A 71,889-nucleotide genomic window follows, 5' to 3' on the forward strand; every position below is an offset into this window, starting at 1 on the left:
CATCTGGTCCCTGGGCATCCTGCTGCACCAGATGGTCTGTGGGGAGCACCCTTTCAGGAGGTGCCAGAACATCAGCTGGGACCATCAGCTCTCGCTGCCAGAACGGCTCTCTCAAGGTGGATCCTCATCTCTGGGCACGGGGGGAATCCCAGTGCTGGGAGACAGCAGCAGGCTCGTGGGCATCCTGCACTGGCAGCTGCTGAGGAGGTGGCAAATGTCCTGCTCTCCTCCAAAACAGGGAATGGATGGGAAAGTTTAGGCCCAGCTTTGAGCACATCCAGCATGGCCTGTGCATGGGAATGGTGGGGCAAAGCCAATAGGAGCCTTCTCCAACTAAGTGGTGGTTTCTGGTTTCTCTGCCCAGAGTGCCAAGATCTGATCAGGCGGTGTTTATCCATGCTGGACTTGGAAAGGCCCTCATTAGAAGAGCTGTTCTGTCATCCTTGGATGCAGGATATTCATCTGCCCTAGAAGAAGGGAGAGAGCCACAGGCATACTTTGATCCAGGGCCCTGGTAAGTTCCAGCTCCACACATGCCTTGGCAATGAGAAGCAAAGGAACCCAGCCCTTTTTGTGCTGCCAGTGTCACTGCACCGGGGTCATGGGATGGGAACACGCAGCCCTTGGGCTGGAGCTGAGCTGCTCTGCCCAGCACTGGTGGCCGCCATCCAAGCTGGTTTTGCTTGTCCTGGTTCCCTGACAGCTGGGGCCCTGGGCAGAGCCCTGAGAGCCTGGTCTGCCCCCAGTGAAGGAGAAGGAGCCCCTGGAGAAGCTGTACCGGGTGGGGATGCTGCTGCTGGAGAGAGTGAGGAGGACACCAAGGATGACAAGCTCTTCCTCAGCCTGGCCAGCTGAAGATGATGGACTTTGATTCTGGCACCTTCTTCAAAGCCAGGCTCCACAGTGAATTTGCAGATGAGTCCACATGCAGGGGGATGCTCTCAGATTTGGGCATTGCCCAGCCTGGCTGGGAACCAAAGGTTCCCCCTTTGCTGGGGCAGATGCAACTCATTCTTCAGTGGCTGCCCAGCTGCTTTTGGCAGGGCTGGGGCATCGGCTGGGGTGGGTATGAAATGGGAGTGGGCTCCTGGCCCTCCCAAAAGCCCCCAGCACCCACCGTGCCCCGGGCTGGGGCTGGGGCTGGGGCTGGGGCAGCCAGGCCAACACAAACAAACCCCTATGGTGGGAGCAGAGGTGGGACTCCAGAACCTGAGCACAGCTGCTTTGCTGTGCAGGCAAGGAAGGGCTTGGGCTGCTTCACTGCCCTTGTTTGCTTTGGGGTCACTGTGATTTTTGGCGGCAGTGCAGAGGGGAAGAGAGAAAGTGTGGGCTTCCCTCACCCATGGCTGGGTTTTTCCCTGGCATGTGGGGGTTGGGTCTTCCTCAAGGCCCTGACACAGATAAGAGTTTTTACCGTTTTTCTTGTTTTCCCTTTTTGCATCTAATCTCTTTTCAATAATGTGTTGTTTATTTTTCCAGAGGAAGCATTCAAGGTGGTCCAGTGTGGATGGGGAAGTGCTTGGGAGCACCTGTGGTGTGGATGGGCCATGCCCTTGGAGAAGGCTGAGGCCGTGGTTTGGGAGCAGCTTTTCTTGCAGCCGTGGCTGGTGTGAGGTGGGTCCCTGTGTGCTTGGCAGGGTGGGATCAGAGCTTTTGGGAGCTGGCAGCGAGCACAGGAGCATCCTGCTCCGGGCAGCTGCTGAGAGCTGGATGTGCCGTGGCTGGCTGCAGGCTGGGCACATGTGCTGCCCTCCTGCTCTGCTGCCAAAGGCAGCAGGGATGGGCAGCTCTGGGCACAGCTCTGGGCACAGCCAGCATGGCCTGGGCACCGCAGGCCTTGGCACAAGGGCACAGGAGCCCTCAGCTGACGGGCACTTTCTGCTTTCTCTCCTTGCAGCCGGGCTCTGCGGGTGCTGAGGCTGCTCTGGGCTCTGCCAGGGCTCTGCTGGGCTCAGCCCTGGGCCCAGCTGGGCTGGCTCTGCCCTCACATTGCTCTGACAGCTCTGCATCAGACGAGCCCGTTGCGAGCACAGTGCCTGAGCTTTCTGCTTTGGCGGGTGAGTGAGACTCTGCTGCAGGCCCAGAGATTGCAGCTGGGGACACACATCCAACTGGCAAGGACCCAAACTCTCCACAGTCCCAGCTGAACGCCTGGATCTGCACAGGGTGTTTTGTCTGTCCCATTCTTCCTTCTTGATTGGCTGGAATTGTGCAATTGCACTTTCTTCCTCCTCTAGAAGTGCCACAAGTGGGCCAAAGCTGGCGAGTGGGCCGTGCTCCTGAGGCAGTGCAGTCTGGAGCTGGTGGATGGAGAATTGCCCTTCTGCACTGCCAAACCAGAGCAAAAAGCCATAAGTGGGACTTTGTGTCTCTAAGAAATCCCTGACAGTTTCAAAGGGAATGTGCAGCTCATTCCCAGGCTGAGAAGGAAGGTGATCTTCTGAAGGATTTGGGGTTTGACAGAGTTTCCATTCCCAGTCCTGCTTGGAGCTGGAAGGGCACAAAGCAATTTCTTCTTGCTTCGAGCACAATTTAAAATACAAATTTCAAATGTTTGGAAACAAAGCCCAAAATCTTTTAAAACGCTGCTGAGGTCAGTAAAATGGATGCATGCCATCAGCACATTTACAATGTAAATACCTGAGTTCTCTTTTTAAAAAGATCATTTACCTCTTAATGCAAAGAATTTAACTTTGCCTTTATGTTTGTTTTTTCACTAACACCTGGATTTTATTCCTATCTTTTACAATTTACCTATTTTTTTTCCTTTTTCCTTTTTTTTCCTTTAAATAGAAAAAATGTCCTATCAAAGGAATGTCCTTTGCTCCTGATTCCCGTGTGGAGCAGCTCCCTTCCTGCTGGCTGAGCTGCTCAGGCAGAGCCCGGCTTTTCCCCGTTGCTGGGCACAGACTGATGGAGCAGCACTTCTGAACACGGGCACACAGAGGGATCAGCAGCAGCTGCCTTTGGCCACCTGAGGCTCCAAGGCCCAAACTCTGAGCAGCCAGGGCTGGAAGAGACTGGCAGGATCTGATCCCTGACTCTGGGCCAGGGCTGCACAAATGACCCCACAGCAGCAGCAGCAGCAGCAGCAGCAGCCGCAGCAGCACATGGAGCTGACTTTGAGCACAGCCCCTGCCCCTCTTCCCTCCCATGTGCAGCAGTGTCACAGCAGCCTGAGGCACCTGGGAGCCCCCAGTGCCAGCAGGGACTGGAGATGGCAGCCCTGGGCTCCTGGAGGCTGTGCAGGGAACAGAGCTGGGCACTCCCTGTCCATGGGGAGCTTCCAGATGGAAAAGGCTGCTGTGCCCAGGCAGCTGCAAGGGCACAGAAAGGAGGCTCTGGAGCACTGGATCTGTGCCAGTGCCACAGTCCTGGGCAGCAGCCAGCGAGTCCTGGGGAAACAGAGGGAACAGCAAGAGGGACAGAACCAGGCAAGGGCAGAGACTGGAGAAAGCCAGGCCTGGGAGCAGGAAGAGCTGCTCCATTGCACTCTTGGAGAAAGCTCTTGGCTGGTTCAAAGCGCTGAAAGGCGTGAAGGGCAGAGAGGAGGCCACACCAAACAATGCTCCTGTTTGCACAGCCTCCCCTCTCCATGTCCCAGAAGGAATTGCATGGACTGTGTTCTTCTCTCTGATTTGTCTTGTTCAGCATGAGCAGCTCAGCACCAGGAGCTGAAGGAGCTGAAGCCTTAGGCCACAGATGCTGGGCAAGAGGGAACTTTTGGAGCCAAGTAATGCTGCTAAAATAGCCCCAGCTCAATGCAATGGATAGAATCATGGAATCACAGAATCCTTTTTGTTGGAAAAGCCCTCTGAGCTCACCCAGTGCAGCCGCTCACCCAGCAGTGCCAAGCCCAGCACTAAAACACGTCCCTGTAGTGCCAAGGCCTGGACACCAGCCCTGAGTGAGGCCTGGACAGCAGGCCCTGAGCCAGAGGTGGCCTCTGGATGAACCTTCCAACCAAACGTTATCTTTGTATCTGCTCCCTAATGAAATGTGCATGATCATTAGCACTGAGATAGATGTAGCCACTCATTAGTGAAACATGTATTGACCTTTGTGTATTTAGAAGCCAGACAAGGTCATGAAATCTGACATCTGGCCTTGTTTGGGGCTGAAGGATCAATGTCACCTCCCTTGGTTCCTCCTCGAGCTCTGGCCAGGCTTTGGGAGGGACCCAAGAGGAGGATGAAAGCAGATGTTGCCACACTAGCAGTGCTGTCAGTTTGTTCATTCAGCACTGTCAGAGCTGGGCCCTCTCCCAGTGGGGTTGGAGCCTCACCTGGGGCTGGAGACACCTGCAGGAATTCCCAGTGCCCCGGAGTGGCTCTGCAGCCCTTGGCTGTGACAGCTTGCCCAGCTGCTGTGTGGGTCTGGGGGATGGTAAAGGCTGAGGGTAAATGCTGCTGGATCTTTCTTAATCACTGCAGGTAATCTTTGGTGAGGATGGTTGGGTGCATTGCTGAGCTGCTCCTTTTGTGATTATTTGCTGCTCTGAACTGCAGGGAATGACACTGATTCCTTCAATTAGAGTCTGTGTCTTTGGTGCTGACCCTGCCCACTGGTAAAACAAAACTGGCACAGTCTGGCCAGATGAAAACAAAATGTTACTTGCTCAATATTAATGTGAGGAATCAGTCCCATCAGAAATTCCCAGCTGGGAAGCCCTTCCCTGGAGTTCTCTGGCTCTGGAGTGGGCTGAGGTCAGAGCCCTGTGGGAGCAGTGGGGCAGTCGGGTAAAAGAGGTTGAACCCCTGGATGTCTTCAAATGCATCCAAAAATTGCACATGAAAAAGGAAAAGACCATGTGGATTTGGGCAGACGAGGGTGAATTTGTTGAGAGTACATAGGAAACAGCACCTTCAGAAGGAACAATGATTGTTGGAATGCTCCCACATGGAGCAACAGAAGAAGGTTTTAATCTTATGCTCAGATGGACTTGAGCAAGTGAAATATCAATATAATAAATAACTATATACAGATTTATAGTATGATAAGACCTTAATATATGTTTATATATTTATATATATGGCTATATCTACATATCTATATCTATATTTCTATATCAATATGTACATATAAAATAATAATAATGTGAAATAGTTCTGACAATGCTAATTTGGTAGCTTTGGCTGCTCAGGGATGTAACACTAAATACCCTACAGAAGAGGACTGGCCATGACCTTAAAGTCAGTGGTCAACTTTGTGAGATTGTATACAATGGAAAAAGGAGGAAGGGAGGAAATTGGTGATTTTTACAGGGTTTGCTGATACTGTGATGCAGAGTGCTTTGTCTGTTGCTGTGAAAAATACTGTGATTTTGCCTGCAGGGTTTTTCATGTACCAGACTATCCACAAGCTGCCGGATTGGTTTCATGGGTGAAGGGGTTGTTAAAAGAGCAGTTGAAAAAATGAGGAGATGGGAACCACGGAGAACCCATCTGCCAGATGTGCTCCATGCCCTTCACAATGGCCCACGGGGGAAATGGAAACCCCCTGGCTGTGCACGGCTGCCCCCAATTTGCAAATCCAACCATTGGCAGTGAGACTTGGGCTGCCTGGGAAATTGTTCTGGCTGTGATGGCCCCTGGCAGGGCCAGCCCAGAGGCTGCAGGGCTGGGCCTTCATGCATTGGAATTCATTAGGATAAATTCAAAGCAAATGAGAGCTATCAGTACTGAAACAGGAATTCAGATTCCTCCAGGACACTTTGCTTTGGTAACTGCTCCCTTGGAGCTTGGCCTTGCAAAGTGGTCCTGTCATGGCAGGAGGAATTGATGCAGAATATCAAGGAGAAATTACAGTAATTGTGTTAAACAATAGTGACCAGGATTGGATTATTCAACCCCATGACAGGGTAGCACGATTATCGATATTGCAGTTTTAAGAACAATTGTGAAAAAAGGAGATCCAGCTCCAGTCACCACCATTTGTGGAGATAAAGGGTTTGGATCCAGCAGCCCTAATAATGGAGCCAGAGTGTTGGTCCAGAGGCCAAATGGCCCTCCCGAGGCAGCTGAAGGAGCAGCTCCTAGGAAAGACAACTCTGAGTCCTGAACCCTGGGCAGGAACAATGGGAATGTGTCCCTGCAGCCAAGGATTCTGTGTGAGAACAAGGAGATCTGCCAGGATATTGTTTTACACATCCTGCCAAACCAGATCTCCCTGTTTGCCCCAAGGGACCCTTTGGGAAATGCTCTGATCCATGGGGCTCCCTGTGAAGGCTGCTGTGACACTGAGGGACTTGCACAGGAATTCCATCCAGGAGGCTGGATGCCCCTCAGGCACTGGGACCCAGCCCCTTCCAGCCAGAGGGGAAAGGGCCCCCCAAGCCTTGTTAGACACAGACAGCATGGTAAAGCTGAACAGCAAAGGGCCTGGGGGCATTATTCTGGAATTAAAAAGGTGCCAGCTCCATGGACAACAGAATTCTTGTTCCTAACTCGAATGAGATTGAGAAAAAAGAATGAAGAATGGTTTCACTGAAGTACTACTGAAGTCTGTAAGGTGTACCTTGATAGTCAGCCAGAATCTTTGTCTGCCACAAACACCTCTAGTGTTTCACCAAGAGGTCAGTCATCAAAATGTAATGATGGCTTATGATGGATTGCTGAGCTTCTTTTGTAATTCTTTGCTAATGATGATGTGCTTTGTTGAGCTTATCCTTTTGTAAATCTTTGCATCTGTGGATGATATAAATGACACAATTCCTTCAGTTGGTGTCTGTGTCTTTGGTCGTGACCCTGCCCACTGGTGAAACAGGGCTCCCTCTTGCCTGTGTTCCCTGGGAAGGCAAAAGCCCTCACTCCCAAATTCCCCCCTTCCTCCCTGTTCCCCCCTTCATACCCTGAGCATGATGTGCTCTGGTCTGGGTACCCCGGGGTCAGTTGGGCTCCCCTGTCCTGGCTGTGTCCCTGCCCAGCTCCCCCACAGCCCCAGCCCCTCCCCAGCGTGGCTGGACGAGGGGCAGGACAGGCCTTGGCTGTGCTGCAGCTCAGCAAGAACAAAACCATCTCTGCGTGCTCAGCGCTGTGCTCAGCACCCAGCCAAGCAGTGTCTCAGTGCCAGGGGCTGTGCCCTCAGTCCCTGCCAGGGCTTTCCATGGCAACTGCCAGGCCAGGTGACCCAGGTGTCCCCCCCAGTGCCAGTTGCCATGGCAACAGTGCCCAGCCCCGCCCCTTTCTGTCTGGCTGAGCTGGCCTTTGTCCCTGGCAGTGTGGTCGGCACAGGGCAGGTGGCCATGGCACAGCCCCCAGCAAGGGATCCCCTCTGGCTCTGGGCACTGACACCAGCCCTGAGCAAGGGGCCAGGGCAGCTTTCCATGGCCACCAACATCACAACGGCTCCAGGCATCGGCTGCTACGGCACCAAACCAAGGAACGGGTCCCCGTGGCCGTTGCCATGGCACCTGGTGGCACCAATGAGCGTCACTGCAATTGTACCTGGAACAGCCCTGGCACCGCTTTGTCCCAGGGTTGCCATGGCAGCCGAGGACAGCAACAGCTCTGCAGGCAAGTGGCCATGGAACCTGGCTTCAAAAATGGCTCCTTGGGCTGGTTTCCAAGGAAACCTGAACTGATGGGGGTTGCCATGGCACCCAAACCCAGCAGTGGGGGTCATTGCAGTGTCCATGGCAACAGTCCCTTGCAATGGCACCACTGCATGTTGGGATGATGATCCACCCTCATAGCTGGCCCAGGGCAGGTCTGGAGTCCTCCTGGTGGCAGCTTGGGCTTGGCACACACTTGAGGAGGATGTCTGTTTGCAATGGGGAAACTCAGGAGTTTTAGATTGCTTCAAAAATCAAAGAAGGAAAATCCCTCTTTGGCTGTGTGCAGCCACTTCTCCAAGCAAAGCAGGTTCCAGGTGAGTGAGGAGAGACACGATGGGCTTGGGGAATGTGGAGCAAGGTTGTCTACACTGGCTCAGAGCTCAAGGCACAGCTTCTCTGAGCAGGCCAGGGCTCCTTAGGAGAGTCCCTGGATCAATATCAGTCACTGAATGCTGCAATCATCTCTTGTGTAATAGGAACAGCAATAAAAGACACCCTTTAAAATAGGACTACATATTTCCTGGAAGGTCTTGGAACTATTTCTCCATAACTGTCAAAGGAAAACCTCCTAATGAACTACACTGGAGCAGAGGGAAATCAAGGCAGAGCCAGGGTTTGTCAGGACTTGCTTGATCCTCATGAGCCTCACTGTGCATTTGGAGCTGAGCCCTTGAACCTCAGGGCCTGGGAGGAGATTGCACAAACCTTGCCAGGAGTCAAAGGCAGAGAAAACACCCCAAGTGTCTCCAGGCATTCATGGCTCCCACTGAGGTCCCTCTCCAACACAGGCTCCTCGTGGACTCCTTGGAGGACAAAATTGGTGGCCAGGATGGCACAAAAACCTCTCAGACAGTGTGGAAAGGAAAATCCAAAGTACCTTCAACACCTTGAGTCTCAAAGCAATAATGAGCCCCATTTCGTGTCAGTACAAAGCTCTCCAGGGACTAATTAACACAGATAATTGGGGCCATGATTTCACAAACCTCTCCCAGAGTCTGTATCCAAAGGGAAACACCAAGTACCTTAAAAGAACTGAAGTACCTTGAAGCATTAATGTGCCCCACTGAGTGTTGTTACTGAGAAAGCCTCTGCAGAGACTAATTACAACACATAATTGGAGGCCATGACTGCACAAAGCTCTCAGAGACGCCAAGGCAAAAGCAAAACCCAAAGTCCTTTGAAACACCTGCAGTCCCTGCAGGGAGCATTCAGGAGCCCCCAGGGCCATTGCTGAGCAAGGCTCCCCAGGGACTCCTTCCAGCAGATCCTTGAGGCCACTGGGATGTGGGCTAGGGGGGGATGCTGAGGGCAGGACAAGGGGCTGACAGTGACCAGCCTGGCTGGGGCTGTGCCAGGAGGCCCCAAGGCCTCAGGACAAGGTGTCTCCTCACAGCCCTTGGTGGCACAGACCCTGCTGTGCTCCAGGGCACCAAGAACTGGCTTCTCATTGTCCGCAGCTGCCATCAGTGCCTGCAGTTCTCTGCTCTGCCTGGGGCCTGGGGACACTTTCTCAGTCATGTCCCTCAGTGGGATCTCTTCAAAGTACAAGAAACTTCAGTGTTTCAATAGAACTGAGTTCTTAAAGGTTCTGTGACATCACAGAGCTGGCCGTGACATCACAGAGCAGGGTGTGAGGCCATAGAGCAGTGTCTGCCATCATAGAGGTTGGCTCTGAGGCATCAGAGAGTGGGTTGTGACATCACCTGGTGGCTGTGTAACATCATAGAGGAGGCTGTGACATCACAGACCAGATTGTGACATCACAGGGTGACTTTGTGACATCAGTCTTCTGCGATGTCACAGCACTGCTCTATGAAATCACAGGGTGACATGGAGTTGGCTCTGTGACATCACAGGGTCAGTGTGATATCACAGGGTCAGTGTGACTTTAGAGGGGCTGAGTGACATCACAGGTGGCTGTGTGACATCACGGGGGCTGTGTGAGGTCACTGGGGAGGTCACTCTACCCCGGCCCCCCTCACAGCTCCCCCCAGAGCAGTTCAACCCTGCTCGTGCACAGCAGGGTCCCCTGTCCCCCCAGGTCCCCCCGCCCCTGGCCCCGCAGCCTCCCCCAGAGGATGTTCCACGAGATCGACCCCAGAGCTTGACATGGGGACGGGGGACTGGGCCCTGGGGGTGGCACAGGGGGACAGGGACCCCCTGGCAGCATCCCCGTGTCCCCTAGGGCCAGAGCCTGGGCCAGGGCTCCTTCACCCTGTTACGAACGAGGGCTTGAGAGCACTGAAAAGTGCTCTCCAGTAAGGGATCGGCAAAAACCAGATTGAATATTAAGGGACAGCAGCACAAAGTTCCTTGGCAAGAGTCACTTTGCTCTTGACTGGGCACTTCAGGCACACCAAGGAAACAAAGCAACAACAAAACCAAACAGAATCCAGGCAATCAAACCAGAAATGAACCTAGAACTGTCCCTCTGTGTGTGTGTGTGACACAAGGACAGCAAGGGCAAGGATAAAAGGAACATGGCCTGAAAGCTTAACAGAGCTCAAACTTAACAGGACTTTACTAATACATTAACCTTAACTGATACTTTCAACCTCACAGTTTAGCAAAAGAGCAGAGTATAACAGCATGTAACCTAACTTAAACCTATGACTACGCAATTTAACAGAGGAATAACACTTAACAATACTGAACTTAACATATAACTTATACTAAAGGTAACCGCTTAGCAAAAGAAAACCTCTCAGCAGCATTTAACTTCATTTAGGCCTTGTGATTTAACCTTCCCTACAGGCCTGACTGACTCAGCTATCCAAGGCACAACAACCCCTCAGACAGCAGCATTTCTGCCACATTTCCCCAGCACAGGCACTCGTGTGTGCACACAGACACCAGGAGTCAGTGCAAGGCACCTGTGAGAAATTCCCCTGAGGGCAGGAAATGCTCACTGTGGATCCTTTGGCACCTCCCCAGTGGGTGAAGGGTTGAGCCTGGAGGAGTGGGGGGATCGGCCCAGGCTCCATTATTGTTTGAGATCCCCGAGTGCAGCAAACGGGAGAGTTCCCGGCTGGGAGAGGCCCCACTCAGAGGGAGTCGCTGGCTCAGGAGAGCTCCAAGGGCTCCTTTTGTAGCACTGTTTGTAGGGCCCCAAGAGAGGGGCTTCAGTCCCAGCAATGGTTCATCCTGGCCACACTTGGCATCAACAGCTTTCTTTGGCAGTGTGAGAACAGGGATGTTGTGTCGCTGAGGGAACAAAAACAGCTCCCAGGGCTGCTCCTACAGGAACCAGGAGCTGGCTGGGCAGCAGCAGTGCCTGGAGCAGACAGTGTTTGTGATGAGCTGCAGAGGAGCTGAGCCCAGGGGCTGTTGGCCAAGGCCCAGGCCCAAGGAGCATTTCTCAGCTGGCAGGGCGGCCTGAGAAGGGGAGGGGGGAATGCAGCAGTACAGGGCCCATGGAACCAAGGGACAACTGTGACACTGTGGGGCCTTGTGAGACCAAGGGACCACTGTGACACTGTGGGACCTCATGCAATCATGGAGACCATTGCGACATTGCTGAGCCTCATGGAACCAAGGGGACTGTCCTGACACTGTGTGGCTCCATGAAATGTAGGGATCATTGTGACACTGAGAGGCGCCATCAAACCAAGGGTGCATTGTGACACTGCCAGGAGTCCTCAAACTGTGGAGACCATTATGACACTTTGGGGTATCATGGAACCAAGGGGCCATTGTGACACTGCAAGACTCCATGGAGCCAAGGGTCCAAACTGTGACATTGCAGGGCCTCATCGAACTGTGGAGAGACCATTAGGACACTTCACAGCCTCATGGAATGAAGGAGACCATTGTGACACTGAGGGGCACCATGGAATGAAGGAGACCATTGTGACATTACGAGGCCCCATGGAATAACCAAAGCATTATGTCACTGTGAGGCCTCATGGAACCAGTGAGACCACTGGGACCCTGGAGGTCCCCACAGAAACCAAGAGGACCATTGTGATACTGTAAGGCCTCGTGAAACCAAGAGGCCTTTGTGACATTGCAGGGCTGCCTGGAACCAAAGGTCCAGTGTGACATTGCAGGCCCTCATGTCATCAATGGTCCATTGTGACACTGTGGAGCCAAAGGAGACCATTGTGGCACGGCAAACCCTCAGGGTCCTAAGGTCCATTGTGACATTGCAGACCTCGTGGAACAGAGGAGTCACGTGACATTGTGGGGCCTGGGGAACCATGGAGACCACTGTGACACTGCAAGGCCTCATGGAATCAGTGGGACCATTGTGAGACTTCAGGGCCTTGTGGAGCCGAGGGGACATTGTGACACTGCTGGACCCCATGGAAACAAGACACCAATATGTCACTGATATTTTTTCATAAAAATCCTTTCTTTGGGATTTTTCCTCTTCTGGGAAGCTGAGGCCCCAGAAGAAGAATGTAAACAATTGTTATCTGCTGCTGTGGAATGTAGCAGGTGCACCTATGATTGGCCCATTATCCATGTTTACAATTAAGGGCCAATCAGGACCAAGCTCTCTGGGACAGGTTCACAGAGAGCTCTCTTGTTTATTGCTATTCCTATTCTTTTCTTAGCTTAGCAGCTTCTGAAGTTTTCTCTCTATTCCTTTTAGTATAGTCATAATGTATTATATATAATGAATTAATAAATCCAGCCTTCTGATCATGAAGCCAAGATTCTCATCTATCTCTTTACCCCTGAGGAACCCTTGCAAAGCCATGTAACACCATTATGGCACTGTGGGGCCTTATGGATCCAAGGCACCATTGTGACACTATGGGGCCCCACAAAACCAAGGGAAGATGGAACAGGTCTTGCTGGTTTGGCCTCCCAGGGGCCACCTGACTGGTCCAGCTGACCTTGGAACATTAAGACTCTCTTGTCATCTGCTTCTGAAACACTGGTCCTCTGTGCTTTCCTTCCCAATGGAAAAGAACTGTTCTTTTCCGCCAGGCACCCATGGCCAGAATTGGGATTTCACCTCCAAATTTCCCTATATCCAGAGATTGTTCCAGTAGGAATATTGCCAGGACAAGTCTAGTTGCCAGTGGTTTCATGAGGGTCACTTCCCATCTGTCCCCAAAATACTGGGGAAGGCTCCATGCTTTCCTTCCTGTGGAAAGAACTGTCCTGCTTTTCCAGGTGCCCATGGCCAAGACTGGCCTTCCACCTCCAAAATTCCTTCAGTTCAAAAATGCTCCCAGACAAAATCTGCCCTTATTGACAAGTCTGCCAGGCCTTGGCCTTGTGAGGCTCTCAGCTGCCTTCCAAACACTGGAGCCCTGTGTTTTCCTTCCTGTGGAATAGAACTGTCCTTCTCCTCCAGGCACCCATGGACAGAATTGGGATTTCACCTCCAACATTCCCTGTTGTGAGAGACTGGAGGAGATTGTTGGCTCAAAACATTTTTGCACAGGGGAGGAAGGGGCAGGTCCAGCCTTGCCCTGCCCTGGAACTCCAATGCTGCTGTGCCCTGGAACCCCAATCGCCCCAGAGCCTCTCTCCCAGCCCAGCAGTGTCTGCCAGTCCCTGGCACAGCACAGGCAATGCTCCACAGCCACCTCTGCAGCCCCCAACCCAGCTCCTGAGGGACCAAATGAGCCCAAGTCCCACCTGGGGGAAGGGCCCAGGGAAACCAAGCTGACCACAAGGCAAGCACACATCTTGACCCTACCTCCACTTGGAATTTCCATCTGAACACTCCTGGAATCCAGGACTTGGTAGCTGTGTGGGTGCTTCTGTACATGTTTTTTGTTTTTCTCTTTCTGTGTATATTTCTTCCATTTCTCTTCTCTTGCAAATCTTGAGTAACTTAAAACTGCACAGGCTTAGAGTTTGTGAAGGTGAGTGGTCCAATTTAAAGCTTTGATAAGTGGGGTTTTTTATTTCATTGAATGTCATATTAAACCATTTGCCAAGTTTCCATAATTTTCTAATATAACTAGTAAAAGCTGTCTTGTTCTTTCGAGCTCCTGATGATCTCTTGTCAGAATTTCTGCACTGCGTCCAACTCAGAGGAAACAAACAATTGTAATTTCTTTTAAATCTCTCATTGAGAAAGTTTTTTAGTGGATGGGAGTCAGGGCTTGTGTGTCCTGCTGGGCACAGCCCAGGCAGGGCTTTCCCAGCCACATTCCACACTCCATTTCCCAGCTGGAGCCCCTGGTGCCTCTGAGTTGTGCTGCCCCAGCCCCAGGGACGCTCTCCTTGTCTGCCCATTCCCCCACGGTCTCTGGGCAGGGATGGCCTCAGTGGGGGCTGCTGACATCCTCAGCAACTTGGAGGCTGCTGCTGAATTTTCCTGTTCCAGAGGCTTGTTCAGCCTTGAGCTCTTCAGTGCAGGAATTCAGTGTCCCAGGGCTCATTGACATTGAGAACACCTTAACAAGCCAAGCCTCAGGGAATAATTTGATTTCAGTTTTCAAATCATCTGTGGTTAACTTGACCGATTTCAGTAGTGTGTTCAAACGGAATATATTCTATTTACAAAGATAATGAGAAAACTTTTTTTAGGTCCTTCTTCAGTTTTTTCCTGTTCATAAATCAGTCTGTGCAGTCTCCAATTGACATTGAATCCAAGTACCTCCTCATGCAATTTGAATAAAGATGAAAATCAAGACCCTTCATGGCTGACAATCAATCAGACTCTGTCCCCACCCCCACCCCACCATTTCCCCCATCCAAGCCCTGGCACTCAGAGCAGCCTTGTGCAAATCTGAGCTCCCTCCAGCCCAGGCTGCACCTGCAGCTTTCAGCTCCTTGGCTCCAACTCCCACCTGCTTTTCTCGGAGAAGGAGCTGCCTGAGATACAGAGGGATGTTCATTTCTTGTCAGCCAACAAAGCCAAGGGAAGGCACAGCTCCATCAAATGCAAAAGTCATTCCTCTGCTGGATATTGAATCCACTTTCCACAGCAGACAGTCTCAGAGCAATGGAAAACACCTTCTGTGCACAGCACAGATCTCAACAGATCCTCCCGTGCAAACCCTCCATACTCTGATTCTGCCCAGATTTGCTCTTTGCACACAGCAGTCATACACTGAAGTCAGGAGCTCCCTCCATGACCAGAGGGAGGAACATAGGGAAAGGGGATGAAGAGCTCTCCTGTGCAGAGCCAAGGTCCAAGTGCAGCCCCTGCAGTGGGAACCACAACTCATCAGGTTTGTGTCCTTTGTGGTCAGGGACTGGTGGCATCCAGAGGAACAGAAAGGTTTCTTGCCAACAAACACAAGTTGAACATTTGAACAGTTTAAGAACCATCACAGCTCTTCCCTCAGCTCTCTGGGATGTCCCAGAAGCATCTGACATACCCCCAATCCCCAAGGGATTTCTGTACAGGAAGAATTCTAAAAAAAGGACATAAGAAAACACAATACTGTGATAAATATAAACAGAAATGAGATGATGTTTAATTATATATTTATTTGAACTTCAGAAATATTGGGCAAATTCTTGCAGATCAAAGTATGAAATCAGTCCTTTGAGAGGTACTTCAATGACCAGAGAGGACCTAGAGGAGTAAATCTGGGGGCAGCAGGAAGTACATAGATCCACCTGCTTTAAAAGAAGAGATGTCCTTAGACATGGCCATTTAACCAGGAGGGCTGGAAACACCTGATGGAAAAGAAAGATTAAATCATAGAATGAATATTGCGGACACAAGCAGAGGGGAAGATCAGTATTTTTTCTCCTTCTGCCATCAATATGCTTCCAGGAAATCCCTGTTTTTGATGGGAAAACTTTGCTATAACTTCAAAGTACTCAGATTACCCAGATAATAAAGATTTGTTTGTATATTAGAAACTAACAAGTATTTAAACCTGTGCCCCTATCCAGGCAGACATCAGTTGTGTGCCCATGAACAGGCAGTGCCACTTGTGCCCTGAGGTGCCCAGCTGGGATTGGATCTCTCTGAGAGCACCTGAGAGAGACTAGGGCACCTTGCAAGCTGCAGGTCCCTGACAGCCCCACAGGGCTCCTGGCCCATCAACATCTGCTCTGCTCCAGTCTGAAACAGGGCCCAGCATGGTGCCAGGATCATCAGAGAGCTGAGGTGTGTGCTGGAATTCAATGCCCTCCCCATCCCTCAGCAGCCCTGCATTTCCCTCCTGCAGCCTTGGCCTCCAGCACAGCCATGGAGGCTCTTTGGGCTCTGCACTGTTCCTGCAGCCCCAAGGGCAGCTGAGCTCTGCCTTTGGCACAGTCAGGCCTGGCCAGCGCAGGCCATGCTCAGCAATTGCTTGTGTGTGCCTGGCCTTGCTGTCAGCCCCGGCAGCGGCTGCGTGGCCCCTTTGTGGCCCTGTGCCGGCCCAGCCATGGTGGCCCAGCCCCTGTGCAGGCCCAGCCCAGGCCAGGAGCATTGCGACTGGGAACGGCCCCTGTGCCGTGGTGCCCACAGCAGCCTTGGGGCTCTGTGCCCCATGGCCTCCCTGCTGGGCAGCCTCTGCCAGCTCCTGCAGAGCCCCTGGCACCTGTGAGGCTGCACAGAGAGCCCTGCCCCGGGCTCTGCCGGCCTCTGGGCCAGCAGAGAGGCAGCCAGGGCTGGCCATGGCTGTGAATAGGCCCTGAGCCCCGCAGGAGGATGGAGCTGGGCCACAGCCAAACTCAGCCCAGGCCAAAGCTGGCCTCAGCAGCCAGGGCTGCCAACACACGGGCACAGAGGCTGGCACTGACAAATGTCCTGGGCCCCCTCCCTGCTCTGTCCATGCCACCAAGGGCACAGAGCAGCCTCCTCTCTGGGTCACTTGCCTGTTTGCAATGCCTTGCACAAGCGCTGGCCCTTCCCCACAAGGCCTGGCCGGAGTCCTGTCCCTGCATGCTCAGCCAGGCTGAGGTGGACACTGATGGTTTCTGGGCCAGGCTGTCTGAGCCCAGCCCAGCTCCCTGCAAGCTCTGCCAGCTGCCCTGAGCTCTGGGCAGCACCAAGGGCCTCTCCCCAGCCCAGCCCAGCCGGCTCTGGCCCCACAGCTCTGCTCAGGCCAGGCTGCTCTGGGCACTGCCCCACGGCCTCAGCCCCTGGCAAGGGCACAGCAGCAGCTGCAGCTGCCACAGGACTCAGCCCCAGCCATGGGGGGAAGGTGCTTGGCCAAGGCCAAAGGAGGCTCCCTGGCTTCCCTGCTCCCCTTGGGCTGAGGTGCTGAGAGCTCTGCAGCCCCTGCTGCCATCCCATCTGCCCAGGGCAGCACAAGAGCCCCAGCCTTGGGGCCCTCAAGAGTTGCTCCTGCTCCAGGCCCAGGGCCCATGCCAAAGCTGGGGCAGCCACAAAGCTGTGCCCATTTCTGTTCATTGTTGCTCTGATGGGGATGGATCTGCTGGCACTTGGAGGTTGCTGATGAATTTTACTACTCCAGAGGCCTCTTCTTTCTTGAGCTCTTCAGTTCAGGAATTCACTGGAAAAGGCTGTTAAACATTTCTTCAAATCACCCAAACAAGACAAGCCCTTGGGAATAATATAAGTTTTCAGTTCTTCTGTGATTAATTACACACATTTCAGAAATGTATTCAAAGTGAATATACTGTACTGAAAAAAATGCAGAGAGAACTGTTTTGTCCTATTTTTTTCCTGTTTATAGATTGATATCAGCAATGCAGTGTCCAGTTGATATTGACCCCCAGCAGCTCCTAATGCAGCATGAATACGTATGAAAATCAAGACCCTTTATGGCTGACAATCAATCAATCAATCACAATTTCTCCCCACCATTTCCCTTATCCAACCCCTGGCACTCCTATGGATCAGGAATTGTGTGCCCAGCAGGAGCAGGGCAGTGATTCTTCCCCTGTGCTCAGTACTGGTTGGGCAGCACACTGTTAGGTCACAGGAACTGGCTGCCCAGGGCAGTGGGTGAGTCACTGTCCCTGGAAATGTTTATGGAAAGACTGGATGTGGCACTCAGTGCATGGTCTGGGTGACAAGGTGGTGTTGGGTTCCAGGTTGGACCTGATGCTCTCCAAGGTCTTTTCCAGCCTGGTTGATTCTCTGATGATTGTGACACTGCAGGGCCCTGGGGAAGCAAGGGGCCATTGTGACACTGCGGGGCCTGGTGGCACTAAGAGAACCATGGTGACATTGTGTACGACATGGCAGCACAGAGCCAAGAGGCCATTGTGACACTGTGGGACTGAATGGAAGCAAGGGGTCCATTGTAACAGTCTGGGTCCTGGTGGAACCACAGAGGTCACTGTGACACTGCAGGACCTTGTGGAACCAAGGGGCCATTGTGCCATTGCAGAACCAAGGAGACCGTTGGGAGAGCATGGGCACAATGGAATCAAGGGGCCATTGCTCCATTGCAAGGACTCTGGGAACTGAGGGAACAATTGTGACCCTGTGGTGCCCCATGGAACCAAGGGTCCCTGGTGACACTGCAGGATCTTGTGTCACCAGGGCTCCATTGTGACACTGCAGCCCAAGGAATTCATGGTGGCCCTCTGAGGCCTCAGGGAACCAAGAGGCCACTGTGACCCTGCAGGGCCTTGTGGAACCATGCAGGGCATTGTGACAGAGCAGGACCTGGTGTCATGATGGGGCCATTGTGACACTGCAGGGCCCCATGGAACCAAGGGGACAGTGCTGCTCCTCAGTGTCACATATTTTATGTGGACATATTTTATGAAAAATCCTTTTGCTAGGTATTTTTCTCCTGAGAAGCAGAGACGCCTCAGAAATGAAATGTAAGCAATAATTATCTGCTGCTTTGGAATGCAAAGGGGGACCTTGATTGGTCTCATGTGGTGGTTTTTAATGTCCAATCACAGTTTGGCTTTCTCGGACTCTCTGGTCAGTCACAAGATTTTATTATCATTCCATTCTTTTCTATTGCTTGCTAGCCTTCTGATGAAATCCCTTCTTCTATTCTTTTACGATAGTTTTAGTATATAATTTTATTTTAATATATATAATATATATCATAAATTTATAAATCAGCTTTCTGAAACATGGATTCAAGTTTCTTGTCTCTTCCTTTGTTCTGTGACCCCTGTGAAAACCACCACACCTCAGGTACTCCTGGAATAAAGGAAACATGTTTGACAAGGTGGTGGCCCTTGGGACCAAGAGACCATTGTGACACTGTGGAACCAAGGAGAGCATTGCTGCACTGCCAGACCTCATGGAACCAAGGATACACTGTGACACGGAAGGCCTTGGGGGCCAAGGATCCATTGTGACACTGCAGGGCGCAAGGATCCAAGTGACTTTGTGACATCAAGGGGTCCCTTGAAACCAAAGGGACATTGTGACACTGGGTGGCCTCATGGAATCATGGAGAGCATTGGGACACTCGGGGACCTCATGGAACTCTGGTGACACCAAGTTGTCTGGGAATGTTGATCTGCTGCAGGGTAGGAGGGCTCTGCACAGGGCCCTGGACAGGCTGGATCCAGGGCCCAGGTCCAAGAAGGTGACGTTTCACAAGTCCAAGTACCGGGTCCTGCACTTTGGCCACAACAACCCCTGCAGCACTACAAGCTGGGGACAGAGTGGCTGGAGAGCAGTCAGGCAGAAAGGGACCTGCAGGGACTGATGGAGAGCTGGCTGGGCATGAGGCAGCAGTGTGCCCAAGTGGCCAAGAAGGCCAATGGCTCCTGGCCTGGCTCAGGAATGGTGTGGCCAGCAGGAGCAGGGCAGGGATTCTTCCCCTGTGCTCAGCACTGTTTGGGCAGAACCTCAAGTGCTGTTTGCAGTTCTGGGTCCCCCATATTTAGGAAGAACATGGAGGGGCTGGAGCATGTCCAGAGAAGGGTAGCAAGGCTGGGGAGGGAGCACAAGTCCTGTGAGGAGCAGCTGAGGTAGCTGGGGTTGTTTATCCTGGAGAAGTGGAGGCTCAGGGCAGACAAGGCGGTGTCAGGGCACAGGGTGGTTTTCATGTTCTCCATGGCCTGTTCCAGCCTTGCTGATTCTGGGATTCTCTGGAACCACCCTTGGAGCAGTTGCAGGATGAGCCCTGGGCCTCCTCTTCAGCAGCTCCAGCAGCCCAGGTCCCTCAGCTTCTCCTGCCAGCCCCAAAGCCCATCCTGTCAGTCCTGCAGAGCCTCTGCAGCTCCTCCTCACTGCCCAGAACAGGGAGCCCCAGAGCCAGACACAGCAGCCCAGATGTGCCTCTCTGGCCTGGGGTGCCTCTGGCAAGGGAGCAGCACCAGGCACTGCAGGAGCCTGCAGACAATTCCTGCAGCACTTGTAGGATGATCCTGCTCCCCAAGGGACGTTCCCATGGGGCCAAGTCAGGAACTGCAATGGGGAGTGGGGCCAGAGAGAAAAGGGGAAAAAGGGATGGGCTGTTTGCAGGGGAGGGAAGAGGGGTGGGCAATAGGAAGAAATTTGCAGCAGGAAGAGGAAAGAAAGCAAAGGTGAAGCCAAGGAAATGCTCAGGGCAGTTTGGGGGTGGCTGCCAGGCAGCCCTGGCTCTGAGCAACAGCGTCTGCAGTGGGACAGGGAACTCCCAGCTGATGGGAACAAACTTTCTGGCTGACTGCAGAGGCCAGGACAAAGCTGAGTGGTTTCCCTGCTGTCCCCCAGCCCTTGCTGGCCCCAGGGGCTGATGGCATTTGTGCTCCCTCAGGGTCCTGTCCCCACAGCATCAGCATGGGGGTGCTCCCCCTGCTGTGTGCAATGCAAAGAGGGGCTGCTGAGCCAGTGCTGCCGTGTCTGTGCCTGCAAGGATGGGGCACCTGTGTGAGCTGGGGGAGAGGCCAGGGCTGCAGAGGGGGGATGTTGTTGGCAGCTCCATGAGGATGCTCTGGGACGCTGCCCTGGGCTGTGCAGCGCACTGGGGATGGATCAGCCCCTGCTCTGCTGCTCCTTCCCATCTGCCCCAGGGCCCTTGCAGAGCCCCAGCCATGCTGTTTGCCCCCAGCCTGCCCACGGCCAGCCTGGGGCTGCTCACGGGGTTTTCTGTGCTGAGCATTGGCCTGGCCGTGTTCTTGAGAGAGCCTGGGCAAGGAGCCTGGAGCCCCCAGGCCCTGGGCTGAGGCGTCAGCGCTGCCCCAGCAGTTCCCATGGCCTGTCCCTGCTGCAGCCCCGGCACTGCCACATCCAGGACTGTGTCCGGCCCCAAGAGCACTCAGGCCCTGCAGCAACACCAGGGCCACCAGGGCAGCGGGGCAGGGCCATGGCAGCAGCACTGGCAACACCAAGTGCTGCTGCTGCTGGGCACAGCTGCTGGGCCAGCACTGATCTGCCCCCAGCTCTGCACACAGACATTGCTGCTGCACCTCCAGACAAGGCAACAGAAGGGGAATCTGTAGTTAAAACTTTGCTGGGAGAGCCTTTAGTTCATTTACAGCCACTAAAAGCACAGCTCCTCCTTGACAAGTCTGGGGCCACAGGACAATTTAAGAGAAAGAAAATGAGAAATGGAATAAAGAAAAGCCTAGATTTAGAGACAATAATACAAACTAAAACAGAGGGGAAAAAACCCCAAATCAACAGAACTATCCAAGATGACTTTTATTATAGATTATTTGCAGAAACTGGCCAGCCGTTTAATGTTTCTGAAACCATCCAGTTGTCAGTCTCCACACTGTAGCCTTGAGCTCCTGGTTCCTCAGGCTGTAGATGAGGGGGTTCAAAACTGGAGGAACCACCAAGTACAGAACTGAAACCACCAGATCCAGGGATGGGGAGGACATGGAGGGGGGCTTCAAGTAGGCAAAAAAGCCAGTGCTGATGAACAGGGAGACCACAGCCAGGTGAGGGAGGCAGGTGGAAAAGGCTTTGTGCCGTCCCTGCTCAGAGGGGATCCTCAGCACAGCCCTGAAGATCTGCACATAGGAGAAAGCAATGAAAACAAAACAACCAAAAGCTATAGAGATAGAGAAAAGAGAAACCTCAATTTCCCTGAGGTAGGATTTGGAGAAGGAGAGCTTGAGGATCTGAGGCATTTCACAGAAGAACTGGCCCAGGGCACTGCCATGGCACAGGGGCAGGGAAAATGTATTGGCTGTGTGCATGACAGCACTGAGAAAGGCACTGGCCCAGGCAGCTGCTGCCATGTGGGCACAAGCTCTGCTGCCCAGGAGGGTCCCGTAGTGCAGGGGTTTGCAGATGGACACGTAGCGGTCGTAGCACATGATGGTCAGGAGGAAATACTGTGCTGAGAGGAAGAACATTATGAAAAAGAGCTGTGCAGCACATCCTGAGTAGGAGATGGTGCTGGTGTTCCAGAGGGAATTGTGCATGGCTTTGGGGACAGTGGTGCAGATGGAGCCCAGGTCGCTGAGGGCCAGGTTGAGCAGGAAGAGGAACATGGGCGTGAGCAGGTGGTGGCCGCAGGCTACGGCGCTGATGATGAGGCCGTTGCCCAGGAGGGCAGCCAGGGAGGTGCCCCGCAAGAGGCAGAAGTGCAGGAGCTGCAGCTGCCGCGTGTCTGCCAATGCCAGCAGGAGGAAGTGCCTGATGGAGCTGCTGTTGGACATTTTTTCACTCTGGCCATGGTGGACTGTTGAAAGAAGGCATTGACAAGCGCTTTGAGTCAATCCTATGAGGTTATTTTAGGAATTCCCTCAAAACTACTTTTCTATCTGTGGGGGAATTTCACTAAGCTTTTTTTATTTTTGATTGGGTTTATGCTTTTGAGTCCCTTCCTCATCTTCAGCATTGCTCTCAGCCTGAACCCCAGGGAAGCCCAAAAGGGAAAACAGGGCTCCCTGTGCCCCAGAACAGTCAGACCTGCTGTTCCCACAAAGGTGCCCTATGCCTATTACATCTCCTCTTATTTCAGGGTGATGAAATTTTAAACATGTTTAAAAACAAAAGTGGAGTTTCTAAAGACTCCAGTTTCAAAGTCAATTTCTCTAAGCCCGTCTCTCTTTCCCAGTGCACCTGAACAGAAAGGGATACCAAGGATGGGTCTGGCTCTCTGCTGCCTGTAACTTTGCCTACTAGGAACTGTTCCTCTCTATCCAAGCCTTGTCCCTGCCAGTGCTGCCAGAGCCCAGCCAAGCCCTGGGGGCTCAGCTGTGCCCTGCAGACACCTCCCAGCACAGGGCACTTCCCAGGGGCATCTCCGTGGCAGCAGGGCCTTAAGGGCAGGCCAGACAGAGATGCTGCAAGCCAAGGTGCTGCTGCTGCTCTCTGTAGGGAGAGGAGGCTAAGGAGGCTTTCTGAGGGAGATCTGGGGCCCATCTGCTGATGCCCAGGCTGACAGTGCAGGAGTCTCAGTGACACAGCCAAAGCTGACAGCCCCTTTCCCTTCCCTTCAGGAGAAAGCTGAGAGCAGCCCTGGCCATGCAGCACCATCTCCAGAGCAGGAGAAATCTGCTCTGATGGGGGTGGCTCCTTCCACCTCCAACTTCTCCCCAGCAGCGTCCATGGGAAGCTGCCAGGCAGGCTGAGAGCTGCCCCTGGCAGGTGGCACATGCCCTGGGCTGGCCAAGAGCCCTTAGGGCTGCAGGAGCTGCTCTGCAGGACAACCCTGGCTGCACATGCAGTGTATGTTCATGTCCCAGTCATGCTGTGCTATGGCTGCTTTTCAAGTCTGCTTTAAGCCAAATAAATAGGAGCGATAATATCAGGAAGGGGAAATCCTGACCTGGCCCTGTTGTGCCTTCTCCTCCTGCTGCCTTTGCTGATCCAAGTCTTGGCCAGCCCCCTGGCCTGTTGGCTCAAGATGCTGATCCCCTGGAAAACCTTTTTGTTCCAATGGGCTTCCAACACAGCCAGAGCTCTGAGCCAGGTCCTGGCAGGGCCATGTGCAGGCAGGACCTGGGGGCTGCAGCTGTTTGTTCCATCCCTTACCTGCTTGACTACCTGAGCAGAGTTAAGGACAGTGCAAATCTGGAGAAGATCTGGGTATTTCTGAGAGCTGAAAAGTTCTGGATGTGTCCCAGGCATGTCTGGAATCACTCTGTCTCCAGTGGTTTCCTCCTGTGTTAAACACTTGTCTACAGTCAAGGCCAAACTCCCTCTTCCAGACTGAGCTGTGCCAGGAGTTACTGACCTCCTGTGCCAGGCTCTGGAGCTGCTCTCATCATGCCCAGATTTCCCTCTGGGAATGTTTGCCTGGCTTGAAACCACTGTCCTGAGCCAGCCTGCCTGAAGAGACCTGGGAGGTGGCCACAGACCCATTTGGTGAGCAGCAGACCATTGCCTCTTCCCAGGCTCAGCATCCAGCAGAGGATCTGACACCAGCCCCAGGCACACACGCACAGAGCAGATCGTGTCCCTGCAGCCCAGCGAGCTGTGACACCTCTGGGAATTTACTGGAAAGCCCTACCACCTCTCTAAGGCTCTCAGGAACAACCATGAGGGAAGGAAATAAAAAACAAGCCCTCAGAAAAACACAAAATGCTGTGTGAAGTACCTGAAATGCCCCCAACAGTTTAACTAGAGCATGGAGTAAGCTGAGAAAATGTATGAACAAACGAATTAAACAAGTGAGCACACAGCAGACAAGTTGGCATGTAGGTGTCTACTGAGAAAGCTTAAGTACAGCAAGGGGAGAAAAAGCAAACTCAAACCAAGGCATAATATCCCTCACATTTTGGAGCAGAGCTCTCACACCATGTATCATCCAAACCACTCCAAATTACCATCTGCCAGAATGTCCTTCAAAGAAAACAGGTCCACAAGTTTGCAAAGCAGCAGTTTAATATTGTCATATCAGATGAGAGGCTCTCTCCAAAGAAGATTTTTGCACTTGAGTAAGAAACACTACACAAAAGTGTGACTCTCGTGGCTACTGCTACACTGTCAGGTACCATGAGACAATGAATTTTTGGAGTCCTGGCCATGTCATGGCAGGTACATCTGGAAAGAAGCTCTTTAGCAGCCCCTGTCATTTCATAAGTTACCTGCAAATGTTTCCAGATCCTCTGCATGATCTTCTCTGTATGCAGAAAGAGTCTACATAAAGAACCTGAGCAAACCACTCTGGTATTGTTTCAGAGACAAAGATACACCAGAATATGAAGAGCAGGTTTTGTTTCTCATGTATCTTCCTGTCATCCCTAAATCAGGCTCTGTTTCAGACTAGAAGCTGGATCCTTCCCTGCTATAAACCTGGGTACCTGCTCCTGTCCACGAGGCCCACGCTGAGGGCCAACTGCATTGCATATGAGATTGCCAAGTAAATTCAGGTCTGTGCATGCACCATGTGTTAGACTAGGCCATAAATAATTTATGATGCTGGAGAAGGTGACTGTATTTTTAGGTGTAGAAATATGCAGATAAAACAGTCCTGACCTTCAATTTTCACTCTGCACTTCTGATCCTGAATTTGAGTCTATCGAATGCATTTCTAAAGCCTCTGCACCTCTGAATGAGCAACACATCCCCTGCAAAGCCCCAAAACCCATAAATCAAAAAAGGGGCACCAGGAAAACCCATGGAGCCCACAGGATACCTCCTGTAGCCAGCGCTACACAGGATGCCCCAGCATAAGGAAGAGCAGGCTCCTTCCCCTGAACCTCAAATATTCTGCAGGTCAGTCTCCTCTGGATTCTGGCTGCTGACCCTTATTCCTGACCCCACATCTAATCAACATGCCTTTGATGTCAGAGGCACGTGTTCATGGGGCCCAAATCTCTCTCTAAAGACCACGGGAGCTGCTCAAATCAGCACCTTGCCATCCTGAGGCAGCCTAGAAGCAAGGATGAGGAAGGACAAAGGTGGTCACTGGGGTGCTTGTAACTGTACCCTCTGTTACATCTTCCCCCAGAGAGAGCTGTCAGTGGGACAGAAGGAGAATTATTCCTTCCTTGGACTTTGTAGAAACAGGGAGCCCAGGGAAACCAAGAAACAATCATAGATTTGACACCACATTACTTCTGGATGTGTCCAATGAGCAAGATAAGGACACACTGAGGAGAAGGGGAAACAGATGTTGCAAGGGCAAGGAAGGGGACAAGACAGTTTTGTGGTGTGTCACAACACAGCTTTTGGTCTCTGCTATCAGAAATAAACCAAGGGAGGTGGAGAGAAGCACAGAGCCCAGGTGAGGGCAGGTCTCACCTTGACAGGGCAGCTCCCAGGACAAAGGCAGTATGTTCCTTCAGCGAGGCCTCGCTGCTGTTCAGCCCCTCGATCACCAGCCGGAGCCCACCCATGGACAGGAAATCCTTGGCATTGTCCACCTGGGAGAGAGCAGCTTCCATCAGCACAAAGCCCCAGCCCCTGGAGAGCACCTCCCTTCACATCCACAGCATCCCTTCCCTCCTGCTTTGACCAGCAGGGAGTTTTATAAGGGATTAAAAATTCCGAGGGAATGGCTGTGGCTGAGCTTAGCACAGCCCTGCCCATGAGCAGAGATGTCACAGCTGCCCAGGCACAGTGTCCTTGTGTGAGGACATTGTCACACTCAGAAGGCATCACTGGAAACTCAAATACTTTGATTATAGCTATCAAAACTGCTCTTGACATGTACTTTGGCAATTCAGGTGGTGTCAAAAACTCAATATATCTGCTGATGTCAAAAAACTCCAGCTCTTTGCTCTCCCCTGAGCAAGCCTTTACTAGGGATCCAGGGAATTGCATGTTTTGCAAATGAAGTTAATTAATTGATGCTGTAATTGTAGCACCAGGAGTCAGAGATGTTTAGGAGCCTGTCAGCACCAACAGGGTGCAAAGGGGGCATGGGAGCGAGTAGCATGGGCAGTTCTGGGAGTTCTCCATGAGTTCCATCAACAACTTCCCATGGACAAGGAAGGAAAAAGCCAGTCCCAGCTTGGAGGGGTCATCCAGGAGCTTCCCCAGGGAGCAGCCCCACAATGACTTTTCTAAGCAAACAATAATGGATTAACTGCCAGTAGGGAAAACTTTGCACATTAGTGGGAATTCATCAGCCTCTGGCTCTAAGTGGATCAGGGGCTAGCCAGGCACAGTCCCAGCGGGCATCTGCTCTTGGAGAGGAGACCAGAAAAGGCTCTGGATGCTCATAGACAAAATTTAGAGAAACAGCACAAACTACTTCAAGTACAAAATTCAGTCCAAAGTCAAATTCAATGCATTTTGGTATTCAATGATTTTTTTTTTCAGTTTAAAAGAGGATCTGATGAATGCTCAGAACTGCCTGCACAGAAAAATCAGTTTCTGCCTGCACAGAAAAATCAGGTTTAGAAATTCAACATATCTCTCTGAAAGACAGGGACACAACAGCAATCGTTGGCTGATGGAAACAGAATATAAAAATGAGTTATCAGCAGGGCAAGCCAACCCCCTGATGAGGTGGAACAGGACCACAAGCCATGCAGGGCATGTGGGACCCTCTTCTAGTCAATGACTTCATGCTCAGTGTTATATGTATCTCAACCATGTACCTTCATCAAAATTGGCCCTAAGTCAGATATTTCAGGTACCCAGGAGAAGAAGCTTTGTGTCCTACAGGTCTGTCGTTACCAACCAAAGCAGGACCTGGGGAGCTCCAGCTCATCTCTGCTCCCCAGTGGGACAATACCCACCTGTCCCTCTGCAAAGCTGCTCTCTGCAGGTCTGCTGGGGCTGATTCAGGATTTGCAGCAGCTTTTGTATCCTTTCAGATGCTGTTCTTTTAACTGTCCCTATAAACCAGGCCTGCCAGAGCTCTCACTTTTCTGCAGACCCATCTTTATCTACAAAGAAATCTATGCAGCAAGGCAATTTCAGCTGCTAGTGGGTCCTTTTATTACTCAGCCTCTGTAAAAACTGGTTTAGTGCTGGAATCAGACATTGACTTCTGCATGAGAGGGAATATATGGACAGGCAGGAATTTGCATCCAGCAGCTGGAGTGGTAAAACCATCCCCTGCTGTAACCTCAGCAGCACCAGAGTCCTTTGTGCTGCCCCAGCATCAGTGAGACACCACAACAGCAGAATGTAAATTGTGCTGTTGTGCTGTAAAGCTTATTCTGAAGATGTGTTTATCTTTTTTAACCAGAGTCTGTTGTGAGAGCTCCAGTTCTAAAACTAACAAAATCCCCAAACTTAACAACTTGAAGGCATTAACCTCTCTGGGGAGCAGTGTATGCTGCAAGGCAGCAGCTTCTACCTCACTTCAGTCCACTGAAATCAGCACAGAAGAAAAACCAAAGATCAAAAGAGCTCTTGAGTAAAGTACACAGGCAAAGAAGGCGAGGGGAGGGATGGGAGAAGAGCAAATATGACAGCAGTTATTCAGGGAGCAGGTTTGAATTGGAGGAGAAAGAAAATAGGGAGGGAAGGTGAGAGAGAAAATGTTAGAAAAGAAGAGCGAGGGAAAGCAGCATGTCAACTGCACACGATGGAGAGGAAATTAGCAGAGAGAGATGGTGTAGCATGTCAGAGCAGAGGAGAGGGGAAGATAAGCAGAGTAAATAATTGAGAGAAAGAGCCTGCAATGCCTGAGAACGGGTCTTGGCTCCACACACTGCTGTGCAAGCACCGTGAATGCTGTTTATGAGTTACGCTCTGCCCTCTTCACATTTGCATTTGGGTTTTATGCGTTACAGATAACCCAGCAAGCCAAACCTTCCTACTCCTTCTCCAAGACGGGCTCCCGAACATGCCAAGCTGAATCATGGCTGAGGAGAAGCAAACCAGAGCTGGCAACCAAAAGCTGAGCAAAGTCAGAGCCCTTGGGCTGACTCTTCAAAGGCAGGAGAGAGCATCTCCCCGGGCTGGGCACCAGCCATGGCTCCCACGGCACGCTCCGAGGCACGAGCTGCCCGCACCCACTGCTCCAGGGTGACCACGGCACAGAGCAGGGAGCAGCCTTTGCTTGCACGCCCTCCAGGGCATGGCATTTTCCACTCTACAGGGCATCCCATGTCCCGGAGACAGCAGCAGGATGGCCGGGAGCTGGACAGTTCTGAAAAGCCATGGCACGGCATGGTACTGCTCTGATGGAGGCTGGGGAAGGTGGGACTTGCAAAGTGGCCCTACACAAGTCCTTGGCCACCCACATCTGCAAGGATCCCCTGCTCCCACCGCAGGGCTGTGACTCGCTGCAGAGGAGTCCTGGCAGTTCAGCCCTTCCAGAGTTATGCAGCACCAGCGTCCTTTGGCTGCTGTTCAGTAATTACATTAAGCCACTGCTGCTAAAGTCAGTCCCAAGCAGAGATAATGCTCTGGACGCATTCAACTGACTGGAAGAAGAAAGAGGAGGAAAAGCCATGCTGGCTTAGAGACAAGTGATATTTCTTATCAGCTTCCTGCCTGACGAGAAGGTGCTGCCCAGCCATCTGCCCCGACAGCGCGGGCACAGAGCAGCGCTGTGATTGGCACACAAAGGAGACCCTGTGCTCCTGCCAGCCTCCTGCCATTGCCCCTCTCTGACCCCTTTGATGCTGCATGTGCTTCCCTTTGATGCTCCAGTCCCTGCTCCTCTGCCATTCTGAAATTGTTTGCCCCATCCTGTGCTGCAGGGATTTTCTGCTGGAATAGTCCAGATTGCTATGCTGGAATTCAAGGCATGCCAGGGCATTTGGGGGTTGCTTTTTAGCACAATGGCCTGATGCTCTGGCACCCTTAATCAGGCAAGATTAGCCCTGAGTACAAATATGAAGCTCTTTGGGTGCCCATTGTTCACAGTTATTCTCTGAGTCACACAAATGCAGTCAGTGACACAAAAGCAGGGAGAACAAACAGCAAGAAAGCCTCTGCATGCCCACAATGACAATTCAGAGTGGAAATTCAAGACAAAGAGCCCTGGAAATAACCCTTGTATCAGCTGGCACATGGACTCTCTCTCTCACAGCAGCAACACTTCAGCTGCCTGCCTCCAAATACCACATTTGGTTCAACAAGTGCTGTTCCAGTGAAAGGGCTTGCACTGGCACCTCCCAAGAGTTGTCCTATTCACCCTCTGAAATGACAAAGTGCCACTGGAAACTCACCCAGTGCACTCCAGACTCTCGCCAGTCACTGGGGAGGGAGAAGCCAAGTCCCTTCCCACACGGCAGAGCAGAGGCTGGATGCCCAGACACCCTCCCAGGGGTGGCACCAAGGCAGGCACCAAGCCCAGGGCAGCAGAGCTCTGTGCCTGCAGCTGCATCCAAGGGGAGGTAGGAATGTGTGAGCTGAAAGCAGAGCAAGAGAGATCAGAGAGAGGGGGGAAAAGTGTGAGCACAAACCCCAGGAAGCGAGATGCCAGGAAATATGTTCACCCTCACACAGAGCTAACTAGCACAGCGAGGCTCTGCTTGCCACTGCTTACTCACACCAAGACAAAATAGGGTGTTTTGGGCGGCTGTCACCTTTCTTGGTACAAAGACGTTCTCTGTGAACTGATATAAAGGCACCTACCATCAACCACGGCAGCTTTCCATGGAAGCAGAGAGAAAATAATTACTTTCTGAGCAACCACCACTCTACTTACCCAAAAATGGCAGCTAAAACGCCATTTTGAAACATTAAGGAGATAAAAAAGGAAAAAGAGAGGATAAGAAAACCAGCCTGAGAACAGACAACAAATCAGGCAACCACCAGGATACTGCTGGCTCCTGGCACAAGCGATGATTAATTCCAACCTGGATATAAAATAAGCCTGCACTAGTCCTCTGCTGTCTGGTATTGTCCCAGGATTATGGTAATTAAGCAATTTGTATTACCTGATACTGATAAGAAAAATAAAGCCCCGTTTATGACACCGTATCCCCTGGATTTTACACGGTAGTTACTGAGGCATTCTTGTTACCTGGTGAACATAATATTCGAGATCATAAAGCGCCGCGACTTTCTCATCCAGCGTGGAGGCAGAGCTGTTGAATTTGCTGATTAATTTAACCATAATTTCATAATGTTTCTATCTTCATGTTCAGCTTTTCAAACTCCTCCTTCAGCTGCTCTAGGGGCTGGAACTTCTTCCTTACCTCTTCCTCTCCGGCCTTGGAAACAAAAGGAGGAAAAACCAGATGTGAGATAACAAGATAGGAGATGAAGAGAGACAAGACAGACACAGAAAGGAATGCCAGCCCCAAAATTCACAAAGGGAACCTGGCTGTCTGTGCCAATGGATTTATTGCTCTACATCAGAGGTGCAGGGGCAGGGTCCTTCTGTGAAGCCCAGGAACCCAGTTAGCTGTGATATACCCACAATATGAGAGAACAGTAGAGCTCTGTGCACCACTTCTACATCTCTACAGCATTTGTGCACTATTTCTACATCCCATTTCCATCCAATTCAACATCAAGCCCACAGGCAGCAGTACTGCTGTTCTCTGCTTGCCTGCAAGTGGATCTTCTCAAAACCTGGCTGCAAAAAGCCCTGAGGCACCTCCCTGATCTTACAGCTGAACCTCTCTGGAACTGGACATGAGGCTGGAGAGCTCCAGAGGTCCCATCCAGCCCAAAGTGCCCAGTGACTCCAACGAGTTCTCAGACACAAACAAAGATGCTTTTGCCTTTCCAAGCGTTGAGCAAATTCCTGGAAGGGTCTATCTCCTAGGGAGAGGTGTGAGGACAGAAGCTGTCAGAAAGGGAGGCAGAAGGAGCAGTGATAAGCTGGGGGCAGCTGACGTGCTGTGCCATGGGGCTTGGCCAGCACACAGCCTGTCCTGAGCTCATCTCCCTCGCAGTAACAGCACCCCAAGGGCTGCCCTGAACAGAGCTGACATAAAACATGTGGTGAGGAGGAAAGGCTCTGTCAGAGATCTTAGAGAGCCCCAGAGGTGCAGGAACATCAGCACTGGTGGCACTGGGGACAGAGCCTGCTGCTGCAGGGGACAGAAGCAGCAGAGAGGCCATGCTGGAGCTGGGCTGCCCCAAGGACAGGAGAAAGGCAGAAAGCCCCTTTTGGAAGGCATTTGTCACAAATGCCAAGATGTCTTTGTATGCGGAGTGAGCCTCAGCTGGAGGGTTTGCACTGTCCTGCTCCCCATGAGGGATCAGAGAGGGCTGAAGGAAAACCAAGTGAGCAATGGAGGTGAAAGCTGTGTCAATGGAATGATAAATTACCAGAGGTACCACACGCAACCCATCCCTCCCCGAGCTGCCTCTGCCGGAGCACAGAGAGGCTCGGTGTAACTCCATTTCCTCTGACACTGAGCCTCCAGGGATGGATTTGCTCTCTGCAGGAGTGACCGCAAATGGAATACTTTAGGTCCATTAGATGTAGCTGCTTTTAGCCCAGTTGCTGGGACAAAAGCTATTCTAACAGGGGATTTTAAAATATGGCTTATTTTCACCTAATAGAGTATCACTAATTTTTGCATTTCAATGATCCTCATTTCCAGCAGCCCTTTTCAGCAGCCCTGCAATCAATCAGCAATGCTGCTACGGAAATAATGTCCTGCAAATGAAATCATGCCGTGCTGCCACATAAGGGAAGAAAAAGCCTTTCTGTGACACCAGAACTTTAGAGCCTTGACTCCTCTTTCAGTTTTTGTTTGAGTGAGCCAAGACCAAGGCAGCAGGAGGAGAGAGGGTTAAAGAAATACTTCTGAGGGGGAGAAGGGAAAGAGGCTCTGATGTACCTGATGAGTCACACATCTTCCCACCTATTTACTTCGGGTTGTGGGTTGTTTTGTAACTAAATGGACAACTCTGAGCTTGGGTAAGGAAACGTCAGCCCCTGCTTCACCATGGCCACTTGGGTTTTGCTATCCAGAGCACAAGGTTGGAAACCCAAAGCAAGGAGAGTAAAGGGAAATACCCTCTGTAAATACCGTCAGCTGCAATCCAGTTCCCTTTGGGGTCTGCAGACATTTTTGTGAATTGAGCTGCAGTGAAACAGATAAATTACATTGTTCAGAGCAGCTGTGGCTGCCCCTGGATCCCTGGAAATGTCGAAGGCCAGCTTGAATGGGGCTTGGAGCAACCTGAGATAGTGGAAGGTGTCCCTGCCCATGGCAGGGGTGGGACTGGATCAGCTTTAAGGTCGTATCCAACCCAAACCACTCACAGAATCTTCGAGTCATACAGAAAAGTCAGGGAACAATATCACTAACAGATTAATACAGGTATTTCAGGTCCATATTCACCACAAAATTAGTTTGCACAGTGTTTTCCAAGCAATCATTTTAACCATTGTGTTTCAGCAGAGTGTAACAGGGTGTTTTCAGATCCCTGCAATGTGCATTGCTTTAGAAATGGGAAACTCACCTTCCTTTCTGCCTTCTCACTTTCCTTCATTTTAGCCAAGGCCTTTTTAAGCTCCTCAGATGTGAATGAATTTGCATCGAGATCAACCTTGCCCAGCCTTGCAGAAGAAACAAAACAAACAAGAACATGTAATGAGTGAAAAACGGCCTCAATTCTATTTTCACTGTGACATTCTAGCAATGGCTAATGGCAGGAGGAAAGGAATGAAAAAACCAACCATACTCAAGCAAAGATTAGTCTGAGTGCTGGATTCTGTGTCAGGCTCACAGACACCTCCCCCTGACAATATAGGGCTCTGCTGACCCAAATTCTCAGATCCCACCACAATAAAAACAGCTGATGAATTGATACCTCAGAATTTCATGCTGCAATTGAGGAACCACCCCAGTGCCACTATATAACTGTAGAGGGCCTACAAGCTTCAACTTGCAGATTTCAGCTTATGAACATTGTACAGACAGTCACAGGAGACATCAGCACCTTTCCAGTGAGGGAAGGGACTACAGAGAAGTGGGAGAGGACTCTTGGTCAGGAACTTTAGTGACAGGACAATGAGGAATGGGATCAAACTGCAAGAGATGGAAGACATTTGATGATGGGAAGAAGTTCTTTACTCTCAGGGTGCTTGTCCCTGACACAGGGACCAGTGCAGAGAGGCTGTGGATGCCCTATCCCCAGCAACATCCAAGGCCAGGTGGGACAGGGGCCGCAGCAACCTGCTCTCCTGGGAGGTTGCTCAGCTTGGAACCAGAGGATCTTCAGGGTCCCTTCCAAGCAAAACCATTCAAGGATTTGATCATTCTGCCATCCCCATCTCCCACTGCGCAGCAACCCTGAAACTTCAGTGACATCACAGCTCCCAGAGGGTTCCAGGTGGAACGTCCAGGTCCTGGAAACGAGCACAGCAGACACTTTACCGGCTGCCAAGGGTCAGTTGCTGCTCACCCTGCGCTCTGACCCTCAGCACTGAGCGGCTGCTGCTGCCTGGGCTTTCCCTGCCGCCTGATCTGGAGCGCCAATCCCAGCAGGATGTGCTCTGCTGTGCCCATGGAGGTACAGTGCCATGCCAGGCAGGGGGCACCAGGCTTGGGCAGGCTGCAGCCATGTGGGAATGGATGGTGTGGGACAGGAAGCCCACTGGGAGATTGTGCTGCCCCTTGCAGGCTGACAGAGACACCGTGGAGGACAAGGATGTGGACCTGGGCCTGGATGAGGAAGAAATGATGGAGGTGGACTGCTCCTCTACTTCCATATCCTCCCCTGTTGAGGACATGCAAGTAGAGGAGGACGACAACATCTACAAGATGGAGGTGGATGAGGAGGACGACATCGAGGACATGGAAGTTGATGAGGAGGATGAGGAGGAGCCCATGGTCCTTGGATGAAGATGCAGCCCCACAGGTAAGATAGGCAGATGCTTCCCACGCCCTGCCCACACACACACAGGGTCCCCTGACGCCAGGCTGAGGCTGGGCTGGATGGCCCCGCTCAGGGACACGGTGCCTGCAGGGGGCCTGGATTGTGCTGCCACAAGCACCAGCCCCGGCCTGCCCTGTGCCTGCCTGGGGCCACGCCAGCCCTGCCAGCCCCGGCCCAGCCCTTGGGGCCCAGCTCCCAGCCCTGCTGGGCCCAGTGCTGCCAGCTGAGTCCAGCTCGGCTGCTTCCTTTCTTCCAGGACTCATGCACATTATGGCACAGATATCACACCTTTGTAAATACGTTTGAAGTTTAGACGTTCCTTGTAAATATGTTTACTACGTTAGAAGTTCTCTGTAAATACGTTTTGAAGATTGTTAGCCCATCGGATGCCATGTCAATATGTTCTGTACATTGTTGTTGTTGTTGTTTTAACAATTGCTATAACGACACATGTTCTGTAAATCCTAGATTTGCCGACCTTCGGCAAATAAACACTGTTTCTTTTGAAAACATGACATCTCTTGGCCATTCCTTTGGGCACAGGCAGCCTTTGCACACTTGTGGGTTCCACTTGTTCCGCGTTCCCCGGGCTGGAGGTCCATGCAGGTGCTGGCATGGCCACCCTGGGGCTGGGGGTCCCTGTGCACAGGGGCTCCCACTGACACCACTCCTGGCACTGGGCACTGCTGCTCTTCCTGGCCTGCACCACAGCGCTGTCCCCAAGAGCTCAGCTCTCACCAGCTCTCACACAGGGGGCTCTCCCAGCACTGGCCCCGGCAGCCATGCCACCAAAGCACGCAGCAAACCTTCAGCCACCATTCCTGCTGCAGCCACAGGCACTCCTGGGCCCAGAGCCGCCAGCAGGTCACAGCCATGCAAAATCCACCTGCACGCTCTCAAGGCCACCACAGCCTTGGCAACTGGGCCACCTCCATCTGGGCTGCTGCAGGGGCTGATCTTTAAGGCTTGCTGCCTCTATAGGCCCTGGGCTCTGCTTCCCAGCCTGCTCTGCACTGCCCTGAGCCCGCATTGTTCCAGAGACAAAAGCCAAGCCAGGGCATCCTCACCCTGCCCGCATTCCTGCTGCTGGCAGTGGCCACTGGCCCCTGGGCCCCACTCGGGTGACAGCTGCAGGGACAGGGCAGCCTGTGCTGGGCAGGGGGCACGGGGCTTTGTGCCCTGGGGCGGCTGCTGCTGCTGCTGCTGGGGCCATGGGCCCAACAGGGCTCTGAGCTCAGCCCCTGCCTGGGCAGCTGCCCCCAAAGCCCCACACTCCCTGAGCATCCCCATCACACCTGCCAGGGGAAAATCCCACGGGCTTCAGGAAAGAAGTTCCCCATAGTGACTAAACCAAGGGGTCCAAAGGGGAAAGTCAGCACCAGCTGATGTTTACAGAATCTTTAAAAAGGTGGCTGCAGGGCAGGTGAGATCTCCAGGGCGTCTGGCAGGGCCTGCTCTGCACGTGAGCCTGTGGGGCTGCTCCAAGTGGGACACAGCACCGGGATCAGGCCAGCCCTCTGCCCCTCACAGCTGATCCCAAGGAGCAAGCTCAGAAAGCATTTCCAGACCACTTCCTGCAGATATTGCAAAGGACTACATGTCATTCAAGGAAGTCACCTTGCACATTTAGTTTTGGTGTCGTAGCATGAGAAGCCATGAAGGTGCCTCTGAATGTACACTCAGGGCACTTCCACTGCCATCCCAAAGGGAACACAAGGAACGGCTTCTGCTTTCAGCACTGCTGAGTCCCTGACCCAGCAAAGAATTCTCAGGAAGATGCAGGAACAAAGTTCACCAGTGAACCTGGCCTCTAACAAAAGGCATGAATCCTGTTGCCCACCCAAACCAATGCCTTGCGTTATTCTAAATTTTCTGTCTTCTCTCATCTCTCGTGTCACTTTCCCCATTTTCTCTGAGTGGGAACTTGGCTTCCCTGTCCTGTCTGCAGGTCCAGCCACACGTGTGACCTTGCAGGAACAGCCTGACCCACAGGGAAGTGGGAGAGGACCCTTGGTCAGGAACTGTTGAGACAGGATAAGGGGGAATGGGATCAAACTGCAAGAGATGGAAGAGATTTGATGATGGGAAGAAGTTCTTTACTCTCAGGGTGCTTGTCCCTGACACAGGGACCAGTGCAGAGAGGCTGTGGATGCCCCACCCCCAGCAACATCCAAGGCCAGGGGGACAGGGGCCGCAGCAACCTGCTGTGCTGGGAGCTTGCTCAGTTTGGAACCACATCATCTTGAGGGTCCCTTCCAAGCAAAACCATTCAAGGATTTGATCATTTTGCCATCCCCATCTCCCACTGCACAGCAACCCTGAAACTTCAGTGACATCACAGCTCCCAGAGGGTTCCAGGTGGAAGGTCCAGGACCTGGAAACGAGCACAGCAGACACTTCACCGGCTGTCAAGGGACAGGTGCAGTTGGCTCTGCGCTCTGACCCTCAGCACTGAGGTGCTGCTGCTGCCTGGGCTTTTCCTGCTGCCTGCTCTGGAGCGCCAATCCCAGCAGGACGTGCTCTGCTGTCCCCGTGGAGGTACAGTGCCATGCCAGGCAGGGGGCACCCAGCTTGGGCAGGGTGCAGCCATGTGGGAATGGATGGTGTGGGACAGGAAGCCCACTGGGAGATTGTGCTGCCCCTTGCAGGCTGACAGAGAAACTGTGGAGGTGATGGATGTGGACCAGGGGCTGGAAGAGGATGACATGAGGGAGGTGGACTCCTCCTCTACTTCCATATCCTCCACTGTTGAGGACATGGAAGTAGACGAGGAGGACAACATTGAAGAGATGGAGGTGGATGCAGAGGATGACACCGAGGAGGTGGAAGTTGATGAGGAGGATGAGGAGGAGCCCATGGTCCTTGGATGAAGATGCAGCCCCATAGGTAAGACAGGCAGATGCTTCCCACACTCTGCCCACACACACACTGGGTCCCCTGACGGCAGGCTGGGGCTGGGCTGGATGGCCCCGCTCAGGGACACGGTGCCCACAGGGGGCCTGGATTGTGCTGCCACAAGCACCAGCCCCGGCCTGCCCTGCGCTTGCCTGGGGCCACGCCAGACCTGCCAGCCCCAGCCCAGCCCCTGGGGCCCAGCTCCCAGCCCTGCTGGGCCCAGTGCTGCCAGCTGAGTCCAGCTCTGCTGCTTCCTTTCTTCCAGGGCTCATGCACATCATGGCATAGATCCGATGCCTTTGTAAATACATTTGAAAGTTTAGAAGTTCCTTGTAAATATGTTCGCTACTTTCCAATTTTCCTGTAAATATGTTCACTACGTTCAAAGTTTTCTGTAAATATGTTTTGAAGATTGTTAGTCTATCGGATCCCATGTAAATATATTCTGTACATTGTTGTTGTTGTTGTTATAACAATTGTTATAATGACACATTTTCTGTAAATCCTAGATTTGCCGATCTTCGGCAAATAAATACTGTTTCTTTTCAAAACCTGACTTCTCTTGGCCATTCCTTTGGGCACGGGCAGCCTTTGCACACTTGTGGGTTTCACTTTTTCCGTGTTCCGTGGGCTGGAGGTCCCTGGGGGTGCTGGCACAGCCACCCCGGGGCTGGGGGTCCCTGTGCACAGGGGCTCCCACTGACACCACTCCTGGCACTGGGCACTGCTGCTCTTCCTGGCCTGGGGCACAGCGCTGTCCCCAAGAGCTCAGCTCTCACCAGCTCTCACACAGGGGGCTCTCCCAGCACTGGCCCCGGCAGCCATGCCACCAAAGCAGCCAGCAAACCTTCAGCCACCCTTCCTGCTGCAGCCACAGGCACTCCTGGGCCCAGAGCCGCCAGCAGGCCACAGCCATGCAAAATCCACCTGCAAGCTCTCAAGGCCACCACAGCCTTGGCAACTGGGCCACCTGCATCTGGGCTACTGCAGGGACCAATCTTTACGCCTTGCAGACTCCAAAGGCCCTGGTCTCTTCTTCCCAGCCTGCCCTGCACTGCCCTGAGCCCACATTGTTCCAGAGACAAAAGCCAAGCCAGGACATCCTCACCCTGCCCGCATTCCTGCTGCTGCCAGCGGCCACTGGCCCGTGGGCCCCACTCGGGTGACAGCTGCAGGGACAGGGCAGCCTGTGCTGGGCAGGGGGCACGGGGCTTTGGGCCCTGGGGCTGCTGCTGCTGCTGCTGCTGCTGCTGGGGGCCATGGGCCCAACAGGGCCCCAAGCTCAGCCCCTGCCTGGGCAGCTGCCCCCAAAGCCCCACACTCCCTGAGCATCCCCATCACACCTGCCAGGGGGAAATTACAAGGGCTTCAGGAAAGAAATTCCCCATAGTGACTAAACCAAGGGGTCCAAGGGGAAAGACAGTACCAGCTGATGTTTCCCCACCTTACAAAGGTGGCTGCAGAGCAGGTGAGATCTCCAGGCCATCTGGCTGGGCCTGCTCTGCACATGAGCCTTTGGCGCTGCTCCCCGTGGGACACAGCACCTGGCTCAGGCCAGCCCTCTGCCCCTCACAGCTGATCCCAAGGAGCAAGCTCAGAAAGCAGTTTCAGACCACTGCCTGCAGATATATCAAAGGACTACATGTCATTCTAGGAAGCCACCTTGCACATTTAGTTTTGGTGTCGTGGCATGAGAAGCCATGAAGGTGCCTCTGAATGTGCACTCAGGGCACTTTCACTGCCATCCCAAAGGGAACACAAAGGACAGGCTTCTGCTTTCAGCACTGCTGAGCTCCTCACTTCAGTGATATCTCAGTAGGATGCAAGGTTGTGGAGGCCCAGGGGCCTATTACAGGAATTATAATACCGTACGACAAAAATGCCAAATTATAATAAAGTGAGCCAGTCCTTTGAATGCAATGTTTTATCAGTTTTACCAGGGCTTACTGAATGCAGCATTGGCACCCCAAGCAGCAACAGGGCCGGCTCAGCTGGTGAAGCCCAGGGGATATTTTGAAATATCTGCATCCAGCATCACCAGAGCAGTAAATGGGGGAAGAGCCACCTGCAGTGCAGGATCCTTGGGTGATTTTTTAGTCCTGTGGGTGGGCCACCCTTTACATCAGGGCCACTCTGGGTAACAAATTATCCAAAGCTGAGAGGGACATATATGTTGGAGTTAGGGAGGTTCTCCTTTCAGAGTGGAAGACTTTTACGAACCGAAGGTGGATGTCATTTGTTCATTGGCTGTTTACGGAGTTCCCAGACATTTCTGTGTATTCTTTTTGTCTTATATCATTCTGAGACTGAGTTAGGGAAAGTCTCTAGTTTTATAAAACTCAGGTAGTGATAAGAGTCGCAAATTTTTTTCCCAATTTTTCATATGATTTCTGGAGTTTTCTCAAGGGTTCAAAGCTCTAATATTCAACCCAGACTTTGAGTTCTTCCCCCAGCATTCCTGAACCCACTGACACCATTAGGATGAGAGACAGAAACTGCTGTAAAGCACAGACGAGCCACCTGCTGTCTGACATCACCCCTCCTTCTCTACCCCCTGCCCAGGTCTGTAGTGATCACACAGGCCTGGATTCTACCCTAACCCATTCTCCAGTACCTCTCCTCACTGGATCCCCCTCAGATAGCTCACAAAATGGAGTCCCTCCTCTGGAGGGGGTTGTCAATGTCAAACTCCCTCCCACCCCCAGCTCTCTAATTGTGTCATGCCCCCGTGTTGGGTCCCAGCTCTGTGTCAGGTACCACCCCTGCATTGGAATCCAGCGTTTCCTTGCCTACTCCCGCTGCCCCACCCCCTCCAACTCAGCCCCTTGCGGATCCCACACTGTCGGAGCTGGAAGTGTAGGGGCGGTAACCGGAAGGCCGCCATCTTGGCAACCAAAGGCCCACAACACCGGGCCTGGCCAGTCACCCCAAGGCCCAGCTCCTCTGCCAAAGAACAAGTTCCCTCTTCTGGAGAGGAGAGGGAAGGTTCATCCCACCTTCAGCATGAGCCTGAGGATTCTTGGCAGAGGATGCGGAAGCTGGCGGCTGAAGAGGGGGACTGGGAATTGGTAGCTAACATACAAGCAGCATCGGTGCAGTACCAGAGGGCGGCTTACCCCCGATCGAAAGCTGTCGCACACAAGAGATAAAAGACCTCTGTAAAGCAGTGAGAGACCATAGGAGGGGGTCACTGTATTTTAATAATTTGTTAAATGCCATCTTCACTGCACATGTTATGGTGTCTTACGATCTGCGCCATTTTATGCACGTCCTACTTTCTCCCACTGAAATTATTCTGTGGGAAGGAATGGGGGAAAAACTAATAAAACAATTATTAAAAGACTATACTAGGGAAGACAGGTGGGCACACCTTACACTAGTCCATCTAGCCAGTGAAGAAGATTTCACTAAACCTCATTCAATAGACTTTCCCTGAGCTCTGTTAGAAGAGATAAAAGTGCTGCAAAGACAGCTCTCAAGCAGACACCCAATGGAGAAACACCTACTCTAGATTTCACCGACATTCAGCAGGGAACTGGGGAATCCTTTCTAAAATTTATTGACCACCTTGCACAAGCAATAGAGAAGCAAGGCGAACATCCAAAAGCCAGGAAGGTACTCCTTACTAAACTTGCTGAAACAAATGCTAATAACACCTGTAAAGACATTTTACCTTCTCTACCAGCCAACACAAAGCCTACCACTGCACAAATGGTGGAGGCATGCACACTTAGGGCATCCTTAAACTGTGATGCCTGTCTAGCTAAGGCTACCAGTCAGGGTGTAGTAGAGGTGCTAGTAGCCTCCCAAGTTATTCCCTGACATACACATGAAAAGGGACCTGGCTTTAAGTGCAGGGTGATGGTGCATTTTCAACAGAATTATAAAAATAAAGGCTATAACCAGGGACCTTCTAGGTGTCACAGCAAATCCCCTCTCTGCGTCCTCATCCATACGCTTTCCAACACTAGCAAAACCGGTGGCCTGCGGGAAACCCCACACAGACACAGAAAGGCCCTGCACGATGACACCAAATGCGAGGCTGTTCCGCCCTACTCTCCCCAACATCGTGGAGAACCAGCACAGAGACCTTCTCAGATGCATCGGGACAGCTTGATCACTGCAGAAAACTCAACAGAAGACAGCTCTGCCCTGGAACCCAAAGACAGCTGGTAGGGGCCTTTTCGATTCCAATCAATGATATTTATGTTCACCATACACCAACAGGCAAATACAGGCCTGAAGATCGGCCCAGAGACATTTGGATTTAAACCAACACTGGGGAAGGGATGGAGACACTCACTCTACTACCTGAGGTACTCGCCTTGATGTCTTTGCAGGAGATAACTTTCCAGGCTCTATGCTTAGACTCTCCCCTTTTCATTCCAAAAGGAACAGTTACAGCCAGAGCCATCTTCCTACGGGACATGATCACCACACCAGTTGATCCAATGGTGATGTGGGCACCGACAACATGCAGAAATAGACCCGTTCGAAAGTGTGCTTGGTCATGTAAAAGGAGAAAGAGATGTCTTTCAGGACTGTTAGATACAGGAGATGACATCACCATAATTTCCCACTCTGATTGGCTAAAACAATGGCCCCTGGTTCCAGCTGCTGGGGTAGTTATTAGTTACCAGGGGAGCCACTACCAGCTTCTGGAGTCACAGTAACATCTGCATGGAAGGTCCTGAGGGCACAGTTGCTACAGTAAGATCATTCGTCACCCAGGCACCAATAACAATTTGAGAAAAAAGACGTCTTGTCCCAAAGTGGGACAAGGCTAGAGATCCTATCAACACCTCAGGATTTCTAGATGGGGCCACTGAGTAGCGTGCCGCCCTTCAGTCAACCTGGAAGACCAATGACCTCATATGCGTGGATCAGTGGCCCCTCCAAGGCAGAAAGTTAAAGGCCCTGCAGTTCCTCGTGCAGGAGTAGCTCACTGTGGGCCACATTGTACCATCTACCAGCCCCTGCAATGCGCCTTTGCTTGACATACGAAAGCCTGGCAGAGACAACGGGCAGCTCCTGAGGACCTCAGGAAAATCAACGAGGTCATCGAGGACATGGGTGCCCTCCAGTCCAGCCTGCCCTCAGCCTCCATGTTACCTCGGGTTTGGCAGATGGTTGTTATAGATCTAAATGACTGCTTTTTTGACACCCCCTTGCACCCCAATGAAAGCCCCTTATTCGCCTTTTCCATGCATAAGTGGACAAGCACCATTTACAGAGGTACCAGTGGACTGTATTGCCTCAAAGAATGAAGAAGAAACCAAATACTGATCAATACCTTGGAGCCAAAATTCTCTTCCCCAACTGGAAAAGACAGCCTAATGCTATAATTTTTCATTACATGGACGATACAGTCGTTTGTGCAGAAGCTCAAATAGTTTTGGATGTTGCAGTACAAGATGTCGTCACTGTGGTACAGGAGAAAGGTTTTAAGATTACAGCAGATAACGTCCTAAGACAGCGCCCTGGAAGCAGCAAGGTCTTAAAAGCACAGAGAAAACCATCACACCCCAAACACTGCACATCAAGGACAACCCAAAGACTCTGCGGAGACTCCACCAGCTCTGTGGAGGCATCAGTTGTGTACGTTCACTGCTGGGATCCACCAAGGAAGATCTCACGCCACTGTTCACTGTTCCTGCTCCTCCTTAAAGGCAGTGAAGGACTCGATTCCTGTGATCACTGACACCAGAGACTGAAGCAGCTGTACAAAATGTATCCTGGGTGATTCAAATTAAACAGGCACACAGATACCAACCTAATTTTCCTTTCTCCCTGGCAATCCTTGGTGTAAGTCCAAAATTCCGTAGATTATTGTTTTAGTGGGACTATACTATCTCAGATCCTGATAATAATTGAATGCGTTTTAAGAGCACACCAACCTACTAAAACAATAACAACCCAACAGAAAGTTATTGCAGAACTATTGCAGGAGACCTAGAGAGCGTCTGTGCTCCCTATCAGGAACAGACCTTGTGAACATTTACTTACTTCTCACTCAAGAGCACCTCAATTGCCTACTTCGAACATCTGAAACACTGCAATATGCCTTAGATCATTTTTACACATATTAGAATCAGCCATCAATTCTACCACCAAAATATTCCTGCACTGCTCAGGATGTTCAAAATTACCTGAGACCAGGCAAGGCCCCCTGTAGCCACCTGCCCCAATTGTCAGGAACATGGCCTTGCTTCTGTCAGAGCTGGAGTCAATCCAAGAGGACTAGAGAGTCTCTACATCTGGCAATCAGACATCAAACACTAAGGCCCTTTCAGCAGACTAAAATACATCCACGTCTCAATCGACACCTTTTACTGTGTAGTTTTCACCTCTGCCCATGCTGTTGAAAAATTTAGAAGATGCTATAAAACATTACTTTTTCGTTTTTTCCACCTTAGCACTTCCACAGGAAATTAAAACTGATAATGCTCTTGCTTATACCTTGCACTGATTCCAACAAGCTTCTGACCACTGGGGTATAAAACATGTCACAGGCATACCACACTTCGCCACAGGACAGTCCATAGCCGAGAGGGCCAACTGATCCATCAAAAGGATCCTTGATCAACTGAGCTGGGGAGTCCAGATATTATCTTCCATTGAGACACTGGCCAAGGCCTTTTACGTATTCAACTTTTTGGACAACCCATTTATGGAGACAACTCTCCCAGTCATCAGGAATTTTACTAATTCAACTGCAGCCCAATTACAACACCAGCATCCTGTGCTGAGCAAAGACCCCAAATCTAAACAAATTGTCAGCACCTTCCCATTAATTACTTGGGAAAGAGAAGATGCTCTTGTGTTTACAGCAACACTCCTAAGATGGATCCCAGCAAAATACATAAAAACTCTTTCTGGGAAGAGTGAGGCAAACACCAAAGCCACCATCAGAAGAACAGAATGAAAGCCTAAGAGAGACAGCAGCAGCCTGGAAAAGAAGAAGGAGAAGGAGAGAAGAAGATCTCCTAAGCAGCGTTGAGAACACACCAAGACCAAGATAGCTCAGACACCACTAACCAGGATATATGACTTAACATTTGTAAAAATTATATTTAAGCATTGATACATGATTCTTCTCATAAGCTGTGTTCACACCCTTGCCTTACAGAAGAGAAAGTTTAGTGGGAACACAACTTAAGTTTCACTTTCTACTCACTTTATCTGTTTACTTTTAGGCCACCAAAGCCTCCAGATAATAAATTATCAAAGTCAGAGGATGCTGCCATTGGTTGCTGCTGCAGCAGGAATCTGGATGCTCCTCACTGAGCCGTCTGCTTTCAACGGGTTGCTTGCACAGACAAGCCACAATTTCCCTTCCATGGCCATGCCTGTCAGGCTTTTGATGGCATGTGTTTTTTCTACCTGCTATCATATAGGGAGTCAGTATACCAGGGCATCCAGCTGTTAAAAGATCAAGGAAACAAGATCCAGATAGAAGGCAACAATGACTGGTTCACTGGACTTTTCAAATATTGGGGGATGAAAGGCTGGCTTTCATCTTTAGTTAAGATGGTTTTGAGGACTTGGTTTATTGTATTGATTTTGTTGGTTATTTTATCCTTTTTTGCTAAATACCTCCAAAAGTCTATGGCAGAAGCCTTCTTTATAGACAACAAAAAGGGGGGAGTTGTGAGGGCCCAGGGGCCTATCACTGGAACTCTAATACCTCAGGGCAAAGTGACCAAGGTAAAAGAGAGACACCGCTCTGAATGCAATGGTCTCGTCCATGGGCATTTGCAGGTTCATGGTGATGCAGCACGTTTTACGGGCATCACCCAGTTCAACTGCTGTTTTTTCCATAAATGTGTTCCCCTAGACTGTTTCAACTCTCTTTTACCATTTTGCTCCTGGCTTACTGTAATGATCCTGCACTGTTCACCCCCATATTGTGTGCCCAGCCCCATTTTGGTCTCCCACCCTGGACCCTCTTAATTGCAATCCACAGTGGTTAGAGTTCCACAAAAAATCCCACACTCACCTCGTTAACAAGCAGTTTAAGCAAGCGTGCTCCCAGCTCTGGGAGTGCATGTCCCTCACACAGGCTTGCTGTGGACAGGCTGCAACACAAGAACTGAGTGCACCAAGGAACGTGGCCTCTAATGAAAGGCATGAATCCCACAGCCCACGCAATCCAAACCAATGCTTGCATGTCTCTACTTTTTCTATCTTCGCTCAGTTCTCAAGCCACTTTCCCCATTTTCTCTGACTGGGTACATGGCTTCTCTCTCTCCTGTCTGCAAGTTAAGCTACATGCGTAACCCTGCAGGAACAGCCTGACCCACAGGGAAGTGGGAGAGGATTCTTTGTCAGGATATGCAGTGAGAGGAAAGGGAGGAATGGGATCAAACTGAAGGAAGTGGATCAGATTAGATGATGGGAAGTTCTTTACTCTCAGGGTGCTTGTCCCTGACACAGGGACCAGTGCAGAGAGGCTGTGGATGCCCCATCCCCAGCAACATCCAAGGCCAGGTGGGACAGGGGCCGCAGCAACCTGAGACGTTGCTCAGCTTGGAACCAGATCATCTTCAAGGTCCCTTCCAAGCCAAACCATTCAAGGATTTGATCATTCTGCCATCCCCATCTCCCACTGCACAGCGCCCCTGAAACTTCAGTGACATCACAGCTCCCAGAGGGTTCCAGGTGGAAGGTCCAGGACCTGGAAACAAGCACAGCAGACACTTCACTGGCTGCCAAGGGTCAGTTGCCGCTCACCCTGCACTCTGACCCTCAGCGCTGAGGTGCTGCTGCTGCCTGGGCTTTTCCGGCCGCCTGCTCTCGTGCGCCAATCCCAGCAGGATGTGCTCTGCTGTGCCCATGGAGGTACAGTGCCATGCCAGGCAGGGGGCACCCGGCTTGGGCAGGCTGCAGCCATGTGGGAATGGATGGTGTGGGACAGGAAGCCCACTGGGAGATTGTGCTGCCCCTTGCAGACTGACAGAGACATTGTGGAGGACATGGAAGTGGACCTGGCGCTGGATGAGGAAGAGATGATGGAGGTGGACTCCTCCTCTACTTCCATGTCCTCCACTGTGGAGGACATGGAAGTAGACGAGGAGGAGACCATCGAAGAGATGGACGTAGATGAGAAGGATGACAACGAGGACATGGAAGTTGACGAGAAGGATGAGGAGGAGCCCATGGTCCTTGGATAAAGATGGAGCCCTACAGGTAAGACAGGCAGATGCTTCCCACACCCTGCCCACACACACACTGTCTCCTGGCGCCAGGCTGGGGTTGGGCTGGATGGCACCGCTCAGGGGCACGGTGCCTGCAGGGGGCCTGGATTGTGCTGCCACAAGCACCAGCCCTGGCCTGCCCTGTGCCTGCCTGGGGCCACGCCAGCCCTGCCAGCCCCAGCCCAGCTCCTGGGGCCCAGCTCCCAGCCCTGCTGGGCCCAGTGCTGCCAGCTGAGTCCAGCTCTGCTGCTTCCTTTCTTCCAGGACTCATCCACATCATGGCACAGATCCAATGACTTTGTAAATACGTTTGAAAGTTTAGAAGTTTCCTGTAAATATGTTCCCTTCACTCGAAGTTTTCTGTAAATATGTTTTGAAGATTGTTAGTCCATCGGATCCCATGTCAATATGTTCTGTACATTGTTGTTGTTGTTGTTATAATGATTGTTATAACGAAACATGTTGTGCAAATCCTAGATTTGCTGATCTTCAGCAAATAAATCCTGTTTCTTTTTAAAACCTGACTTCTCTTGGCCATTCCTTTGGCCACAGGCAGCCTTTGCACACTTGTGGGTTCCACTTGTTCTGCGTTCCCGGGGCTGGAGGTCCCTGGGGGTGCTGGCACAGCCACCCCGGGGCTGGGGGTCCCTGTGCACAGGGGCTCCCACTGACACCACTCCTGGCACTGGGCACTGCTGCTCTTCCTGGCCTGCACCACAGCGCTGTCCCCAAGAGCTCAGCTCTCTCTCACCAGCTCTCACACAGGGGGCTCTCCCAGCACTGGCCCCTGCAGCCATGCCACCAAAGCAGCCAGCAAACCTTCAGCCACCCTTCCTGCTGCAGCCACAGGCACTCCTGGGCCCTGAGCCGCCAGCAGGCCATAGCCATGCAAAATCCACCTGCACACTCTCAAGGCCACCACAGCCTTGGCAACTGGGCCACCTGCATCTGGGCTACTGCAGGGGCTGATCTTTAAGCCTTGCTGCCTCCAAAGGCCCTGGGCTGTGCTTCCCAGCCTGCCCTGCACTGTCCTGAGCCCGCATTGTTCCAGAGACAAAAGCCAAGCCAGGACATCCTCACCCTGCCCGCATTCCTGCTGCTGGCAGCGGCCACTGGCCCCTGGGCCCCACTCGGGTGACAGCTGCAGGGACAGGGCAGCCTGTGCTGGGCAGGGGGCACGGGGCTTTGAGCCCTGGGGCGGCTGCTGCTGCTGCTGCTGCTGCTGCTGGGGGCCTGCTGGGGGCCAGGGCCCAACAGGGCCCCGAGCTCAGCCCCTGCCTGGGCAGCTGCCCCCAAAGCCGCACACTCCCTGAGCATCCCCATCACAGCTGCCAGGGGGAAATCCCACGGGATTCAGGAACAAAATTCCCCATAATGGCTAGACCAAGGAGTCCAAGGGGAAAGTCAGCACCAGCTGATGTTTACAGCGCCTTGACAAAGGTGGCTGCAGGGCAGGTGAGATCTCCAGTGCCTCTGGCAGTGCCTGCTCTGCACGTGAGGCTGTTGGGCTGCTCCCACTGGGACACAGCACCGGGCTCAGGCCAGCCCTCTGCCCCTCACAGCTGATCCCAAGGAGCAGGCTCAGAAAGCAGTTTCAGACCACTTCCTGCAGATATTTCAAAGGACTAAATGTCATTCCAAAACCCAAACTGCCGATTTATTTTTGGTGTTGTGGCATGAGAAGCCATGAGGGTGCCTCTGAATGTGCACTAAGGGCACTTCCACTGCCATCCCAAAGGGATCACAAAGGACAGGCCTCAGCTTTCAGCGCTGCTGAGCTCCTCACCCAGCCATGAAGTCTGAGGCTGAGGCAATGTTTCGCAGGCTGGGGGACCTACCACTGGAATAATAATACCTGATGACAATGATATAGAATTAAAGTAAGGTGAATAACCCCTCTGAATACAATGATCTTGCACATTGTCTTTTGTGGGATCATGCAGATTCAGCACATTTTCTTGGTATCATGAACTTCCTCCTTTCCTTATATATACTCCCCTAGGATGCTCTCTCCTCTCTTAACACCTGTTAGTCCTGAATTACTGCATACAAGGTCCTTTTTTCCCAAATGGAAATCCTTCTTTGCCCACCCCCACTTTGTCTCCCTCTCTCCCTCCAGGGACCCTCTCCAGTGCAATCCACAGTATTTGCAGTTCCACACAAAGATCCCTCTCTTGCCTCATCCATCATGCATTCCAGCAAGTCTGCTCCTAGCTCTGGGAGTGCAGGTCTCTCACAGAGGCTGGCTGTGGACATGCCACAAGGGCTGCCCAAACAGGGAACTTCTTTGAGAATTTGTGAGAGAAGCTCCAGTGAGATTCCGGCTCTTCCACCGTCACGGGACAGAAGACGCCTCGGGTCAGCCACCACCCTGGAGTGGGACCTGAGTTTTATCAGGGCTTGCTGAAGGCAGCGTTGGCACCCTCCAGCAGCAAGAGGGCCGGCTCAGCTGGTGAAGCCCAGGGGATATTTTGAAACATCTGCATCCAGAGCAACCAGAGCAGCGAGCTAGGGGACAGCTGCCTGCAGTGCAGGATCCTTGGGTGATTTTTTAGTCCTGTGGGTGGGCCACCCTTTACATCAGGGGCAGCTCTGGGTAACAAATTATCCAATCCTTAGAGGGATATATATCTTCCAGTTAGGTAGTCTCTCCTTTCAGAGTGGAAGACTTTTACTAAGGGAAGTTGAAAGTCATTTGTCCATTGGCTTTTTAAGGAGTTCCCAGACATGTCTATTGATTCAGTCTGTCATGTAGCATTTTGGGACTGAGTAAGGGAAAGACTCTATCTTTTGCAAACTCAGGGAGTGATAAGAGTTGCAATATTTTACCCAATTTTTCATATGATTTATAGAGTTTTCTCAAGGGTTCAAAGCTCTAATATTCAACCCAGAGTTTGAGTTCTGCCCCCCACATTCCTGAACACACTGACACCATTGGGATGAGAGACGGAAACTGCTGTAAAGCACAGACAAGCCACCTGCTGTCTGACATCACCCCTCCTTCTCTACCCTCTGCCCACGTCTGTACTGATCACACCGGCCTGGATTCTACCCTAACCCATTCTCCAGTACCTCTCCTCACTGGATCCCCCTCAGATAGCTCACAAAATGGAGTCCTTCCTCTGGAGTGGGTTGTCAATGTCAAACTCCCTCCCACCCCCAGCTCTCTCATCGGGTCTTCCCTCTGTGTTGGATCCCACCCCTGCATCAGGAACCACCCCTGCACTGGGATCCAGCGCTTCCTTGCCTACTCCCGCTGCCCTACCCCCTCCAACTCAGCCCCTTGCGGAAGCTGGAAGTGTGAGGGATGGTAACTGGAAGGCCGCCATCTTGGCTACCAAAGGCCCACAACATCGGGCCTGGCCAGTCACCCCAAGGCCCCGCTCCTCTGCCAAAGACCAAGTTCCCTCTTCTGGACCTTCAGCATAAGCCTGAGGATTCTTGGCAGAGGATGCGGAAGCTGGCGGCAGAAGAGGGGGATTGGGAATTGGTAGCTAAAATACAAGCAGCATCGGCGCAGTACCAGAGTGGGGCTAACCCCGATGGGAAACATTCACACACGGAAGATGAAAGATCTTTATAAAGCAGCCAAACACCATGGGAGGGGGTCACCATATTTTAATAATTTGTTAAATGCCACCTTCACTGCACATGTTATGGTGCCTCACGATCTGCTCCATTTTATGCACATCCTACTTTCTCCCACTGAAATTGTTCTGTGGGAAGGAATGGAGAAAAATCTAATAAAACAATTATTAAAAGACTATACTAGGGAAGACAGGTGGGCACACCTTACACTAGTCCATCTAGGGAGGAAGATTTCACTAAACCTCATTCAATAGACCTTCCCTGAGCTCTGTTAGAAGAGATAAAAGTGCTGCAAAGACAGCTCTCAAGCAGACACCCAATGGAGAAACACCTACTCTAGATTTCACAGACATTCTCCAGGGACCTGGGCAATCCTTTCCAAAATTTATTGACCACTTTAAAAAAGCAAGAGAGAAGAAGGGTGAACATCCAAAAGCCAGGAAGGTACTTACTAAACTTGCTGAAACAAATGCTAAGAACAACTGTAAAGACATTTTTCCTTCGCTACCAGTCAACACAAAGCCTACCATTGCACAAATGGTCGAGGCATGCACACTTAGGGCATCCCTACACTGTCACGCCAGCCAAGCTATGGCTACCAGTAAGGGTGTAGTAGAGGTGCTAGTAGCCTCCCAAGGTATTCCCTGACATAGACATGAAAAGGGACCTGGCTTTAAGTGTAGGGAGATGGGGCATTTTCAACACAATTGTAAAAATACAGACTATTACCAGGGACCTTCTAGGTGTCACAGCCACTGTCCTCACTGCCCCCCTCGACCACATGCTTTCCAACACCAGCAAAGCTGCTGGCCTGTGGGAAACCCCACACAGACACAGAAAGGCCCCGCACGATGACACCAAACACGAGGCCGTTCCGCCCTACTCTCCCCAACACCGTGGAGAACCAGCACAGCGTCCTTCTCAGATCCAGTGGGACAGCTCGATCACTGCAGATAACTCGACAGAAGACAGCTCTGCCCTGGAACCTAAAGGCAGCTGCTAAGCGCCTTTTCTATTTCAGTCCACGATACCTATGTTTACCATATTCCCACAGCAAATACAGGCCTGAAGAACAGGCCAGAGACATTTTGATTTTAACCAACACCAGGGAAGGGATGGAGACACTCACTCTACTACCTGAGGTAGTCACCTTGACATCTTTGCAGGAGATAACTGTCCAGGCTCTATGCTTAGACTCTCCCCTTTTTATTCCAAAAGGAACAGTAATAGCCAGAGCCAACCTCCTACTGGACATGATCACCACACCAGTTGATCCAGTGGTGATGTGGGCACAGACAACAGGCCCAAATAGACCCATTCTAAAGTGTGCTTTGTCAGGAAAAGGGAGATGGCGATGTATTTCAGGACTATTAGATACAAGAGCTGATGTCACCATAATTTCCCTCTCTGACTGGTTAAAAGAATGGCCCCTGGTTCCAGCTGCTGGGGTAGTTATTAGTTACCAGGGGAGCCACTACCAGCTTCTGGAGTCACAGTAACATCTGCAGGGAAGGTCCTGAGGGCACAGTTGCTACAGAAAGATCATTCATCACCCAGGCACCAATAACAATTTGAGGAAAAGACGTCTTGTCCCAAAGGGGGACAGGGCCAGAGATCCTATCAACACCTCAGGATTTCTAGATGGGGCCAAAGGGCAGCGTGCCGCACTTCAGTCAACCTGGAAGAGCAACGACCCCATATGGGTGGATCAGTGGCCCCTCCCAGGCAGAAAGTTATAGGCCCTGAAGTCCCTTGTGCAGGAGAAGCTGTCTGTGGGCCACATTGTACCATCTACTAGCCCCTGCAATGCGCCTGTCATTATCATATGAAAGCCTGGCAAAGACAAGAGGCGGCTCCTGCAGGACCTCAGGAAAATCAACGAGGTCATCGAGGACATGGGTGCCCTCCAGTCCAGCCTGCCCTCAGCCTCCATGATACCTCGAGATTGCCGATGGTGCCGCATGCCGTAGTTATGGGTAGCAGTTTTTGGAGTCCTCCTATTTTTCGGATATCTTGTTCGACATTTAGGCTGTGATTGATGGAGCCTGAGCATAGGAAGAGCATTGCTTTGAAGATTGCGTGGCTTGAGATGTGAATTAAGGCTGGTTCAGGGAGCTTTAGTCCAATTTTACTGCACAATTATTGGAAGAGGGTTTTTATAGATCTTAATAACTACTTTTTTGATGCCCACATGCATCCAAATGACACCCCCCGGGTATATCTTTTCTGCCCCTAAACCGACAAACACCTTCACAGAGGTACCAGTGGACTGCATTGCCTCAAAGCAAGAAGAGTAGCTCAACTATTTGTCAATGGCTTTTAGCCCAAATTCTCTCGCCCAGATGGAAAAAACATCCTAATGCTATCATTTTTCATTACATGGACAATACAGTCATTTGTGCAGAAGGTCAAATCATTTTGGACGTTGCAGTACAAGATGTCATCACTGTGGTACAGCAGAAAGGTTTTGAGATTGCAGCAGATAGAGTTCAAAAGACAGCCCCCTGGAAGTTCCTCGGCCTAAAAAGCACAGAGAGAACCATCACACCCCAAACACTGCACATCAAGGACAACCCAAAGACTCTGCAAGAACTCCACCAACTCTGTGGAAGCATCAGTTGGGTCAGTTCACTGCTGGGAATCACCAGAGAAGATCTCATGCCACTGTTCCTGTTCCTTAAAGGCAGAGAAGGACTCGATTCCCGTGATCACTGACACCGGAGGCAGAAGCAGCTGTGCAGAAGGTCTCCTGGGTGATTCAAATTAACAGGCACACAGATAGCACCCTAATTTTCCTTTCTCCCTGGCAATGCTTGGTGTAAGTCCAATATTCCATACATTATTTTTTCGGGGACACTCAACTATCTCAGAACCCCTGATAATAATTGATTGGATTTTTTGATGACACCAACCTACCAAAATGATAACCACCCAACAGAAAATTATTGCACAACTAATCAGGAAAGCTAGAGTGCATCTGTATTCCCTTGCAGGAAGAGATATTGTGAATATATAATTAGTTCTCACTCAAGAGCACCTCAATTGCCTACTTCAAACATCTGAACCACTGCAATATGCCTTAGATAGATTTTAGACAGACAGGATCAGCCACCAATTCTACCATCAAAACATTCCTGCGCTGCTCACGATGTTCAAAATTGCCCAAGACGCGGCAAGATCCATAGTAGCCACCTGCCCAAATTGTCAGGAACATGGCCTTGCTTCTGTCAGAGCTGCAGTCAATCCAAGAGCACTAGAGAGTCTCCACATCTGGCAACCAGACATCACACACTCAGCCTCTTTTGCCAGACTAAAATACATCCAGGTCTCAATCGACACCTTTTCCAGTGCGATTTTTGCCTCTGCCCATGCTGGTGAAAAATCAAAAGATGATGCTACAACACATTAATTTTTAGTTTTCTCCACCTTAGCACTTCCACAGGAAATTAAAACTGATAATGCTCCTGCTTATACCTCACACTGATTCCAACAAGTTTCTGTCCACTGGGGAATAAAACATGTCACAGGCATACCACACTCCACCACAGGACAGTCCAAAGCCGAGAAGGCCCACTGAGCCATCAAAAGGATCCTTGATCAACTGAGAGGGGTAATCCAGATATTATCTTCCACTGACAGACTGGCCAAGGCCTTTTAAGTATTCAGCTTTTTGAACAACTCATTTATGGAGCCAACTCCCCCAGTCATCAGGCATTTTACTAATTCAACTGCAGCCCAATTACAAGAAAAGCCACCTGTGTTGAGCAAAGACCCCAAATCTAAACAATTTATGGGCCATTTCCATTAAATACTAGGGGAAGAGGAGGTGCCCTTGTCTTTAAAGCAACACTCCTAAGATGGATCCCAGCAAAATACATTAAAAATGTTTCTGGGAACGGTGAGGCAAACACCAGAGCTAACATCAGAAGAACAGAATGGAAGCCTAAGAGAGACAGCAGCAGCCTGGGAAAGAAGAAAAAGAAGGACAGAAGAAGATCTTCTAAGCAGCATTGACCACACACACCAAGACCAAGCTAGCTCAGACACCACTAACCAGGATATATGACTTAACATTTGTAAAAATTATATTTTAGCATTGATATATGATTCTTCTAATAGACTGTGTTCACACCCTTGCCTTACAGAAGAGAAAGTTTAGTGGGACCACAACTTAAGTTTCATCTTCTAATCTCTTCATCTGTTTACTTTTAGGACACCCAAGCCTCAAGATACTAAATCAGCTAAAGTCAGAGGATGCTGCTGTTTGTAGCCGCTGCAGCAGGAATTTGGATACTCCTCACTGAGCCGCATGCCTTCAGCTGGGCGCTTCCACAGACAAGCCACAATTTCTTGTCCATGGCCATGCCTGCCAGGCATTTGAAGGCATGTGTTTTTTCTACCTGCTGTCACATAGGGAGTCAGTTTACCAGGGCATCCAGCTGCTAAAAGATCAAGGAAACAAGATCCAGATGGAAGGCAACAACGACTGGTTCACTGGACTTTCCAAACAGAGGGGTTTGCAAGGCTGGCTTTCATCTTTAGTTAAGACTGTTGTGTGGGTTTAGTTTTTTGTATTCACTGTGTTGGTTATTTTATCCTTTTTTGCTAAATGCCTGCACAATTCTATGGCAGAAGACTTCTTTCTAGATAGCAAAAAGGAGGAGATGTGAGGGCCCAGGGGCCTACCACTGGAACTGTAATACCTCAGGGCAAAGTGACCTCAGGGCAAAGGTAAAAGAGAGACACCGCTCTGAATGCAATGGTGTCGCCCATGGGCATTTGAAGGCTCATGTTGATGCAGCACGTTTTGTTTGTATCACCCAGTTCAACTGCTGCATTTTCCTTATATGTACTCCCTTGGAATGTTCCAACTCTCTTGTATCAATTTGGTCCTGGCTGACTGTAATGATACTGCGCTGTTCACCCTCATATTGTGTGTCCAGCCCCATTTTGTCTCCATTCCTGGACCCTCTTCAGGGTAATGCACACTATTTGGATTTCCACACAACGATCCCTCTCTTGCCTCATCCATCAGCCATCCAAGCAAGCCGGCTCCCACCACTGGGAGTGCAGGTCCCTCACAGAGGTTGCTGTGGGCAGGCTACAACACAGGAACTGAGTGCACCAGGGACCGGGCCTCTAATAAAAGGCATGAATCCCACAGCCCACGCAACCCAAAGCGTAGCACGTCTTTTCTTTTTCCTTATTCTCCCAGTTCTCAAGCCACATTCTGCATTTTTTCTAACTGGGAACTTGGCTTCCCTCTCCTGTCTGCAGGATAAGTCACACGTGTAACCCTGCAGGAACAGCCTGAAACACAGGGAAGTGGGAGAGGACACTTTCTCAGGAACTGTAGTGACAGGACACGGAGGAATGGGATAAAACTGCAAGAGTTGCAAGAGATTTGAAAATGGGAAGAAGTTCTTTACTCTCAGGGGGCTTGTCCCCGACACAGGGACCAGTGCAGAGAGGCTGTGGATGCCCTATCCCCAGCAACATCCAAGGCCAGGTGGGACAGGGGCCATATTGACCTGGTGTGCTGGGAGCTTGCTCAGCTCGGAACCACATCATCTTAAGGGTCCCTTCCAAGTCAAAACATTCAAGGATTTGATCATTTTGCCATCCCCATCTCCCACTGCACAGCACCCCTGAAACTTCAGTGACATCACAGCTCCCAGAGGGTTCCAGGTGGAATGTCCAGGTCCTGGAAATGAGCACAGCAGACACTTCACTGGCTGCCAAGGGTCAGTTGCCGCTCGCCCTGCACTCTGACCCTCAGCGCTGAGGTGCTGCTGCTGCCTGGGCTTTTCCTGCCACCTGTTCTAGAGCACCAATCCCAGCAGGATGTGCTCTGCTGTGCCAATGGAGGTACAGTGCCATGCCAGGCAGGGGGCACCCAGCCTGGGCAGGCTGCAGCCATGTGGGAATGGATGGTGTGGGACAGGCAGCCCACTGGGAGATTGTGCTGCCCCTTGCAGGCTGACAGAGACAGCGTGGAGGACATGGAAGTGGACCTGGGCCAGGATGAGGAAGAAGTGATGGAGGTGGACTCCTCCTCTACTTCCATGTCCTCCCCTGTTGAGGACATGGAAGTAGACGAGGAGGACAATATCGAAGAAATGGAGGTGGATGAGGAGGATGACACCAAGGAGATGGAAGTGGACGAGGAGGATGAGGCAGAGCCCATGGTCCTTGGATGAAGATGGAGCACCATAGGTAAGACAGGCAGATGCTTCCCACGCTCTGCCCACACACACTGGGTCCCCTGACGCCAGGCTGGGGCTGGACTGGATGGCCCCGCTCAGGGACACGGTGCCTGCAGGGGGCCTGGATTGTGCTGCCACAAGCACCAGCCCCGGCCTGCCCTGTGCCTGCCTGGGGCCACGCCAGCCCTGCCAGCCCCAGCCCAGCCCCTTGGGCCCAGCTCCCAGCCCTGCTGGGCCCAGTGCTGCCAGCTGAGTCCAGCTCTGCTGCTTCCTTTCTTCCAGGACTCATCCACATCATGGCACAGATCCGACGCTATTGTAAATACGTTTGGAAGTTTTCAAGTTCCTTGTAAATATGTTCGCTACGTTCCGAGTTTCCTGTAAATATGTTCACTATGTTCGAAATTTTCTGTAAATACGTTTTGAAGATTGTAAGTCCATCGGATCCCATGTCAATATGTTCTGTACATTGTTGTTCTTGTTGTTATAACAATTGTTATAACGACACACGTTCTGTAAATCCTAGATTTGCCAATCTTCGGCAAATAAATACTGTTTCGTTTTAAAACCTGACTTCTCTTGGCCATTCCTTTGGGCACAGGAGCCTTTGCACACTTGTGGGTTCCATTTCTTCCGCGTTCCCAGGGCTGGGGGTCCCTGCAGGTGCTGGCACAGCCACCCTGGGGCTGGGGGTCCCTGTGCACAGGGGCTCCCACTGACACCACTCCTGGCACTGGGCACTGCTGCTCTTCCTGGTCTGCACCACAGCGCTGTCCCCAAGAGCTCAGCTCTCACCAGCTCTCACACAGGGGGCTCTCACAGCACTGGCCTCTGCAGCCATGCCACCAAAGCAGGCAGCAAACCTTCAGCCACCCTTCCTGCTGCAGCCACAGGCACTCCTGGGCCCAGAGCCGCCAGCAGGCCACAGCCATGCAAAATCCACCTGCACGCTCTCAAGGCCACCACAGCCTTGGCAACTGGGCCACCTCCATCTGGGCTGCTGCAGGGGCTGATCTTTAAGGCTTGCTGCCTCTATAGGCCCTGGGCTCTGCTTCCCAGCCTGCTGTGCTCTGCCCTGAGCCTGCATTGTTCCAGAGACAGAAGCCAAGCCAGGGCATCCTCACCCTGCCCGCATTCCTGCTGCTGCCAGCAGCCACTGGGCCCTGGGCCCCACTCGGGTGACAGCTGCAGGGACAGGGCAGCCTGTGCTGGGCAGGGGGCACGGGGCTTTGGGCCCTGGGGCTGCTGCTGCTGCTGCTGCTGCTGCTGGGGGCCATGGGCCCAACAGGGCTCCGAGCTCAGCCCCTGCCTGGGCAGCTGCCCCCAAAGCCCCACACTCCCTGAGCATCCCCATCACACCTGCCAGGGGGAAATTACAAGGGCTTCAGGAAAGAAATTCCCCATGGGAACTAAACCAAGGGGTCCAAGGGGAAAGACAGCACCAGCCGATGTTTCCCCACATTTACAAAGGTGGCTGCAGAGCCGGCGAGATCTCCAGGCCATCTGGCTGGGCCTGCTCTGCACATGAGCCTGTGGGGCTGCTCCAAGTGGGACACAGCACCAGGCTCAGGCCAGCCCTCTGCCCCTCACAGCTGATCCCAAGGAGCAGGCTCAGAAAGCAGTTTCAGACCACTGCCTGCAGATATATCAAAGGACTACATGTCATTCAAGGAAGCCACCTTGCACATTCAGTTTTGGTATTGTCGCATGAGAAGCCATGAAGGTGCCTCTGAATGTGCACTCAGGACACTTCCACTGCCATCCCAAAGGGAACACAAAGGACAGGCTTCTGCTTTCAGCACTGCTGAGCTCCTCAATGAAGTCTGCAATGAAGTCTCAGGAAGTAGTAGTTTTTTGGAGGTCCAGGGGCCTACCACTGCAAATCTAATACCTCATTAGTACTATGACGAACTTAAGTAACTTGTGGCCCCCCTCTAAAGCACTGATCTTGCCCATTGGCTTTTGTGGGGTCATGGGGATTCAGGTAATTTTCATGGTATTATAAAGTTTTTTCCTTCCTGATATGATCTCCCCTAGGTGTTCTTCCCTTTCTTATCCTCTATTGGTCCTAAGTTACCGCATACAAGGTCCTTTTTTCCTGCATATAAAACCTTGTGTGCCCAGCCTCATTTTGTCTCCCTCCCTGGACCCTCTCCAGCACAAACCACACTGTTTGGAGTTCCACACAAACGCTCCTCTCTTGCCTCATCCATCATCCATTCAAGCAAGCCTGCTCCCAGCTCTGGGAGTGCACGTGTCTCACAGAGGCTGGCTGTGGACATGCCACAACAAGGGGTGCCCAAACAGGGACTATCTTTGAGAATTCCTGAGAGCGATTCCAGTGACGATTCGACTGTTCCACCGTCATAGGACAGAAGACGCCTCGGGTCAGCCAGCGCCCTGGAGTGAGACCTGAGTTTTATCAGGGCTTGCTGAAGGCGGCATTGGCACCCTCCAGAAGCAAGAGGGCCGACTCGATGGACAAAGCCCACGGGATATTTTGAAACACCTGCATCCACAGCCACCAGAGCAGTGAGCTGGGGTACAGCCACCAGCAGTGCAGGATCTTTGGGTCATCTTTTAGTCCTGTGGGTGGGCCACCCTTTACATCAGGGGCAGCTCTGGGTATCAAATTATCCAAAGATGAGAGGGACATATATGTTCGAGTTAGGGAGGTTCTCCTTTCAGAACGGAAGACTTTTACTAAGGGAAGTTGAAAGTCATTCGTTCATTGGCTGTTTACGGAGCTCCCAGACATTTCTGTTGATTCAGTTCGTCATGTAGCATTTTGGGACTGAGTTAGGGAAAGACTCTAATTTTAGAAAACTCAGGGAGTCATAAGAGTCGCAATATTTTCCACAATTTTTCACATGTTTTATGGAGGTTTCTCAAGGGTTCAAAGTTCAAATATTCAACCCAGACTTTCTGTTCTTCCCCCAGCATTCCTGAACCCACTGACACCATTAGGATGAGAGACAGAAACTGCTATAAAGCACAGACGAGCCACCTGCTGTCTGACATCACCCCTCCTTCTCTACCCTCTGCCCACGTCTGTACTGATCACACCGGCCTGGATTCTACCTTAACACATTCTCCAGTACCTCTCCTCACTGGATCCCCCTCAGATAGCTCACAAAATGGAGTCCCTCCTCTGGAGGGGGCTGTCAATGTCAAACTCCCTCCCACCCCCAGCTCTCTCTTCAAATCCTCCCCCTGTGTTGGGTCCCAGCTCTGTGTCAGGTACCACCCCTGCATTGGGATCCAGCACTTCCTTGCCTACTCCTGCTGCCCTACCCCCTCCAACTCAGCCCCTTGCGGATCCCACACTGTCGGAGCCGGAAGTGTGAGGGATGGTAACTGGAAGGCCGCCATCTTGGCTACCAAAGGCCCACAACATCGGGCCTGGCCAGTCACACCAAGGCCCCGCTCCTCTGCCAAAGACCAAGTTCCCTCTTCTGGAGAGGAGAGGGAAGGTTCATCCCTCCTTCAGCATGAGCCTGAGGATTCTTGGATGAGGATGCGGAAGCTGGCGGCTGAAGCGGGGGATTGGGAATTGGTAGCTAAAATACAAGCAGCACCGGTGCAGTACCAGAGGGGGGCTAACCCCCAATGGGAAGCTGTCCCACATGGGAGATGAAAGATCTTTGTAAAGCAGTGAAAGACCATGGGAGGGGCTCACCATACTTTAATAATTTGTTAAATGGCATCTTCACTGCACATGTTATGGTGCCTCGCAATCTGCTCCATTTTATACACATCCTACTTTCTCCCACTGAAAGTATTCTGTGGGAAGGAATGGGGAAAAAACTAATAAAACAATTATTAAAAGACTATACTAGGGAAGACAGGTGGACACACATAACATTTGTCCATCTAGCCAGTAAGGAAGATTTCAGTTAGCCTCATTCAATAGACCTTCCCTGAGCTCTGTTAGGAGAGATAAAAGTGCTGAAAAGACAGCTCTCATGCAGACACCCAATGGAACAACACCTACTCTAGATTTCACAGACATTCTCTAGGGACCTGTGGAATGCTTTCTAAAATTTATTGACCACCTTCCACAATCAATAGAGAAGAAAGGTGAACATCCAAAAGCCAAGAAGGTACTGCCTCCTAAACTTGCTGAAACAAATGCTAAACACACCTTTAAAGACATTTTACCTTCTCTACCCATCTACAGAAAGCCTACCATTGCACAAATGGTTGTGGCATGCACCATTAGGGCATCCTTATATTGTGATGCTAGCTGAGATAATGCTTCCTAACTCGGTGTAGTAGAGGTGCTAGTAGCCTCCCAGGTTATTCCCTGGCACACACATGAAGAAGGACCTTGCTTTAAATGTGGAGAGATGAGGCATTCTCAATAGAATTGTAAAAATACAGGCTATTACCAGGGACCTTCTAGCTGTTACAGCCACTGTCCTCACTGCCCCCCTTGTCCACACGCTTTAAAACATCCGCAAAACTGCTGGCCTGTGGGAAACCCCACACAGACACAGAAAGGCCCTGTGCGATGACACCAAACGCGAGGCCGTTCCGCCCCACACTCCCCAACATCGTGGAGAACCAGCACAGCGACCTTCTCAGATCCAGCAGGACAGCTCGATCACTGCAGAAAACTCGACAGAAGACAGCTCTGCCCTGGAACCTAAAGGCAGCTGGTAGGGGCCTTTTCAATTCCAATCCACGATATTTATGTTCACCATATTCCAACAGGCAAATACAGGCGTGAAGGACGGCCCAGAGACATTTTGATTTAAACCAACACCAGGGAAGGGATGGAGATACTCACTATACTACCTGAGGTACTCGCCTTGATGTCTTTGCAGGAGATAACTGCCCAGGCTCTATGCTTAGACCCTCCACTTCTCATTCTAAAAGGAACAGTTACAGCCAGTGCCTACCTCCCACTCGACATGATCACCACACTAGCTGATCCAGTGGTGATGTGGGCACAGACAACAGGCAGAAATAGACCCATTCTAAAGTGCGCTTTGTCATGTAAAGGGAGAAAGAGATGTCTTTCACGACTATTAGATACAGGAGCTGACATCACCATAATTTCCTGCTCTGATTGGTTAAAAGAATGGCCCCTGGTTCCAGCTGCTGGGGTAATTTTAGCCATCGGGAGAGCCACTACCAGCTTCTGGAGTCACAGTAACATCTGCATGGAAGGTCCTGAGGGCACTGTTGCTACAGTAAGATCATTCATCACCCAGGCACCAATAACAATTTGAGAAGAAGACCTCTTGTCCCAATGGGGGACAGGGCTAGAGATCCTATCAATACCTCAGGATTTCTAGACGGGGCTACAGAGCAGCACGCCACCCTTCAGTCAACCTGTAAGATCAATGACCTCATATGCGTGGATCAGTGGCCCCTCTCAGGCAGAAAGTTAAAGGCCCTGCAGTCCCACCTGCAGGAGCAGCTGTCTGTGGGCCACATTGTACCATCTACTGGCCCCTGCAATGAACCTGTCATTATCATATGAAAGCCTGGCAAGGACAAGAGGTGGCAGCTACTGCAGGACCTCAAGAAAATCAATGAGGTCATTGATGACATGGGTGCCCTCCAGTCCAGCCTTCCCTCAGCCTCCATCATACCCCGAGACTGGTAGATACTTGTTATAAAAATAAATGACTGCTTTTTTGACTTCTCCTTGCAACCCAATGAAAGCCCCTTGTTTGCTTTTTCTGTCCCCAAATCGACAAGCACCTTTACAGAGGTACCAGTGGACTGTATAGCCTCAAGGGAATGAAGAAGCACCAAACTACTTGTCAATGCCTTGCTGCCCAAATTCTTTCGCAAAGCCGGACAACATGTCCTAATGCTATCATTTTTCATTACATGGACCATATATTAGTTTGTGCAGAAGCTCTGATCATTTTGGACTTTGCAGTACAGGATGTCATTACTGCGGTACAGCAGAAAGGTTTTGAGATTGCAACAGATAAAGTCCAAAAGACAGCCCCCTGGAAGTATCTCGGCCTAAAAAGCACAGAGAGAACCATCACAGGCTAAACACTGCGTATCAAGGGCAACCCAAAGACTCTGCATGAATTCCACCAGCTCTGTGGAAGCATCAGTTGGGTATGCTCACTGCTTGGAATCACCACAGAAGATCTCGTGCCACTGTTCCTGCTTCTCCTTAAAGGCAGTGAAGGACTCGATTCCAGTGATCACTGACACTGGAGGCAGAAGCAGCTGCACAAAAGGTCTCCTGGATGATTCAAACTAAACAGGCACACAGACACCATCCTGGTTTTCCTTTCTCCCTGGCAATCCTTGGTGTAAGTCCAAAATTCCATACATTATTGTTTCAGGGGGACTCAACTATCTCAGATCCCCACATACAAATTGAATGTGTCTTCAGAGCGCACCAATCTACTAAAATGATAACAACCCAACAGAAAGTTATTACACAACTAATCAGGAAAGCTAGAAAACATCAGTGCTCCCTTCCAGGAAGAGACCTTGTGAATATATACTTAGTTCTCACTCCAGAGCACCTCAATTGCCTACTTCAAACATCTGAACCACTGCAATATGCCTTAGACAGTCTTTAAACAGGCAAAGATCAGCCACAAATTCTACCATCAAACCATTTCTGTGCTGCACAGGATGTTCAAAATTACCCGAGACCCGGCAAGATCCATTGTAACCAACGGCCCAAATTGTCAGGAACGTGGCCTTGCTTCTGTCAGAGCTGCAATCAATCCAAGAACACTAGAGAGTCTCCACATCTGGCAATCAGACATCACACAAGGCCCCTTTCGGCAGACTAAAATACATGCACGTCTCAAACAAAATTTTTTCCAGTGCGATTTTTGCCTCTGCCCATGCTGGTGAAAAATCAGAAGAGGCTATAAAACATTACTTTTTCATTTCTTCCTCCTAAGCAGTTCCACAGGAAATTAAAACTGATAGCGGTCCTGCATATACCTCACACTGATTCCAACAAGTTTCTGACCAGTGGGGAATAAAACATGTCACAGGCATACCGCACTCCACCACAGGACAGTCCATAGCCGAGAGGGCCCACTGATCCATCAAAAGGATCCTTGATCAATTGAGAGCGGTAGTCCAGATATTATCTTCCATTGAGAGACTGGCCAAGGCCTTTTATGTATTCAACTTTTTGAACAACCCATTTATGGAGACAACTCCCCCAGTCATCAGGAATTTTACTAATTCAACTGCAGCCCAATTAAAAGAACAGCCACCTGTGTTGATCAAAGATCCTGATTCTGAACAAATTTATGGGCACCTACCCATTAAATACTTGGGGAAGAGAAGATGCCCTTGTCTTTACAGCAACACTCCTAAGATTGATCTCAGCACAATACATTAAAACTCTTCCTGGGAATGGTGAGGCAAACACCAGAGCCACCATAGGAAGAACAGAATGGAAGCCTAAGAGGGACAGCAGCAGCCTGGAAAAGAAGAAGGAGAAGGAGAGAAGAAGATCTCCTAAGCAGCGTTGACCACACACACCAAGACCAAGCTAGCTCAGACACCACTAACCAGGATATATGAATTAACATATGTAAAAATTATATTTAAGCATTGATATATGATTCTTCTAATAAGCTGTGTTCACACCCTTGCCTTACAGAAGAGAAAGTTTAGTGGGAACACAACTTAAGTTTCATCTTCTAATCTCTTTTTCTGTTTGCTTTTAGGCAACCCAAGCCTCAAGATACTAAATCAGCTAAAGGCAGAGGATGCTGCCATTGGTTGCTGCTGCAGCAGCAGGAATCTGGATGCTCCACACTGAGCCGCATGCCTTCACCTGGGTGCTTCCACACACAAGCCACAATTTCTTGTCCATGGCCATGCCTGTCAGGCATTTGAAGGCAGGTGTTTTTTCTACCTGTTGTCAGATAGAGAGTCAGTTTACCAGGGCATCCAGCTGCTAAAAGATCAAGGAAACAAGATCCAGATAGAAGGCAACAACGACTGGTTCATTGGAATTTTCAAACACGGCGGGATGAAAGGCTGCTTTATATCTTTAGTTAAGACTGTTTTGTGGACACTGTTTATTGTATTCATTGTGTTGGTTATTTTATCCTATTTTACTAAATGCCTGCAAAAATCTAGGGCAGAAGCCTTCTTTATAGACAACAAAAGGCGGGAGATGTGAGGGCCCAGGGGCCTACCACTGGAACTGTAATACCTCAGGGCAAAGTGACCAAGGTAAAAGAGAGACACCGCTCTGAATGCAATGGTGTCGCCCATGGGCATTTTAAGGCTCATGGTGATGCAGCACGTTTTGCTGGCATCACCCAGTTCAACTGCTGCAATTCCTTATATGTACTCACTCGAGAATGTTCTACCCTCTATTCTATTGTTTTGGTCCTGGCTCACTGAAATGCTACCCTGATTTTCCCCCCCATTTTCTATCTGTGTGCCAAGTCCCATTTTGTCTCCCTTCCTGGACCCTCTTCAGTGCAATCCACAGTGTTTGGAGTGCCATACAAAGATCCCTCACTCGCCTTGTTCACCAGCACTTTAAGCAAGTGTGCTCCCAGCTCTGGGAGCGCAGGTCCCTAGCAGAGGCTGGCTTTGGCCAGGCTGCAACACAGGAACTGAGTGCAACAGGGAACCTAGCCTCTAAGAAAACGCATGAATCCGGTTGCCCACCCAAACCAATGCCTTGCATGTCCTTGCATTTTCCTTATTCTCTCAGTTCTTATTCCACATTCTGCATTGTCCGTGACTGGGTACTTGGCTTCTCTATCTCCTGTCTGCAGGTCAGGCCACATGTGAGACCCCGCAGGAACTGCTTGACCCACAGGAAAGAGGGAGAGCACACTTTCTCAGGAACAGTAGTGACAGGACGCGGAGGAATGGGATCAAACTGCAAGAGATGGAAGACATTTGATGATGGGAAGAAGTTCTTTACTCTCAGGGTGCTTGTCCCTGACACAGGGATCAGTGCAAAGAGGCTGTGGATGCCCCATCCCCAGCAACATCCAAGGCCAGGTGGGACAGGGGCCGCAGCAACCTGCTGTGCTGGGAGCTTGCTCAGCTTGGAACCAGATCATCTTCAGGGTCCCTTCCAAGCCAAAACATTCAAGGATTTGATCATTCTGCCATCCCCATCTCCCACTGCACAGTACCCATGAAACTTCAGTGACATCACAGTTCCCAGAGGGTTCCAGGTGGAACGTCCAGGACCTGGAAACGAGCACAGCAGACAATTCACTGGCTGCCAAGGGTCAGTTGCCACTTGCTCTGCGCTCTGACCCTCAGCACAGAGGTGCTGCTGCTGCCTGGGCATTTCCTGCCGCCTGCTCTGGAGTGCCAATCCCAGCAGGATGTGCTCTGCTGTGCCAATGGAGGTACAGTGCCATGCCAGGCAGGGGGCACCCAGCTTGGGCAGGCTGCAGCCATGAGGAAATGGATGGTGTGGGACTGGAAGCCCACTGAGAGATTGTGCTGCCCCTTGCAGACTGACAGAGACATTGTGGAGGAGATGGAAATGGACCTGGGCCAGCATGAGGAAGAAATGATGGAGGTGGACTCCTCCTCTACTTCCATGTCCTCCACTGTTGAGGACATGGAAGTAGACGACGAGGACAAAATTGAGGCGATGGAGGTGGATGCGGAGGATGACATCGAGGACATGGAAGTGGATGAGAACGAGGAGGAGCCCATGGTCCTTGGATAAAGATGGAGCCCTACAGGTAAGACAGGCAGATGCTTCCCACACCCTGCCCACACACACGCTGGGTCCCCTGACGCCAGGCTGGGGCTGGGCTGGATGGCCCCGCTCAGGGACACAGTGCCCGCAGGGGGCCTGGATTGTGCTGCCACAAGCACCAGCCCCGGCCTGCCCTGTGCCTGCCTGGGGCCACGCCAGCCCTGCCAGCCCCGGCCCAGCCCCTGGGGCCCAGCTCCCAGCCCTGCTGGGCCCAGTGCTGCCAGCTGAGTCCAGCTCTGCTGCTTCCTTTCTTCCAGGGCTCATGCACATCATGGCGCAGATGCCACGCCTTTGTAAATACGTTTGAGAGTTTAGAAGTTTCCTGTAAATACGTTCCTTCCGTTTGAAGTTTTCTGTAAATATGTTTTGAAGATTGTTAGCCCCTCAGATCCCATGTAAATATGTTCTGTACATTGTTGTTCTTGTTGTTATAACAATTGTTATAACGACACATGTTCTGTAAATCCTAGATTTGCCAATCTTCGGCAAATAAATCCTTTTTCTTTTTGAAACCTGACTTTTCTTGGCCATTCCTTTGGGCACAGGCAGCCTTTGCACACTTGTGGGTTCCACTTCTTCCACGTTCCCGGGGCTGGGGGTCCCTGCAGGTGCTGGCACGGCCACCCTGGGGCTGGGGGTCCCTGTGCACAGGGGCTCCCACTGACACCACTCCTGGCACTGGGCACTGCTGCTCTTCCTGGCCTGCACCACAGTGCTGTCCCCAAGAGCTCAGCTCTCACCAGCTCTCACACAGGGGTCTCTCACAGCACTGGCCCCGGCAGCCATGCCACCAAAGCAGGCAGCAAACCTTCAGCCACCCTTCCTGCTGCAGCCACAGGCACTCCTGGGCCCAGAGCTGCCAGCAGGCCACAGCCATGCAAAATCCACCTGCACGCTCTCAAGGCCACCACAGCCTTGGCAACTAGGCCACCTGCATCTGGGCTGCTGCAGGGACTGATCTGTAAGGCTTGCAGCCTCCAAAGGCCTTGGGCTCTGCTTCCCAGCCTGCTGTGCTCTGCCCTGAGCCCGCATTTTTCCAGAGACAAAAGCCAAGCCAGGGCATCCTCACCCTGCCCGCATTCCTGCTGCTGGCAGCAGCCACTGGGCCCTGGGCCCCACTCGGGTGACAGCTGCAGGGACAGGGCTGGCTGTGCTGGGCAGGGGGCACGGGGCTTTGGGCCCTGGGGCTGCTGCTGCTGCTGGGGGCCAGGGCCCAACAGGGCCCCGAGCTCAGCCCCTGCCTGGGCAGCTGCCCCCAAAGCCCCACACTCCCTGAGCATCCCCATCACAGCTGCCAGGGGGAAATCCCACGGGCTTCAGGAAAGAAATTCCCCATAGTGACGAAACCAAGGGGTCCAAGGGGAAAGTCAGCACCAGCTGATGTTTACAGCACCTTGACAATGGTGGCTGCAGGGCAGGTGAGATCTCCAGGGCCTCTGGCTGGGCCTGCTCTGCACCTGAGACTGTGGGGCGGCTCCCAGTGGGACACAGCACCGGGCTCAAGCCAACCCTCTGCCCCTCACAGCTGATCCCAAGGAGCAGGCTCACAAAGCATTTCCAGACCACTTCCTGCAGATATTTCAAAGGACTAAATATCATTCAAAGAAGCCACCTTGCACATTTAGTTTTGGTGTCGTGGCATGAGAAGCCATGAAGGTGCCTCTCAATGTGCACTCAGGGCACTTCCACTGCCATCCCAAAGGGAACGCAAAGGACAGGCCTCAGCTTTCAGCACTGCTCGACTCCTCACCCAGCAATGAAATCTCAGGAAGATGTAGGAATTACGTGCACCAGGGCACCTGGCCTCAAATAACAGGCATAAATCCCTCAAGCCACTAAACCCAATGACTTGCATGTCTGTACTTTTTTTTGTCCTTCTCTCATCCCTCATGTCACTTTCGCCAAAACCTGCCCTTTCACAAATGGTCAAGGAATGCACCATTAGGGCATCCATACACCATGATGCCAGCCTAGATAAGGCTACCAGTCAGGGTGTAGTAGAGGTGCTAATACCCTGTAAGTTTCTCACCCACAAACATATGAAAAGGGACCTTCCTTTATATGTGGAGAGATGGGGCATTGTTAACAGAATTTTAAAAATATAGGCTATTACTGGAGACTTTCTAGGCGTCACAGCCAATGTCCTCTCTGCCCCCCTCGTCCACACGCTTTCCAACACCAGCAAAACCGCTGGCCTGCAGGAAACCCCACACAGACGCAGAAAGGCCCTGTGCGATGACACCAAACGCGAGGCCGTTCCGCCCCACACTCCCCAACATCGTGGAGAACCAGCACAGCGACCTTCTCAGATCCAGCAGGACAGCTCGATCACTGCAGAAAACTCGACAGAAGACAGCTCTGCCCTGGAACCTAAAGGCAGCTGGTAGGGGCCTTTTCAATTCCAATCCATTAAATTTATGTTCACCATATTCCAACAGGCAAATACAGGCGTGAAGGACGGCCCAGAGACATTTTGATTTAAACCAACACCAGGGAAGGGATGGAGACACTCACTACATTACCTGAGGTGCTCGCCTTGATGTCTTTGCAGGAGATAACTGTCCAGGCTCTATGCTTAGACCCTCCCCTTTTCATTCTAAAAGGAACAGTTACAGCCAGAGCCATCCTCCTACTGGACATGATCACCACACCAGTTGATCCAATGGTGATGTGGGCACAGACAACAGGCCCAAATAGACCCATTCTAAAGTGTGCTTTGTCATGTAAAGGGAGAAAAGATGTCTTTCAGGACTATTAGATACAGGAGCTGACATCACCATAATTTCCCGCTCTAATTGGCTAAATCAATGGCCCCTGGTTCCAGCTGCTGGCGTAATTATTAGCTACCAGGGGAGCCACTACCAGCTTCTGGAGTCAAGGTACCATCTGCAGGGAAGGTCCTTAGGGCACAGTTGCTACAGTAAGATCATTTGTCACCCGGGCAACAATAACACTTAGGGGAAGAGATCTCTTGTCCCAATGAGGGACAAGGCTAGAGATCCTATCAACACCTCAGGATTTCTAGACAGGGCCACTGAGCAGCGCGCCACACTTTGGTCAACCTGGAAGACCAACGACCCCATATGGGTGGATCAGTGGCCCCTCCCAGGCAGAAAGTTATAGGCCCTGAAGTCCCTTGTGCAGGAGAAGCTGTCTGTGGGCCACATTGTACCATCTACTAGCCCCTGCAATGCACCTGTCATTATCATATAAAATCCTGGCAAAGACAAGAGGCGGCTCCGGCAGGACCTCAGGAAAATCAACGAGGTCATCGAGGACATGGGTGCCCTCCAGTCCAGCCTGCCCTCAGCCTCCATGATACCTCGAGATTGCCGATGTTGCACCATGACGTAGTTGTGGGTAGCAGTTTTTGGAATCCTCCTATTTTTCGGATGTCTTCTTTGCCATTTAGGCTGTGATTGATGGAGCCTGAGCATAGGAAGAGCATTGCTTTGAAGATTGCATGGGTTGAGATGTGAAGGAAGGCTAGTTCAGGGAGGTTTAGTCCAATTGTACCTATGATTACACTGTTTTTGGCAGATGCTTGATATAGATCTTTATGACAACTTTTTTGACACCCCCATGCAGCCCAATGACACCCTCCTGGTTTGCCTTTTCCGTCACTAAATCAACAATCACCTTTACTGAGGTACCAGTGGACTGTATTTCCTCAAATAATGAAGAGTAGCCCAAATATTTGTCAATGACTTGAAGTCCGAATTCTCTCGCCCTAATGCTAATCGTTTTCCGTTATATGGACCAGTAAATGAACATCCTAATGCTATCATTTTTCATTACATGGACGACACAGTCGTTTGTGCAGAAGCTCAATTCATTTTGGATGTTGCAGTACAAGATGTCATCACTGCGATACAGGAGAAAGGTTTTGAGATTGCAGCAGATAAAATTCAAAGGACAGGCCCTTGGAAGTGTCTCGGCCTAAAAACTGCAGAGAGAACCATCACACCACAAACACTGCAAACCAAGGACAACCCAAAGACTCTGCCAGAACTCCACCAACTCTGTGGAAGCATCAGTTGGCTATGTTCACTGCTGGGATCCACCACAGAAGATCTCACGCCACCGTTCCTGCTGCTCCTTAATTCAGTGAAGGGCTCGATTCCCGCGATCACTGACACTGGAGGCCTAAGCAACTGTACAAAAGGTCTCCTGGGTGATTCAAACTAAACAGGCACACAGATACCAACCTAATTTTCCTTTCTCCCTGGCAATCCTTGGTGTAAGTCCAAAATTCCATGCATTATTCTTTCAGGGGGACTCAACTATCTCAGATCCCCTCAAAGAAATTGAATGCGTTTTCAGAGAACACCAACCTAGTAAAATGATAACAACCAAACAGAAAGTTATTGCACAACTAATCAGGAAAGCTAGAGAGCATCTGTGCTCCCTTGCAGGTACAGACCTTGTGAATATATACTTACTTCTCACTCAAGAGCACCTCAATTGCCTACTTCAAACATCTGAACCACTGCAATACGCCTTAGATCATTTTTACACAGGCTAGGATCAGCCAAAAATTCTACCACCAAAATATTCCTGCCCTGCTCAGGATGTTCAAAAACACCCAAGACCCGTCAAGATCCCTTGTAGCCACCTGCCCCAATTGTCAGGAACATGGCCTTGCTTCTGTCAGAGCTGGAGTCAATCCAAGAGGACTAGAGAGTCTCCACATCTGGCAATCACACATCACACACTAGGCCCCTTTTGGCAGACTAAAGTACATCCACGTCTCAATCAACACCTTTTACAGTGCGATTTTCATCTCTGCCCATGCTGGTGAAAAATCAGAAGATGCTACAAAACATTACTTTTTAGTTTTTTTCCACCTTCGCAGTTCTACAGGAAATTAAGTTTGATAGTGCTCTTGCCTATACCTTGCACTGATTCCAACAAGTTTCTGACCACTGGGGTATAAAACATATCACTTGCATACCACACTCCACCACTGGAAAGTCCACAGCGGAGAGGGCCCACTGATCAATCAAAAGGATCCTTGATCAACTGAGAGGGGTAATCCAGATATTATCTTCCATTGAGAGACTGGCCAAGGCCTTTTACGTATTCAACTTTTTGAACAACCCATCTATGGAGACAACTCCCCCAGTCATCAGGCAGTTTACTAATTCAACTGCAGCCCAATTCCAACATCAGCCACCTGTGTTGAGCAAAGAACCTGAATCTAAACAAATTATGGGCCCTTTTCCATTAATTACTTGGGAAAGAAAAGATGCCCTTGTCTCTACAGCAACATTCCTAAGATGGATCCCAGCAAAATACATAAAAACTCTTTCTGGGAACTGTGAGGCAAACACCAGAGCCACCATCAGAAGAACAGAATGAAAGCCTAAGAGAGACAGCAGCAGCCTGGAAAAGAAGAAGGAGAAGGACAGAAGTTCTCCTAAGCAGCGTTGACCACACACACCAAGACCAAGATAGCTCAGAGACCACTTACCAGGATCTATGTCTTAACATTTGTAAAAATTATATTTTAGCATTGCTCTATGATTGTTGTAATAAGCTGTGTTCACACCCTTGCCTTACAGAAGAGAAAGTTTAGTGGGAACACAACTTACGTTTCACTTTCTACTCGCTTTATCTGTTTACTTTTAGGCCATCAAAGCCTCCAGATAACAAATTATCAAAGTCAGAGGATGCTGCCATTGGTTGCTGCTGCAGCAGGAATCTGGATGCTCTTCACTGAGCCGCATGCTTTCAACTGGTTGCTTGCACAGACAAGCCACAATTTCTTGTCCATAACCATGCCTGTCAGGCATTTGAAGGCATGTGTTTTTTCTACCTGTTGTCACATAGCGAGTCAGTATACCAGGGCATCCAGCTGCTAAAATATCAAGGAAACAAGATCCAGATGGAAGGCAACAACGACTGGTTAACTGGACTTTCCAAACACAGGGGTTTGCGAGGATGGCTTTCATCTTTAGTTAAGACTGTTTTGTGGGCTTTGTATTTTGTATTCATTGTGTTGGTTATTTTATCCTTTTTTGCTAAATATCTCCAAAAGTCTATGGCAGAAGCCTTCTTTATAGATAACAAAAAGGGGGAGATGTGAGGGCCCAGGGGCCTTCCACTGGAACTGTAATACCTCAGGGCAAAGTGACCAAGGTAAAAAAAGTCACCGCTCTGAATGCAATGTTGTCGCCCATGGGCATTTGGAGGCTCATGGTGATGCAGCACATTTTGATGGCATCACCCAGTTCAACTGCTGCATTTTTCTTATATGTACTCCCTCGGAATGTTCCAACTCTCTTGTATCAATTTGGTCCTGGCTTACTGTAATGATCCTGCGCTGTTCACCCCCATATTGTGTG

The 71,889-nt window shown here is 51.1% G+C and overlaps 1 protein-coding gene across 1 annotated transcript in view; it reads left to right on the top strand.

Annotated features, from left to right (window-relative positions):
- LOC128943514 (serine/threonine-protein kinase pim-1-like) overlaps positions 1-49 on the top strand; it is a gene marked incomplete at both ends in the record, with an annotated part of 1,088 nt that extends 1,039 nt beyond the window's left edge. Inside the window, one exon of the mRNA XM_054286433.1 lies at positions 1-49. This exon is cut by the window's left edge and continues 64 nt beyond it. Within this exon, the coding sequence (XP_054142408.1) occupies positions 1-49 (49 nt within the window).
- Positions 50-71,889: the final 71,840 nt, after the last annotated feature.

Source organism: Melozone crissalis, unplaced genomic scaffold (assembly GCF_028551555.1).
Source record: "Melozone crissalis strain CALT ecotype California unplaced genomic scaffold, PUWL_Pcris_2 ptg000046l_1, whole genome shotgun sequence".
In the NCBI taxonomy this organism is placed as follows: domain Eukaryota; kingdom Metazoa; phylum Chordata; class Aves; order Passeriformes; family Passerellidae; genus Melozone; species Melozone crissalis.